The sequence below is a fragment of the Bactrocera oleae genome, chromosome 5 (genome assembly GCF_042242935.1).
Source record: "Bactrocera oleae isolate idBacOlea1 chromosome 5, idBacOlea1, whole genome shotgun sequence".
NCBI classification, from domain to species: domain Eukaryota; kingdom Metazoa; phylum Arthropoda; class Insecta; order Diptera; family Tephritidae; genus Bactrocera; species Bactrocera oleae.
Genome location: NC_091539.1, coordinates 11,362,197 through 11,434,285, shown reverse-complemented (window position 1 = coordinate 11,434,285; position 72,089 = coordinate 11,362,197). Strand labels below are relative to the sequence as shown.

At 33.6% G+C, this 72,089-nt stretch overlaps 3 protein-coding genes and 2 long non-coding RNA genes across 7 annotated transcripts; 3 read left to right on the top strand and 2 right to left on the bottom strand.

Annotated features, from left to right (window-relative positions):
- Window positions 1-5,914: 5,914 nt before the first annotated feature.
- On the top strand, window positions 5,915-7,520 carry LOC106615427 (uncharacterized). Of its 2 annotated transcripts, none has more exons than XM_014231635.3 (3): window positions 5,915-6,514; window positions 6,658-6,998; window positions 7,098-7,520. In XM_014231635.3, exons 1-2 carry the CDS (start codon window positions 6,401-6,403, stop codon window positions 6,856-6,858), a joined length of 315 nt encoding a protein of 104 aa, XP_014087110.1. In that variant the 5' UTR covers window positions 5,915-6,400; the 3' UTR covers window positions 6,859-6,998; window positions 7,098-7,520. The 2 variants fall into 2 exon arrangements, with proteins under 2 accessions (XP_014087110.1, XP_014087109.1); XM_014231634.3 differs by having other exon boundaries at window positions 7,093-7,520.
- A 15,758-nt stretch (window positions 7,521-23,278) lies between these two features.
- rumpel lies at window positions 23,279-35,554 on the bottom strand. The gene is made up of 9 exons (XM_014231621.3): window positions 35,017-35,554; window positions 26,077-26,236; window positions 25,946-26,011; window positions 25,753-25,872; window positions 25,536-25,690; window positions 25,223-25,472; window positions 24,788-25,168; window positions 24,515-24,717; window positions 23,279-23,914 (listed from the first exon to the last, which is right to left on the bottom strand). Exons 1-9 carry the CDS (start codon window positions 35,256-35,258, stop codon window positions 23,632-23,634), a joined length of 1,860 nt encoding a protein of 619 aa, XP_014087096.1. The 5' UTR covers window positions 35,259-35,554; the 3' UTR covers window positions 23,279-23,631.
- Window positions 35,555-39,433: 3,879 nt separating this feature from the next.
- Window positions 39,434-50,127, bottom strand: LOC106615450 (probable multidrug resistance-associated protein lethal(2)03659). 2 transcript variants are annotated; one of them, XM_014231674.3, is made up of 7 exons: window positions 49,481-50,127; window positions 43,614-43,844; window positions 41,634-43,535; window positions 41,169-41,484; window positions 40,959-41,109; window positions 39,949-40,900; window positions 39,434-39,881 (listed from the first exon to the last, which is right to left on the bottom strand). In XM_014231674.3, exons 1-7 carry the CDS (start codon window positions 49,558-49,560, stop codon window positions 39,608-39,610), a joined length of 3,906 nt encoding a protein of 1,301 aa, XP_014087149.1. In that variant the 5' UTR covers window positions 49,561-50,127; the 3' UTR covers window positions 39,434-39,607. The 2 variants fall into 2 exon arrangements, with proteins under 2 accessions (XP_014087149.1, XP_036227000.1); XM_036371107.2 differs by lacking the exon at window positions 49,481-50,127 and adding an exon at window positions 43,996-44,126.
- Window positions 50,128-65,562: 15,435 nt separating this feature from the next.
- Window positions 65,563-66,205, top strand: LOC138857395 (uncharacterized). Its single transcript, XR_011396460.1, has 2 exons — window positions 65,563-65,714; window positions 65,791-66,205. It is a non-coding gene; the product is annotated as an uncharacterized lncRNA (long non-coding RNA).
- Window positions 66,206-68,571: 2,366 nt separating this feature from the next.
- On the top strand, window positions 68,572-69,018 carry LOC138857368 (uncharacterized). Its single transcript, XR_011396434.1, has 2 exons — window positions 68,572-68,663; window positions 68,757-69,018. It is a non-coding gene; the product is annotated as an uncharacterized lncRNA (long non-coding RNA).
- Window positions 69,019-72,089: the final 3,071 nt, after the last annotated feature.

The window sequence follows — 72,089 nt, the reverse complement described above, 5'->3', positions numbered from 1 at the left end:
TGGCAATTTTTTTGTGTTTTTGATCAATGGCGTTTTGTGGGCGTGGCAGTGGTCCGATTATCTCTGATTATCCATCTGCAATAACAACCGTTTTACGGTACCAAGAAACATGTGTAACAAGTTTCATTAAGATATCTCAATTTTTACTCAAGTTACAGCTTGCACAGACGGACGAACGGATAGACAGTCACCCGGATTTCAACTCGTCTCTTCATCCTGATCATTTATATATATATAACCCTATATCCAACTCGATTAGTTTTCGGTGATACAAGCAACCGTTACATGAACAAAACTCTTATACTCTCCAGCAAAATGTTGCGAGGGTATAATAAGCACGAAGAGCAGCTCATATACATACTATATGCATATATACATATTTGTAGTTGTTTCCAATGCATGCCGCTTGAATAAAAAATCGCTAATTTGTGTTGGCGTAAGATTTCCGTAAGCACAATTTGCTCGTCACTTTTTTACTATTGGATTTTCCAGTGAGTCATAGCCGAAAAGAAAACTGAAAATATTATATTTGTAATCTTTTTTATACATACACACATATACGCATACTATGTATGTACATACATAAAGGCATATGTAAGTGCACATGCGCCTTACAGGTGACCGCACAGCAATAAAAGTTAATAGTCTCACACTAATTATGTCGCTGAATTTTTTCGCAGTGTATGTAACGTGCGCCGGCCGCTTTTGTTTATGTTGCACAAAGATTAAATAGAATTATGCCGATTAGTTTTACTTACACAACGTTTAGATTGTTATATTGTATTGTGGAATAACAGTCATAACGCTTTTTATTGTGCGCATATTTATGATAAACAAACATACACCTATACATATATACATACATACTTTATATGCACTTGCATGACGGTTGTGTGTTTGTTGCATACGCAAATGCATTTTTTGTGTTTTTGATAATGCGCCAACTGACTCAGCCAGCGAGAGAGCGTAGTAATCAATTTAAATTCATGAATAATTAAATTTTCGTGCGAAGAGGGCTCAGTTACCGAGAGGTTTGTGTGAATTGTTTGTGAGGAATTTTCCATATAATTATTGTTAATTTTTAGTAACCATTATATGCTGAGCAAGCACTGAATCAGCCATATTTGTTATACTAATTTTCTAATATCAAAAAAAAAATAAAAATAAAATATTTTTGGTTAAATTAACAAAATTAACCAATTTCTTTTTTAATCAATTTTGTGACTAAAAATATTTTTAAACTTAAAAAATTACAAATTTTTGTGAATTTAGTGAACAATTATATAATAAATTTTTTTGTGCACATATATATTTAAAATTAAAAAAAAATATTTTTAACACTAAAAGTTTTTTAATTTGATGGAAATACTATTTTTATTTAAAAAAACTTTGTAAACAAAAATCATTCTAATTTGTGCAAAAAATATTTGGAAATGGTTTAGTATAATACTATATACATAAATATACTTATATACATATACATATATAATATATATATATTTAAAAATTAACTATATGACTAGTTTTTAAAAAATATACATATGTCTATCTGTGTTGTAATATTTTTTTAATTTAGAGGTTCGTTTTTTAAATATTATCGAGTTTATTAATATTAAATTACTACAAAATTTATTATTTTTTATAAATTTTGCAAACAAAAATATTTATAAAATTTAAGTTTAATAAAGTTATTGAAAACACTATTTGAAATTTAAATCTTTGTAAAAAAAAATTATTTATATAAAAATGGTAAACAAATTTGTTTTAAGATTTTATAAAACAAATAGTTATTGCAATATAATTTTTGTTGATTTTTCAATTTTGAACATAAATTTCTATAAATAAAATATTATGCAACAAAAAATTGTTTAATCATTAAACTTAAAAAATATGGTATATATAAATATATCCAAAAATATGAATTTTATAAAAATATTGTGTTGAATTTAAATTATTTTTACTTACCGAATGTAAATGTTACTTATTTGTAGTTGTTGGGAATTCGCCAAAAAATTTGAGGATTCCACAACACGATACTGATTAATTTTTGAAATTTTAAATCACTTTTTTTTTGCAATTTTTATAAAAAAATTTGTTTAGAATCGAATTCTTAAATATAGTTTGCAGAATATAGACATTTTTTAAAATTTATTTTTAAAATTTTTGATATCATATTTTTTAACCTTATATTTCTCAAATTAAGTTGTAAAAAAAATTGTTGCGCAAAAAACAGTTTTATGAAATAGTATGTGTCAAAAATAAATTTTTGTTAATAATAAAAATATTACACGTAATTTACAATTAATTTTTTTAATATAAAAAAAGTCCAAATATAATTATAGTATTGTATAATGTGCTTAAAATGAAATACGTTATATAAAAAATATTTAAAACTACTTGTTTTGGTAAGAAAATATTATTTCGTACAAGAAAAATATTAATAATTATTTTTAAAATAATTTATAATTATTTTTTGTAACAAAAATAATATAAATCCAACCATAATAATTGCATTATTTATCTCCACAAAATTATATAAATTTTATATAAACAAAAATATTTCAATTTACATTATTTTGAAATATATAAATAAGTATCTAAATTTTGTTTAAAAAAATAAATATTTTGCATAACCCTCTTTTTACGTTTTTTTTTAATTTTGATCAAATGAGAAAAAAAAAATTTATACAAATTTCTCTTATCCAATATGAAAAATATTCCCTATGTCACTGTTAACCGGCAGATCTGCCAACACCTGCTCATTAAGCTTTATATACATATTTGCCCCACTGACCGCTTATGAGCGTATAACATTTACTTACTAATACTGAATCGAGCAGTAGCGCAAGTAATTGACTACACTTCTACACTCTCACTACTTTGTAATTGCATGCGTACAATAATCAGTATAATATGACGGACGCGCGGTAGTTACGATTTAGTATTGCTCACCGAACACTTACTTATACGAATTTTTAATATATATATAATGCCCTATAGGAAATTTATTGAGAACTCTCAAGCAAATATAGTATATACTCGTAGATAAAGCTCTAAGACCTTTTAAAAGTTCACTTGTTGTGATTTTGGTTTTAAAACGGCTAATTCTTACATCGTTTTCGTCTTTTAAGTGCTTTAAATTTAATAGCAATTATGTCACATTAGTAGTTTGCCTAAATTGTTCCAAATTTAGGTCCTGAATAATTGGTAATGTCTTCTGAATTGATTGAAATATATAAAATATTAGAAAGTTGTGACAAATAATTTAAAATAACTGTATTTAGTATAAAATGTTTTCTAATGAAGAAGTTTGTTTAAATATTTTTTCCTGCCGAGTATGTCTTAAATTAGTAATAAAAAGTAAATAAACAGGTAAGAATTCAAATTGGAAATATTTCAAAATTAATTTCTGCTTTGAATTTAACCATTTTTTCCTATAGGGCATCAAGCAAACATGCATAAAAATTAAAATAACAAGTAAGGAAGGGCTAAGTTCGGTTATAAGTTATAGGCACTGGGGTCCACATATTTAGTACTTAGGGGTTTGAACAGTTTTGGTTCGATTTAGACAATTTTTGGCCGCAAGGTGGCATACTTTAATTGCATTATTCACGCAAAGTTTTACCCCGATATAATCATTGCTACCTGATTTGCATAGTGGAAAGTGAAGGAATCAGATGGAATTTAAAATGGTGTTATATTGGAAGTAGGCGTGGTTGTAGTCCGATTTCGCCCATTTTCGCACTATGACATAGAAACATAAAAAGAACGTTATGCACCGAATTTGGTTTAAATCGGTTAAGCAGATCTCAAGATATGGGTTTTCACCTAAAAGTGGGCTGTGCCACGCCCACTGTCTAATTTTGAACGCGGTTCCTATAAAGTCATCTTATACCATTTTAGAGATAAAATTTAATGTCTCTGGCGTGTTTAGTGCTTGATTTATCGCGCTTTTAGTAGTTTTTAACAGTACCGTTATATGGGGAGTGGGCGGAGTTTCCCCCCGATTTCACCCATTTTCACATCGTCAATAGAGGTGCTAAAAACATTTGCTTCTAGTGAATTTTGTTAATATAGCATTAGCGGTTTAGGAGATATGCACATTAAACCTATTAGAGGCGGGACCACGACCACTTTTTAAAAGAAAGTTTTAGCTGTAGATGCCCCTCCCTAATGTGATCCTGTGTACCAAATAACAGTCTTGTATCTTATTGCGGAGCTTAGTTATGGCAAGTTATTTGTTTTTGATTAATGGCGTTTTGTGGGCGTGGCAGTGGACCGATTACGCCCATCTGCAATACCAACCGTCTCACGGTACCAAGAAACATGTCTACCAAGTTTCATAAAGATATCTCAATTTTTACTCAAGTTAGAGCTTGCACGGACGAACGGACGGACGGACAGACAGTCACCCGGATTTCAACTCGTCTCTTCATACTGATCATTTATATATATATAACCCTATATCTAACTCGATTAGTTTTAGGTGATACAAACAACCGTTAGGTGAACAAAACTATTATACTCTGTAGCAACAGGTTGCGAGAGTATAAAAAGGAAATGACCTAACATATTAAATAGATTTATTTAATTTGAATTTTATCTCATTATGTATTTCATTAAAATTTTCTTGCAGGGTATACACATAGCTAAGTTAATAATTAAAATTAAATAAGAAGAGAGCAATATATAATATAGAAAATATTAAAAAAAAATTTATCATAATGAAATATACGAAGTTTTTTTAATTATTCTTACAGGGTATGTAGGTTAATATGCTCATAAACAAAAAATATAAAAAAAAAAAATAAATATCATTTAAGCAATTAAAAACTGTATTAAAATATTAAAATTATGATTTTGATAACAATCTCCTACAGGGTATGTAGGTGAGCATGCCAATAAGAATCATTAAATGAAGAAAATTTTAAATAATATTAAAAATTTCCTTCAAAATTTGTATTTAAGTAAATATGTGATACAGGGAATGTACGTAAACAAACCAGTATTAAGGTTTAATAAAAAAAAAAAATAAGTCCATAATTTTTTGGAATAGGTAAAATGGCATTTGAACAAAAAATTTAACTTCTTAATTAAAATTTTCCGATAGGGAATATGCAATCAATTAAATATAAAATATTAAAAATTTTATTTCGTCATAAGCATCAACTTAATTAAATTTTTCCTGCAGGGTATGTAGGCAAACATGCTAATAATACAAACTAAACAAGAAGTACGCAATATACATACATAAAGTATTAAAAACTTATAGATTTGGTAAAAAGATTTCCTACAGGGTATGTAAGTAAACATATAAGTAATAAAATTGCTTATGAAAATGAATGTGCTTTTAAATATTTTATTTAATATCGTCAAAAATTTTATAAGTTCAATTAAATTTTTCCAACAGGCTATGTATAGCTGAATAAAAAAATTTACCATGAGAATGAAGATAAATATAAAAAAAAATATTAAATTAAATATTGGCAAACATTTTAGCTCAACCATATTTTCCCTACAGAGTGTGTAGGAAAATTGAGCGTGCCATGTAATCGGAAATTAATACATACTAGTAATAGAATTTTATACTGTAAAAATGAGAGAACCAAGTAATTACTACCGAGAGCACGCAAAGAGTTTAAAAAGAGTTGGAAATACATTAAACAATGGCACAGTGTGTCACTAATACCACAAATGTTAAAAAATGTGAGCGCAAATTTTGTTTACGGGCGGAAAAAGCAGGTGTGAGTGCTTTTTTGTGGAGTCAAAAGTTACGTCTGCCTCATTATTATTATTATTATTTGGTTAGCTAAAAAATTATTTTTGATTTGCACAGTTGTAAATTTGCTGCTACTTATGTGTATGTGTGCTGTGACTGCTTACTTTATATGGAGAATGCGTCGCCGGCGTTCAATGCTAGTTTATTAAAGGTGAACTGGCGGCCAAAGTCGGACGGACAATTTGATTGAGCATTACGTTGAAAGTGTTGAAGCGGAGCGCACAAAAACACAGCGCTGGTGTAATTGTTGAACAGCGCTAAATGTGCTACTAGAATTTCTCGAATTTTTGGAATAATTTCGAAATCGTGCAAAAACGTTATTATACAATGTTATTGCAAATGTTGACGTTTTAGTGGAAAAATTTACTTAATTGAAACAAAGCTTTGCAAAAAAAATACAAATAAAAAAATTGTAAAATTAAAATAAATCAAAAAAATTAGAAGTAAAAATTAAATAATTAAAAACAATTAAAAATAATTATAAATAAAAAGTTTGAAAAAAGTGTCGTAAAACTAAAAAAAAAAATTAGAGAAAAATTTTAAAATAATTAAAAAAAATTAAAAAAAAAAACCAAAATATACTATACAAAATTCTAAAATAAATTACAAAAAGTTCTAAAAATGTTTACTACGCAAGCCCGTTATACCCGTCGTCACTCTCGCTTCGCCTTAGTACATATGCTGTTCTTACTAGCAATATGCGCCTACTCCGTAGCCAGTGTGCCAAGGTTCGCGGTGAGTACACGAAAAGGTCGTGTTTATATGACGCGAAAAAATTAAAAAAAAAAATAAAGAAAATAAAATAAAAATAGTAATAAATACGCACATATTTAATTATAAATGCGCATATTTGATTTAGTTATTTTTAACACAAACAGCTCGCTATTGAATCGCTTGAGGCGGAATCGTCGGTCGCCAGCAATTCGGTGGAGGATTTCGAGGAGAGTTTGGCTGCTGACACGTTGCTGGCAAAGGACACGGTATTGAAGAAGAATCCGTCGAATATCGGTAATAAATTGAAGGAGCTGTGGGAGCAAATACCTGAGCACACGTTGAATGCGGTGGATATAAAGAAGTGAAGGTGTTCAAAAGTAGCAAAAGTAATAACTGGCGTTGGCTGGGTATTATATGCAATGGGGGAAATGCGGTGAGGGGATTAATACAATCAAAATATGATGCAAAAAGCTGTCAAGTGCTTATTGGCTGAATATTTTTGGAGGTTAGTATATAACTATGTTAGTAAATATTGAAAACTTTTTTTTACGACGTGTTGTTGTAATGCATAAATTTTCTTGCAATTTGTCTCTTTGCAGCGCAGAAGTCGACTATTAAACTTTAAATTGATGAGATTGAAAACCAAATACCGACAAATACCAACGAATTAAGTTAAAAAATTGAAATTAAAAATTTACATCATTTATTCTCAAGCACTTTTAGGTATAAGCCAATATTTTAAAAACTTCGATATGTATTTTGAAATAATATTAAACTCAAATACGTAATATTCATTCCAACACTAACATACTCATATATCATATTTATTTACAATAATTGTGCATTTATCTATTACAAATAAATTAAATATTTAATAAAATTATATGCGTAAGCAATTGTTGAAATTGCTGAGCAGTTTGCTAATACCATACAAATTAAGAGGTAAATTGAACTCAATTTAGCATATAATGGGCGTTTTTTTGGATACCTGTTTTTTTCAAGAAAAAATAAAACGCATATAATTTAATGCTATTATCAAATTTTGTTTTATTATGATTGATTTGAGATATGGATCGCCGCGGCTTTATAGCGATTGAGGCCGCATGTCAGCAATAACGCGTCAAATATTTCCTTTAAGACCTCAATCGTCTCGCGCTGATCTGCGACTTCACATAACGTCACAAAAAATATTACAGCGATGTTAAGCCATGACGCTAAATAATGCGCTCACTAAGACTTTTCTTCAATAAGTTATTATTTCGTTTGCTATGTGGCAGGTAGCGCTATATTGCTGAACCATTAATTGTTAGTCTGTTAAATTTAGTAATCAAAAGCTGAACCAATTAAGACGTAAATTGAACTCAATTTGTCTTATATATGTAGTTAATGGTGAACTTGGTGAACTGGTGAAATCACCTTGTGGGAAACTGCTCTACTTTGGAAGTGAGCGCTCGGACTCGAAGGAAATTTCTGGTTGAACATTCCTTTGTAGATCATGTTAAATATAACTCAAAATGAGTTGAAGAAGTCTTATTTGTGTTTTTGGTTTGCCGAGCCGAACGATCTTTAAGTGACGCATTTGGCTGCTAAGTCATATTTAATATCTGCGCAGCGAGCGCAAGGGCGATTGAGATTGCCTCATTAATGTATTGAGTTTATCACGAAGTAGTAGTCCGTATCGACTTAAAATTGGTTTGAGTCAAAAAGCTGATGCATTTATATTTAATATATATGTATGTATGCATGTATAAGCAAGTTATGTAAATTTTTTAAAACTGATAACAAGTCATTAAACTTTGTAGATATACATTTTGTACGATTTCAGTTTTGTTCACCTAACGGTTGTTTGTATCACCTAAAATTAATCGAGTTAGATATAGGATTATATATATATAAATGATCAGGATGAAGAGACGAGTTGAAATCCGGGTGACTGTCTGTCCGTCCGTCCGTCTGTCCGTCCATCCGTCTGTCCGTCCGTCCGTGCAAGCTCTAACTTGAGTAAAAATTGAGATATCTTTATGAAACTTGGTAGACATGTTTCATGGTACCGTGAGACGGTTGGTATTGCAGATGGGCGTAATCGGACCACTGCCATGCCCACAAAACGCCATTAATCAAAAACAAATAACTTGCCATAACTAAGCTCCGCAATAAGATACAAGACTGTTATTTGGTACACAGGATCACATTAGGGAGGGGCATCTGCAGTTAAAATTTTTTTTTAAAAAGTGGGCGTGGTCCCGCCTATAATAGGTTTAATGTGCATATCTCCTAAACCGCTAATGCTATAATAACAAAATTCACTGAAAGCAAATGTTTTTAGCACTTCTATTGACGGTGTGACAATAATTGAAATCGGGTGGCAACTCCGCCCACTCCACATATAACGGTACTGTTAAAAACTACTAAAAGCGCGATAAATCAAGCACTAAACACGCCAGAGACATTAAATTTTATCTCTGAGATGGTATAAATTGGCTTTATAGGAACCGCGTTCAAAATTAGTCAGTGGGTGTGGCACAGCCCACTTTTAGGTGAAACCCCATATCTTGAGATCTGCTCAACCGATTTCAACCAAATTCAGTGCATAACGTTCTTTTCATGTTTCTATGTCATAGTGCGAATATGGGCGAAATCGGACTACAACCACGCCTATTGCCCATATAACACCATTTTAAATTCCATCTGATTCTTTCACTTTCCACTATGCAATTTAGGCAACAATGACTGTATCGGGATAACACTTTGCGTGAATAATGCGATTAAAGTGTGCCACCTTGTGGTTAAAAATTATCTAAATCGAACCAAAACTGTTTAAGCCCCTAAGTACTAAATATGTGGGGTCCTATAGTTGACCTTCTACCGAAAATATCGGTCAATCCACAAAGAAATTTCAAACGAGTATACTATTTGACTTTGCGAGAGTATAAAATGTTCGGTTACATCCGAACTTAGCCCTTCCTTACTTGTTTCTTATTTATTTATTATTAATAATTATTGTTCACAAAAAAAGTAATTATAGATGATTACAGGTAATGATCGAAGAGCTAACAAAAATTTTGAAAAAATGGTGGCTTCCCAATAAAGAGTACAATAATTTTTTTGTGAAACAAGAAAAAATCGTATTTCTTCGATCATCCCTGACAAATATATCTAAGAAGGCCGTGTAAATTTTCCCAAGTCAATCGGTTCAGAAGTTTCGGAAAAAATTTGCTTACCGACACTAGAACAGTGTTTCGACAAAAACGCGCATAAAAATTTTGAGAGCCGATTACACTAATTCAAAAAGTTCTTACAAATATGCTCATATTTCAAAATATATTCGTTTTATTATATTCATAAGTGGATATAAACACTTAAGTAACTTACATTACTGAGACTTATTAGAAGGTAATGCGATCATTATCAGATTCATTCCAAATATTTTCAAAATAAAATTAAAATGTGCATAATAATGGCACTAGCAAGATCAAATCAGAAGGTCGTGGTTGTAACTTTCTGCCGACCTCAGCTATAAACAGAGCATATTAAGTTTGCCACGATGTTTGTAACATCCAAAAGATAACGTCGGATACCCTATAAAGTATATATACAAATCATCAGCGTGACGAGCCGAGTTGTGTACGCGAACTAGTCCCTCAGTTTTTGAGATATCAATCAAAAATTTTGAACTTTTCTCCTCAAAAAGCTGCTCATTTGTCGGAACTGCTGATATCCGACCACTATAGCATATAGCATATATCATACAAACTGAACGATCCAAATCAAATGCTTGTATGGAATATATAATATGAATTTTTTCATTTGACTAGTTTTCTTCAAGAAATTTGACATGAGTTATTGTCTAAGATATTAATGCAATCCTCCAAGAAATTGTTCATATCGGATCACTATAGCATATAGCTGCCATACAAACTGAACGATCGGAATTTTCAACTTGCATGAAAACTATTTCATTTGACGTTATCTTCACGAAATTTAGCATGGATTATTGTCTACGGAAATAATACAATCTCCGAAGAAATTGTGCAAATTGCTATCAAGTTCTTTTAAGTAAGCTTTTGTGTTTGTGAAGGGTATTCTAGCTTCGTTGCAACCGAAGTGAACGTTATTTCTTGTTATTTTTATTATTTGGTTTCGATTCTTCGCTGATGTTTGTTTAAGTTTAACTTCAGTTTCATATGTTATTTTCGGATTTAGTCCAAAAATATAAATAATAACTGTCTCCAAGTGCATGTTGAGTTCTTTTGTTAAGCTTTTATATAGAATAGCCGTTATATATTTCATTTTGTTTAAAAGAAGATTATCCAAAATTTTTATTGCTATTGCAATCGCTACTGACTACACGTGAAGTGTGTAGGGACTACTCACTCAGTGAAGTTCGCTAATATTAGTTGTCTTCGTTTCGCCACTTCTCTACTCTGTTGCTCTTTCGTCAAAGAAAAACAAATAACAAAAATTTATGTTGAATTCAATACAAGAGGCGTGAATATCTCATAAAATATTTCAATCACTTGCTACACTAACTCTGTATTATTATACCAATTTATGCCAGTTGTTTGTTCTATGCGTCAATCTCCAAGTTTTAGCTGATTTTTATATAACTCAGCAGCTATTAATGCGGATTCGGTTGAAAAGTGTGCCTATTTATATAAAAATGTGTGTCTGGTACTACTACCGTTATGTCTGCGTAGTCATCCTCAATCGGTCCCACAAAGCTTGTGAAGCAAGTACGGTCTATTGCTATTTTTATTATTTCCTTTTATACTTGATATACATATACATAGCCACACACGACAATTTCTTACCCCGCCCAATGCGACTTGTGTCTTGGCGCGTCTTGTAGACTGACCACTGACGCGCACTTCCTTATTTCTTAAGTTGAACCACTGAGCTCCTTCAATTTTACTGTTGTTTTTGTAGTAGTTGTTGGGTAGGTATTGCTTACATATGTACATAGTTGTTTTTGGTTTTGTTGCCTTTCTACTGCTGGTCAACTCAAGTGCTTGCGGCACACTCCCTCTTTAGCTGGACTAACTTGGGGTTGCAAAGATTGCGCTTTTCCTTCGAGCTTGCTTGGCGCGTGCGACTATAAGTTGTGCACATGTATATATTTTTATACTATATATTCACCCTTTCACATACGTATTTTGTAGGCCATAAGTTCAAGGAGGCAACAACAAAATGCTACGTTAAGTGGCAGCTGGATATTCTGTTCTGAGCAGCATGCTTCCTTCAAGCTTTTTATACATCTTGAATGTTGTTGTTATTTGTTATTAAGTGTGTGGGAATTTGCCACTAAATCTTCCACTCAACTCGATATATTGTTTCTTTATTCGTAAACCTGTGTTTTGGGTTAAATATTTTGTGCTTGTTTTTATTGTTGTTATAGTTTGATAGCAGTTCGTTCTAACAATTTTCTACGAAAAATTTGTTATTAAGTAAGAGTTTGGTTTGCTTATGAAAATGTCTCTTCTTTGACTTCATTGCTTATTTTTGACTCATTCCTCTTATTATACCCTTTCTTTAGCTTTGGTCAACGTCCGCTTGTTTGCTTAGTGCTTCATTGGTTGTGCTGTTTGTTTAATATTTTGTTTTGGCTATTTATTACTTCATTTGTAAATGGTCAATCAGATTGACATTAAGCTTATGTAAGTATCTTGTATATTAGTGAACCCAAAATGTGGATGATTTCTGAACTCCAAAAGGTTCTCAAATAATTTAAACCAGTTTTAAAACATTAGAGACCTTTGGAAGTGTCCCAGAAATACAAAATACCCAAATTATATGCTATTAATATATTCTGTTTCTGATAGCTACCACGAACCTAAATATGCTTTTCTGACAGATACTTACAATAATTTAGTCAATTAACTAATTGTATGCGAAGCTTTAATTGTTGGGTAACGATTAAAGGTTATAACGAGTTTTTAACGAAGCAGACTATACTATTTCTTCTTTAACTATATACTTTTGTCTGCTCATTTTATAATAGTCCAACTCGATTTTAATAGCAGATTTAAGCACTCCAAAAGCTCAATGCCCAAAAGAGCTTTCAGTGTTTTGGTGCTTTCATGCATACACATATTAAGCTTTCCCAAAGCTCAGAGTCGAAAAGAGCTTGCAGTGCTTTTGGGCTTTCATTTATGCATCTACTAAGCTTTTGTGCTTTCACACGTCCAAGATTAAAACTTTTTAGTTTTTACACCTACGGAATAGATCATAGTTTGCATAAGAAAAGTTCCAACGAACACAGCGGAGAGATAAATGTGAAAATATTCTACAATATAGACTTACTATGTTCTAAGAGTGTTGGAATTGGTGTTCTCTTATAGGTAATCGTAGTTGCGGTGGTTTTAAAGTTTCGTAAAACAATCGTCATACAATTTCCGTAATTGCTTAAGAAAATATCCGTCTGTTTGACCTTACTATAGAAAACTCTAGCTCGACAAAATAAACGATAGTATTATTGGACCCCTCCCGGTATTTGGTTTAGACGAAGTCGATAGAAATTTGCTTTCAAAAATATTCGGAATTTTTAATATTTACAACAAAAAACATAATACATACATATTTTTTGTGGCGCTAAGCTGCGGTTGGCTTTGAGTTCTATCTGAAGTTTTTACAAACAGGGAGATCTCCGAGACCAATTGTAAAAAAAGCTGTCTAAATAGATTTTTCTTAGAACTGCTATATGTAGAAATACCTGGAAAGTATATTAGCCCTTAAAAATGATAAGAAAGAAGCGATAAATCACGCAAACGGATGCGATTGCTTTCAAAGAGGCCAAAGTTACCTCCTCCAGAATTTCTTTCTTCAGCAGTTTCCCGGAAAATATCGAACTATAATCTCGTCCACAGTTCATTCATCCAAAAATGTTTCCGACAATATTTCGGTTTAAAATAACGAACTATAAAATTGCCTAGTGTTCGCCAATGCAATAGACATAAGCACTACGATTTTTGCATTCAATCTTTGTTCCGAAAAGTATGCAACACATATACACTGGGCTTGTAATTTCAAAGGCCTATTCATGTTTCGGCATACGGTGACTTGTAAAAAAAATATTTTTGTAATATAAACACTAAACAACTACAAGATTTTTTTCCACAAAAAGGAAATGAAATTAGGCAACCAAAAGCCACCGAGAAATAAAATTAAGTTTGTTAGCAATTAGAACACCACTAAAGACACCCGCAATAACAACAACAAACCAAAAGTAACAGCAAACAGGAAATACAACCAACGGGAGTTGAGTAATAAATACAACAACAACAAACGGAAAAACCCGCAACTTCTACCTGAGTATCAGATAGTTGTAAAACTTCCGTTATTGTGGTGTCCACTAAGAAAAGGTTGTATTATACAACAAACGACGGACGCTGGACCAAAAAAGGCATACGCCTATCTGGCGCTGTGTTGTACGGGTTGGCGGTATGATACTTAAGACCACTAAGTACCAGCTAAGAACAACACAACAGCAATTAAAGAAGTTCTACACCTTGGACAAAGTCTCTAGTCGCCGCGCGCAAGAATGTGCGTTATGAGAGAGAGACTGGACCTGAAGAAGGGGAGGGTGAACCCGAAAACTTTGTAATGCATTAGAGTAGCCTTAAAATGCACAACAAAACAAGCAGCAACAACAAAGAAATGATGTTGCGGCAAGCCAGTAACAGCAGCAACAACAACGACTTAAAAAGAGCGAAGCAATAAAAAGTCGAAAAAGTACGTAAAATAACGGCATACATCAGCGCGCGTGGGTGCTGGGCAGCAAAGTATGTTCGACAAAGTTTCGTCGCAAACTAAACCCTAAGACTGCAGGCCGTTGCATTACAGGGATTTTTGTGTGCCGCTTAAGCGTTTCCACTTACTTGTTGAAGAATGTGCGGCTGCTCTGAAGCTATGCTGGTAGTTAGTAGCTCAGGCATTATTTTAAATATACATTTTTTTTCTACTTTTCAAGCAGCTTGTTGTTAGGTGTCATCAGCGCTGCTGCTGAGCCATCGTGCTATGCTTATGCACGCATCCCGAAAGTATGCAAAGTTTTCTTACTTGAGTAATGTAAAAGTTTTGGCAATTGACCTGCGGAAAGGATCAAGTCTTTGACACTACTCATGGCATGTTTGAGCATTTTGAGTACCTTTTACTGCATTTTGTTCGAAACATTTTTTGTTTTTTGTTGACTGATTATGAAATGCATTTTAGCAACCACTTGCAATGGCTGTCTTGGGAGCGATAGAGAATTTAAAGTATTGTTTTAAGAGTATGAAGAGGCTCTTTGTTCTAAATACTAAGTGAAGCGAATATTCTATGAGTTATTTTATATGTTTAATATATAAGTTTTAAGTAAAATATTCCAAAAGTTTCCATCAGAGCGGAATTAATTAGCCTCTTAGTTTAGATTTAATATACGAAGACGTGATTTCAAGTCGATATTTATTAACGATTTTGAGGAGTCTAAACCTCTTCCCTATAAGATTCAGTGGAGTCTTCTTACGAACTGGTTTAAGAATTACAGTCTTGGTATTAACTCCACAGCCGATAATGCCTAAAGTTCCAAATTTAAATAACCCGAAAATACTGATGACATCATCCTTTCTTGTCCTTTTTTTGTTTTTGACAAACTCATCTTCTCCGTTTTTCAACTCTACATTCTTAAATTTCTAGAAGATAGAATATTAAGAAGAGATAAATAAATATTACTGAGAACTTTGGTTTTGCCAGTAGGCGATTTCTTTTCGTTGAAAAGAAAAAAAATTTTTCTGAAGGCAACTTAGATTTAGATGAGATATGATAATCTTCTTATATCCTATGACTTAACAATATTGCAAAAAAATCAATGTATGAACTTTTTTCTCAAAACCATGTTAATATACCCCAACTTTTAGGGATTTATTACATATAATATTTACGAATATAGATAGCGTATATGTGTCTCAGCTCATTATTTAGCCAACCCTCCTGCTCTTCCCAACATATAATATATCCATAAAAGGGCAAAGCTCCCGCTAGTATTGCTTCAACTATTTTCACAATATTTTTTCTTCAAAAAATTTTTTACGATTTTTTTATTAGTCTGCGTGTTGTGGTTATTTACTTTCTTGCTAATTCACTTTCATTGGAAGTAATTTCAGAAAATGTAAGGAAACACTTAAATGCCAGGATTACTGTAAGGTACTTCTTCAATAAATTTGTAACTGACCCAGTAGGAAAAATATGAGGGAGTCAAGCAAAAATTATATTTGTAAAAGAGAAAATATGAGCATGAAAGAACATTTGTAAAGCCCACTGTATATAAGAATAATGTGTGTCTTTGAACATAATTTGGCAAAAATTAACTACCCAATTTTTGTAAAACAATAAATTAAAATTAAGTAATTTTCTTATAGGAAAAGTAAGAAAAAAATTACTTTGAAAATTCTGAGATTTCTAGTAAATGCTTTTTTAGTTTTTTGCTCAAAAATATTACGTAGAAGACTTGCCATATAGTTTTTAGATACTTAAAACTTTAATATATACCATATTTCAAAATTAACAACAATTTATTGAAATTTCATAAACAATATTTTATATATAATAAATATAAGAGTTTGAAGGTATTTATTATATAAAAAAAAATAAATATAATACAAAAATATTTTTTCTTAAATTTTTATTTAAAATATTAAAAATTATTTTTTTTAAGTTTTTTTGCTTCATTTTTATTACTACAGGGCATTAGCTGCAATACAAAAACTCATTGAATAACATTCAAGTTGTAAAAATACGAGCGAGCCAATAAAAAAGTGTCGCACTCGTAAGTAAGTCGTTATGCGTCTACGTGCGTTACGAGTGTATTGGTGTATGTATTTTAGTTTTTCCCCAATTTACATGCTTTTAGTTATACTTATTTTGTTTTCCTTCTCTTCAATGTATATGCTTTTTTTTTACTTGAATCCTACTTTATATGCATTTTATTGCGCTTTACAAATATTTTATCTTAATGCTAATGCAACCCTGCTGATAAAATTAGCAGCTATGCGCCCTTATATGGCTAGCGGATTGTTGTAAGTACGCTTATTTCGAAAAATTTATTGAATATGTTGGTTTTTGCAAAAAATAAATGTTTAAAAGTCTATACAATCGTTAAGTATTGGGTCGCTCATTAAGTACTTTGGTTTTTGTAGCGCGTTTTAAATATAATTTTTTTTATTGCGTCTTCATTGTCTAGTTTTATACAAATTTAATCCTCCGGCAATCTGTCGAATATTCGACGATTGCATCGACCAGCTACTTTATTTAATTTATTCACATCGGCTTCAAGAGGCCTTCCAGGACGTGATGCATCCTCTAGATCGAAATTGCCGCAACGAAATTTGCAAACCAATTTTGGCGTTGGCGTTAGGTCAACACATCTTCTCCGTACACATCACGTAATTTTCGCCTTGCGTTACAATTGAATTGAATTTTGATAGTAAAACAATAAAATATGTCGAATATGCTGTTTTCGATCTATTCCAAAAATTTAAGAATATTTTTTTGCAAACCAGCCTTACTATATCAGCTGTTCACATATATAACGGTAAAGCGGCTATGTGCGAAGTTGGTTGTAAAAAGTTCCATAAGATCAGCTGTCGTCATCAAACGAAATTACTTAGTGAACGATAATATACATTCACAGCCTTCGATGTGTCGAGTATTAGAAAAAAGGAATCGATCAGAAAACTGGTATAATTCAACATTGGCTGTCTTAAATTTGACAAACCTTAGAGAATAGCAAATCGAACAAATAACTGGTATAAACCCGATAAATTGACAAGCTAGAGTTAGCATGACAAGAAGCCTTACCAGTGTGGTGAGTCATACCGGGTCACTTTTTGCAGCAATTGGTGTCCAATGTCAGGAATAATGAACCTAAGTCGTCTCGGGCTTATCTGCGTAACTAAGCCACTTCACATAACCCCACGAAAAATAATTCCAGCGGGGTTAAATCGCACGTTCTTGAATTCCACGCTACAGGTCTACGACGCGAGATAATGTGCTCACTTAAAGTTGGCTGTATGGCAGGTAGCGCCGTCTTGTTTGAACCAAAGGTCGCATGCTCCGATTTAGGCACGAACATTTTTTTAATTATCGCTCTATAGCGTTTCCCGTTGACTGTACCACTATGACCGACTTCAATTTTGAAGAAATGTGGACTAGTAATTTTTCTGCCAATAAAGTACACCAAACAGTGATTTTTTGACGATGTAACGGCGTATCAACAATGAATTATCATCACTCCAAATTAAAAAAAAAATGTTTAAGGTCGTACCCATTCAACCAAGACTGGGCTTCATCACTAAACAAAACTATCTTGTGAAAATCGGGATCGGTGACCCTCTAGTTATGGACTCATTCATCGAACGTGCGACACCGTTGATGGTTGTTTGGCTTAAAAACCTGTCCATGATTGCTCGAATTACCGATTTTGTTGGGCGATTATGTCGACTGAATACTGGAAGCCGCTTCCATTCTATTCTAATTGTAAAATAAGTAATACTTTTGTCCTTCTCTTATTTTATAAAGACGAAATAAAAATGCATACTTTAAGAAGTGTAGGACTTTGGGATTTAGGATTCAGGGATGGAGTTTATATAAAGAATGGTTTATGTAGTCTTACTGAATCATACGAAATTTTAGTGTTGACAGTTCTTTTCAGCTGGAAGTCTCCACGTTAAGGTAAATTAACATATATATTTCAAATAAAAATATTCGTTTTATCTTAGAAAAATGTTGTAAAGTCTTAGAGAAAGTTCCCTAGAATCTTTCAAGTTTTGTTTGACGTTCTTAAAGTAAACCTGACCCTGCTTACGTTTCAGCCAACCAATCAACGAGTGGAAGTCACACATGCGTAAGAAAGGGTTTAGTCGAGTCTTGGGTCCATGACTCTTGAGGTAAAATTTTCGCTTTGAGATCGTTCAATGAAATTCATGATAACAGTAATTATTTGTCTTTGATAAAATTTTGTTGAAAAATATTTTCCATTATTATTTAATCCATTACAATCTACTCAGCAACAACAATAACACATTTTAAAAGCTTTTTCTTTACACACCCGCTTTTGTGCTGCTTGGTATAATAGCAGCGGGTAATGTGTCGTAATGCACCCAAAGGTAATGTCAACTACAATAAAGTAATGAAATAAAAATTTTATAATTAAAATTTTATCATTAACACAAAGCATCATAGCGCCAGCACATCAACCGAAAAGCGCCCAAAAGCGGGTTTCAAATGGCCGCAGCGGCAGCAAAGACAGCGGCCGTGACAAGAGCAAAACGGAAACGACAATGGGTCCGGGGCCGCACACCCGTCTGTTAGTGAATTGCGTCGAGGCGAATGCGGCGCTGCACATCAAAAACGAATCAATGGGGAAATGTGACGCTACAACTACAAATGTGGATTTCCATACAGCCGTTACCCGCTAGCAACTATTATTTCAACAAAATAATATGATATGTTCTTTTTTTTGTACATTTATAGTGCGCTAGTGAGTACCCTATAGGAATTAGTGAGGTTAATTGATATAAGTTCGCTTTCTACCTTTGTGTTGTGTTAAGTTAGCTGCAAGTTCTTAGATCCTATTTAAAGGTCTATAAAGGTGTTTTTTTTTCTATACTTTCCATTTTTTTCTCTTAGATCTCAGTTATAATATCATATTTTATCAATTTTGCTATGATTTTTTGTGTGAAGTTTCCCGTTATTTCTCTAGAGGGTTTTAAACTTAAAAACGATGGAATCCTTCGCTATTTGAAGTCCAATCATCCTTCGTTGAAAATAAAGTTATTTAAATATTTAATGTTATTAACAATGGCTAGCAAAATTGGCGCTGAGAACACAAAAGTATGCGAAACCCTTGGTTCTGTTATTCCATTTGTTCCAAAAGGTTTATAATTTCGTTCATTTTGATCTAGCCTTGGCAGCCGACTTTGCATTTAGCTGATTCCTGAATATAGATAGTAAAATTTGTAATTTTGTAAAACTATGTGTGAAGCCACAGACTTGATGTAAAGGTTTGTCTGATACGTATAGAAGTAAACAACATTCTTAGTTGCCTGATCCTCTAGCTGAGAAAAATTATTCTAGAATGGTGGGCATTATACAGCCAAATTTATATCTTCATCTTTATCTATTTCACTTTCCCAGTCAATGTCCGCAATTGAAGATTCATATACCCTATGTTAGCTGTACACAGCTTTCAATAGTGGAGAGAATGGCAAACTAGTAAAGATCAAAAAAGATGAAAGTTGCTTTTGTTTAAATTTAGCTCTTAAGCTCTCGCAGCTTTGGTAATACTCTAGGGATATACCATAATATTTTATTTGTTGTAAGAACTCATTCTGGGTCGAGTATGGCCTTATAAATAATTTTTTTTAGCCTAAACTTACTGCACTAGGTTTTGTGAAACCTATTATGGACACTAGGATACTATTAAAGGTGTAATACTAAGCCAAAAGCCCGAAGTTTTTTAATGTGAAAAAATTATGAAAGCTCATTACATTTAAATTTTCTTACTACACTTTTCCTAGAGGCCACAATTTTGTGTAGGAGTACCGCACATTTTCGGTTGTCTTTTATGTGCGATTTTACAACAATTTTAATTATTATTTTACCCCACCATTACGCATTTTTTGGGGGTTAAGTGCAAAGTAAAAAATTAACTACAAAATAGTAGTAGAAAAATCAAAAATGTGTACTCATGTTATTTCGGCTATAATTGTTTTTCGGCGCTCTTTGTACACGCTTATGTTTTGACACTGGCGGCATAAAAGAGTTGACATAACTAATGGGATGCTGCCTTATATTATCTCGTGTTTTTGCAGATATGTTAAACGCAAGCAGTTGACGGGTTGCATTCGGCTGACATCCGTTCTGGTAATAGTTTGTATAGTGTTGTTTATTCTGTCAAAGTCATATTATGCCGTTATAACTATAATGGTTTGAGTAATAGAAATACTCTATTAGTAGGGAAAAAATTATATTTGATCTGCTCAGGGCATAAATATGCAACTCTGAAATTTTTTCATATTTCAAAACATTATCCATGGAAGCTTCCTCGGGTATAAATAGGTTGTATTGGTCGGGAAAGTTCGAGAAGTCAACTCTTTGGATAGGATTTCCGAGAGTCCATTTTCAGAAATAACGTTCTGGGATTCCAAGAACACCTTATTCATATACATACAAGTGTACTTACTGTTTCCTGGGTTTTCTCTGTACAAGCACGGCTTCTAAAAGTATCGAGTCCTCCATTCAAATATACATTAAAAAGCAAGGGGATCGGGTGCCATATGGATTGAAGCTAAGAGACATTGAAAGACGATTATGCTACACCCTACAAAATCAACGGCAACGCAAAATATCCATGACGCCAAGGTAATGCTTTGAATTTGGTTGGTTAGAAGTAGGGCGTGCTGTATTAGAAGATTCTAAAACCCAGTGAAACTATTAATGGCGAACACTGACAACAACTCTTAACTTTAAACGAGCAATTGCTGAAATGCTCGGTCTCATGTGGCGAAACCAGTCAAAACCTATTTGGAAAATAGCGGCAGGGAAGTTTTGCCTCACTTGCCTTACTCTCTGACTACCATTTGTTCCGGTCGGTATCAAAAATTGGCTTACTTCATTCTTGGCTGCCAAGCCGACGCAGTTCTTTTCAGATGGAATCCATAGAAGCACAGCTGAAAAGATTGAAAAATGTTATAGTTTCTGATGGTCAATACTTTGAACTTTACTAATGTACAAGATTTTTTTATAATTATAGGAACAAAATATTAAATAAAACGATCTACTTAGAAGTGGACATTTAAGAAGTACTCACTAGAAAAATTTTCAACGATATCTTTAATTTGTTATCTGAGCCTTGATATATAAGAAACAATAGACCTAGAAGTCTTTAGCCGACTCCGAATGGATAAGGAATTTTGTGAAAAGACTTTTCTTGCTGCCGAGCTTATGGAAAATTAGTTTATGTTTGTCAGAAGATGGAGTTAAATACAGTTAGTATATTATCTACTTCAATTAAGTACCGACCGATTTTATATCTTATTTTCGACTCGTCTATTTATAAGGAACTAATTGAAGTAAGAACTTCTCATTAAGATTTGTGGATAGAAGAAACACCAACTCTTTTCGTGAACGATCGACTAAGAGCGAATGACCATAGGCAGGACAGTAGAGGGAAAACCGGTGCCCGTGGTTGAGTTTAGAGAATTGTTGGAGAAAAAAATCTCCAAAATATTGTTGCAGAGCACCGGGTTTCCCTGAGAACTCCAGGCCCGGGGGGATTTGTTCCCGATCTCCCCCTCTCTTCCTCACTGGATATAGAGTCTCAAGTGTTTATGCCTTAGTTGTAGTTTATATTTGTAGATATTTTACAAATTGAGGTTAGATTTTAAGGAAGTTTGTTTCCCACTATGGTTTCCAAAGGTGCCATGAATCTGTGGATCAGTAATCTTGTCTTAAAGCATTTGTATCCCTACCATAACAATAGGAACCTCGATTAGTTGCCGTTAGCATTTCTTTTGTAGAAAGTTCGTCAATAGCAACGATGATGGACAAATAATACAATAGTTTTGAAACTCTTTACCAAGCTTTCAAATAACTTTGGTATTCAGCGCTTTATTCAGCTTTCACTTTATTAAGTTGAATAAGTGCTGAAAGTCAAAATACCAAAAAAAAATTTCTGGGTGATTGTTGAAACTACTATGGTCTTACTACAATAAATTGCTTCTCACATTAGTAAGGCTCTGATTGGTTTAATTATAATTATAAATTTTCCTGCATCTATGTGATGGCCGGGAATATGTTATTTGCACGGAAGACCATTTTTTTTTGTTATTGCCATATAACAACCAGAAATCGACGAAGAAAATGTAACGAAGTCAAGCCATTCGGCATTTTTACGCATTTTGTGTCACCACTGCGAGAGACTACTCTCTCATCAATTAGTTAATGCCAAGTGTGAGTGAAAACGTCCCAACTGTGGACTGTTTGTGGTTTAGTGAAAAATATGGATCATGAGAACATTTATACATTTTTATGGAACTAGCATTCAGCTGCTTTGCAAATTTATAGAGCACATACTTCAAGGTTATAGACTCTAAAACAGAGACTCAGACAACTTGCTGCTATTCATTACCACTATTAGAAAATCGAAATAAAATTATTCCCTTTGCAATTCTCTTAAAATCTTCCCAAATAATTAACTATTCAATTAAGTTCTATCTAACCACAAACAAATAACACACCACAACAATCAAAGACAGCAGACCAAATAAACAAAAACAACTAGTAATTACTTATAATAACAACGAAGCTTGTTGTTGGTCAAAAAGACACAAATTTTCAATTAACTTTCAAAAACATTGCATAACAAATAGTAAAATCACCTTTTTCGCATACAAACCGAATGGTACAGACGGCCTACGCAACGAAAAAAGATGAAAGACGAATTTTTAGCGGCGCAAAAGGGTTTAGTTAACAATTAAGAGGGGTGCATACGCAAAATGCGGGTCATTAGTTTGAGGTTAGCGCTGGGTCTGCCGCGCCAGTAGGCATTTTTCGTATTTAGGGTGAAAGAACTAATCTGCTATGGATAGTTTGAGGCGGCAAAAATAAACAACACAATAAATGATTTCGAAAAAAATAAATGTATGTGCCGGTATTGCCCCGTAGGCAGGCTTTGAAGTATTAGTTGGAGCGGTATGTGGGGGTTTTAGTAACATAATCGTAGTAATTAGACCCGAAATAATGCAACAAATATTGATGGGAGAATGATTTGTATTTGTATTTACAATAATTTATAGGAACATTTTAATATTAGTTTTTTTGCAGCTTTGCTTATTGCTATTTAAAATGCTAAACACTATAACTTGTCTACTAATGCATAGTATTTACAATTCACTTATATAAACGCTTATATAGAAAGTGGCGTCTTAATGTAGCTACACAAATATATATTTGCCTTCCTTTCGCATTTTAAATTAATATTAAACTTAATTTCTTCACTAATTTTCTTTGGTAGCTCGCCTTAAGCCTTCAATAAATAAAATTTAGCTTAAAATTAGCTGCTCTCTTCCTTCACTGGCGCTCTTCGTAACCGCTTACTTTTACTTTTACGTAGGCTTCTCTGAGAGTTTCGCTAATTTCAATTTGTTCATTTCTAGCGCTTTTGCCGGTGTTTTGGTTTGTTGTAGTGCGCCATTTTTTAGCGCTCTTCGCGCTTTGTAGCGATCAACCCAGCGTCGCACACAGGGTGACAGTAACATTGTATCCATGTTCTCCAGCTTATTTGCACCCAAGAGAAAGCTGGTGATCAAGCCGATCACGATGGTTATTAGCGAGCCGAACATCGTGTAGAAGAGATAGGAGATATTGTAGATGTGGAAGGTGTCGTTTCTGTTGAAAGAGTTTTGAGGATATTTTTATTGCTTTGCAGAAAAAAGTTAATAATTTTATTAAGAAAACAAAAATTTATAAAATTATAATTTTTGTACCCTGGACAGGGTATATTAAGTTTGCCACGAAGTTTGTAACACACAGAAGGGTTGAAGACCCTATAGTGTATATATATGGCACATATGTATAAATGATAAGCGTGACGAGCTGAGTCGATTTAGCAATGACCGTCTGTCGGTCTCTCTATCCGTCTGTATATACGCTAGTCCCTCAATTTTTGAGCTATCGGTCTGAAATTTTGTATATGTCATTTTCTCCACAAGAACTTGCTCTTTTGTTAGAATCGAAATAGCTCTATTATAGCATATTTGTAGCTGCCAACAAAGTCATATCTCTGTATGAAAAACTTTTCATTTGACAAGCCATCTTCACGAAATTCGGAATACAGAATATTGTTCCAAGCATCACTATAAACTCCGAAGAAATGGATCAAATCGGATTACTCTAGCAAATAGCTGTTATATTCCATTTTATTTTCATATCATTTATTTTTTTAGTATACTTAGTAAATATTTTTTCAAAAATTTCTATATGACTCACTCCAAATGCACTGTCGATGAGTGCTCGGTAATATTCTCGGCCACCATACTCATCGAAGCGAAATCTACGAAGGTATAATTGCAACCCGTTATGGTATGTGGCTTGCGCAGATAGCTCACGGCGCCGCTAGCGAGATCTGCCTGAGCGCGTATGCACATCCAGGCCATGAAGAGGAGACTGCTAAGGCCACCAACTAGAGCACCCTAAAAATTGTAAATAGCAAAGGTGGCAATTAATTTTTAGCTTACACAAGGCTTTCATTTGACCACTAACCTTTCCCTCAATCCAGGGCACCATAACACCCGCCGTGAATATACCTAAGAGTGGACCATTCGCAACGGACGATAAAGTTATGGTCAACTGTAGCACTGTACCAAGTTTTTCTACAACAAAAACCAAGCTCACACATATTGCACCAAATATGATTACAACAAAACGCATTATAAGTGCGGTCTGACGCTCGGTGAGTGGCTTTTTTGCAAATGATTTGAAGAAGTCCTCGAGCATCACCGCCGACATAGAATTCAAGCCAGTGGAGAGTGAAGAGAGCGCAGCGCTAAAGACGCCAGCAACGAAGAGGCCCGGCAAACCGGGATAATCACCCAGTATTTCCATTACAAGTAGCGGCAATAGTTGATCATTTCGTTTAGCGAGCTGGAAATATAAATTTAGACTAAGTTCTCTAAAGCATTTTTTTTTTAAACGAACCTTTGTTTGCAATGGATCGCAATCGTGGTAGGTCGCATAGATAAGCAGACCACTGTAGCCGCAAAGGCAAATAAAAGTCAACACGCCGCATATGAAGAGGCAAACCGCGGTGCGCGCCGATTTCATGTTTGGTAGCGAGAGATAGCGTTGAATCATATTCTGACTGATCGCATTCGATTTTAACCAATGAGCGACGCCGCCAATAAAGAGCGAGTAGACGGTGTAACGTTCGGTGAGATCAAAGGTGAAACTGCGGAAAGTAATAGCTGATAGTAGATCGATAAAAAATGAAGAGTAGTAACAAAAAACTTACTTCGGTGTCTCAATGCGTCCGCTCTCTTTCGCTTTTCGATAAACCTCACCAAAACCACCTACATCAATGGTGCCCTTGACTATGATCAAAACCATGGCGCCGAACATAATGATAGTCTGCACAACATCAGTCCAAACGACAGCTTTCAGGCCGCCCTAACCAAAGAGAACAGTAATTTCTAAATAGAAATCCCGTTTCGTCAGTGCTGTCTACTTACCACACAGGTGTAGAAAATGCACACTAGACAAACGATCGGCGTTACTAGATGTATATTAACGCCCGTGGCCTGATTGAAGGCCAGTGCGGGGACATAAATGACAATTGGCAGCCATAATAACTGAAAATAGCGAGAAAAGTGACGAAGTGCTCTATACTTGCTATATGTGCATTTTTTCTTTAATCTTACTCACCGATCCAAACATGAAGAGCACAGAACCGAAGAGACGCATTCGCCGATCGTAACGCGACTCCAAATACTAACGGTAGAAAACGTATAAAAAGTATAGACTTAAGCACTATAAAATAGAGCCAATTTTCTTACCTGATATGTGGATATTAGTTTGAGATCATGGAATACTGGCAGGAAGAAATAGTAAAGCACGAAGCCCATGATCACCAACGAGCCCATGATATAGAGATACTGTGTGCCGAAGAGATATACTTCTGTTGGTGTGCCCAACAGCGTTATGCCAGATATGAAACTGTAAAAATCAGTTCAAAATTTTGTGGTTAGAATACGTATGATGCTCGATAAGTCAACTAAAATTCTTTAATAATCTCTAAAGTAATTTTTAGATCTAGGCCAGAAATTAATTGTTTTAGAAAAGGTTTGCGGGAATAGGTCGAAGTTTTATTTAAAAGAAGTTCAGCTTTGGTTGAAATAAAATGGCAATCAAAAAATTTAGACAAGGTTTAGAAAATAGGTACTTTATGAAACTCAAAGTGGTTCTCTCACGTTTTCTTTCATTGGTTCATAGATCGCAGAGTTTTTTGGCTTGGTCTGCTCCAAGGTCTGCTTTTTCGAAGTAAACAACCAAGCAACCTAGCGATTTTGGTCCTATAATAGCCGTAGATAACTAAATCATTATCTAATTTGACACTTTGAAATACAAGAAGGTTTCGCCTAATCGATATAACTGTAAATGCTTCTGGAACTAATGAGCTTGAATCGTAGCAGTATTTGAAAATAATAATATACATTTCGAAACCTTTCTTATGCACTCTCGATTAAAAGGCCTTTTATTGGGGTAATATTTTTGCAGCTTCTTTTCCATTATAGTTACAATTATTTTTCTCTACTATGCTTTTAAATATTTTCTCTTAAAAAAGAAACAAAATAGTTAAACCGCAGAATATATGCCAATGAAAAAAGATATTCCTGCCTTATATAGGTCTGTTCATAATGTAAGAAAAAATTATAATAAGTTTTTCGGATGCGTCGTAAGCATACGACTACACTTCAAAGTGTTATAAATACTGTAAATATTGCAATATAATTTGTTTATACGCCAATTATTTAGTCGCAAATCTTTAAACAAGTGGCAACCACTCTGAAAATTTTTTTTCAAACCCAAGCTTTATTAAATTTTTTCAACTCTATTAAATTTTCTTATCATAAAATTATTTTTATAAAATACATTTTTTAAACAGATGGCAATATTTTCCGAAATTTAATTTCAATTGAGGTCTTTTAAACCTTTTTACTTATACTTTACATAATTATACATTTTATTAATGGTTATCTAATTATTTTAACTAAACAAGTTTTTCCTTCAGGTGGCAGCTTTTCCAAAAAAAAAAAAAATTTTTTACGCTAATATAATATCTTTAACTTCTTAGTTTATTAAATTGCAAAAATATAGTTGCTTTTAAACAAGTGGCAACCCTCATGAAAATCCTCCCAGTAATTATATATTATGTTTTCGTTGCTTTCTTGTATTGTATTTTTTCTTTTTAGTTAAGTAATTTCAAACAGGTGCTAACTTTATAATTTTCTTAAATTGTCCAAGTATAACAAAATATATTTTAAAAACATTAAAATCGGTTCATAAATTTAGTTTATGAACTATGAATACACTAACAACGTGCTTTTGTTTGAACTGGGAATGCCTCAAACTTAAAATATTTTACTGAAATAAATTAAAGCTATTTTGGTATATGTACATATGTATATACCGCTGTCAGTTTCACACTCAGTAGCTGTTTTGTAAATACCATATGTTAATATGTATGCAAGGTTTTCGCCCGCAGTTTTCAACGCTCGCTTTGACAAAGGGCTTTCATACGTGCCTCGAATAAATATTTTTGTTATTTTATTTTTTATTTTTATAACTTTTAATTTCACAGCGATAGGTTTGCATGCCATAAGATTGAAATTAAAAATTCTCTGATCAATATATGCCAATGCGAAAATAATTCAAATTTTTTCATGGCAAATTTTTTTTTTTTTGTTTTTTGGAGATTAGTTTAACTTTTTAAATGCTTTTTTTCTGCACATACATTTAGTACACGTGTTCATATGTACACATGTATGTGTGTGCATATATAAATATAAATGTATGTAGGTACATACATATGCTATGAATTATATAATCGTTATACATACGTTACAATAATAATGATTAAATTACCATTTATAGAGTAAGTGGATAAGAAAATTTATTAACAAGCAAAAACCTTAAAAATTTTTATCGTCCCAAAATATTTCGGGATCCCCAAATAATATCCATATATATATTAAACAAATTAATGGAAAATATTGATTAACACACGTAAGCCCTTTTTTTAATGAAATTGTTTCGAAAATTTTCGGAATTCCGAAAATACATATAGAAATTGTAGTTTTAAAATGTTTAAGTAGGAAGAAGAATTTTAGCGAGAAATAAATATGTATTGCATATGAACAAAAAGATGAAAAAATCCCGAAAACTTTCGGGATTCCGGATATACGTATACGAATTTTAATTGCTACTATTTAGAGAAGAATTTCAGCGATAAATTACTATATATTTTGTAAATGAACAAAAGAAAAACAAGAAAAAACGTTAACTTCGCTTGCACCGAAGCTATAATACCCTTCAGAAATACAAAGGCTCCTTACAAGAACTTGATTACGATCGTTCAATTTATATGGCAGCTATATGCTTTAGTGGTCCGATATCGGCCATTCCGACAAATGAGCATCTTCTTGTTGAGCATAGGACAGGTGCAAATTTCAAATCGATAGCTTTAAAACTGAGGGACTAGTTTGTATATATACAGACAGACGGACAGACAGACGGATAGACAGATGGACATGGCTAAATCAACTCAGCTCATCATGCTTATCATCTATGTATATATTTTATAGAGTCTTCGATGTTTCCTACTGGGTGTTACAAACTTCGTGGCAAACTTAATATAAATTCAGGGTATACATATGCAAAATGATCTAATTCATCAAACTTCCGAGATCTGAAAGCACGGCAGTCAAAAATAAAAAGTAATAGGCTAGAGGAAAAAAAGTATTTCATATACGGTATGTTTATTTAAAAACAAAAGAAAATGTACTTATATTGTTAAGCTAGGCAGTTTCGACAACAACAAAGCACTATAGTGACAAATTACTGAAAGTTTTATAATTATGAAGCTGCATAACAAATTTTTGGATCCCGCAAGTGAAAAACCACTAATTATACATACTGTGGTAAAGCAATGAAGTTATTGATTGAAGTATTTTATAAACAGAAGGATTAAAAAAATACATAATTACATACATTTGTATATGTATGGTATATTTTCGGTATCCCGAAAACTCATTGAAAAAAATGTCAGATATTATAATGATGAAAAGTACTGTATTAAAAATCAATAATTTATGTGCAATAAAATGTTTTGTGTAATGAAGTTATATCCAATATTTGACTGATCCCGAAAACTGCGGAATAGTAATATAATAGAGTAGGGAAGAAAATTTAAGAGCCAGTAAGTAGAATGACGCAGTATAATATGAAGTTGGTGTGACAATTAAATGACAAGCAGCAACCGTTTGTTTTTAAAAATTACATATTTAGTGTACTATCCCGAAGATTTAGAAAAACTAAATAGCATGAAATTTACTGATATTTTAAAATTCAAATAAACATTTATTGAGAGGTTTTTAGGCTTTCATAAAAAGATAAAATTAGAAATTTGCTGTAATCCCGCAAATTTTCGGGATCCCGAAAACTCATGTAAGAAAAATAAAACATGATAAAATTAAGTATTAACAAACATTAATTAATGTACAGTGAAGTGGTAGTTAGTACCCGTTTTTATTTAATATTTTTACTTGAGCTACCATCGCGAAGATTTAGAAAATATTTATAAAAATCACGACATTTTTGCACTAAAATGTGTAAAAACCATATATAAATTTATTGACTGGTTTTTCCGCTTTTATAAGAGAAAACATTACAAATTTCTGTAATCCCGAAAATTTGCGGAATCCCGAGGATTCCGAGTAACACAATTTTAATTTATTGACTATTTCTGTGTTCACTACTTTGCTATATTTACAAAATTAAGCACTCTCGGCGGATATTTCGTGCCTTATATACAATATATAGCTATATATTATATTTATAGAACTCTTACAAATACCACAAATGGAGCGCCAACTAAATTTATAACAAATCTTCGTTTATTAATATCATATAGTTTACGACACTTATTAAATTACGCCCGTATTTTCCACTTAATTCTTTCGTTTGAGTTTTTTTCTACTTTTTTGCACATTACTTTATTTGCCTAGTTGAGCGCGATTTATTTTTAGCTAAAATTCAATTTGTGTATTATCATTCACTGCGCTGTCAGTCATTCGCATTTTGTGTTGTAATTTTTTATTGTAAATTTTTTTTTTTTGTTTGCTTTGCATAGTTGCATACACCCACCAACATCCGTTGGTCCGGCGCATTCTCCACTTCAGGCATGGCAGCCCAAACCGCTTCCAAACCAACAACGATCAGTGGTCGTCAGTCAAATCTTAATTCAGTCTGCTCTTAATGAACAGTGACAACTTTGCATACAAGCCCGTCGCTGACCTATACAGCGTTTAGTAGCTGTCAATTGGACCAGGGTCGCTTCCCCTTCTACGTTTTTATTTCGTGTGTGTGTGTGTGTGGATGAGTGTATATATGTTTACACGTATGTATGTATGTTTGTCTGCTCGTGCGCGAATGCGTCTAATTTGCCACACAATTATTAAATTGCTTCAAATACTATACTTATGGCACATAAGGAACACAAAATTACGCCTTTCTTTAGCGACTGTAAGCAAATCGTATGGAAGTTGTACGGATTTGTAAAGCAGATTAATGGGGTTTAATACTCATGTGTATAAATAGCTTGAAGCTTGCGCTCCGCATCTATTGCGTTTGTTAGTTGCAAAGATATTTTTATGAGTGAAGTTTGTGCATATAAGTCTGTATATACTAGCTATATATACATTTATGCAAATATCTGTATGTGTATGTTATAAACACAAATACTAGCATATACATATGTATATACTCCTCTACATACATATGGCACCATATTTTGTTGCATGCTAAATGAAATTGCATCGGTCGCAAACGTTTGTTGCTGCTACGAGGGTGATATTTCATATACGATCTTTACAAACATTGTCAAATTGTTATGAAATAAATTTCGACACCTATATATAGATATATATAGATCTTTATATGTACTCATATGCATTTACATAAGCCGCACAAATTACACCCTCATAAATTGTTTGATTACCTTATGTCAGTGACTCACTGATTTTGGTGTCAGCTGTCACCTTTAAGACCTTGAGGTAGAAACTTGTTGAAATAAATATGTAAATATGATGATAATATATGTACAAATTTAGTTGAATGATTATGAACTCTCTAAATTTCGTGAAAATATCTTGTTTTCTCTACAAGAACTTAACCGGTCAGTTTGTACGACAGCCATATGCACAGTACTCTGATATGGACAATTCTAACAAATAAACAGCCCTTTGGATAGGAGAGGACGTGTGCGAAATTTTAAGATCGATATCTCAAAAACTGAGGGACTAGTTCGCGTATATAAAGACAATCGGATAGCATATATACATCATTTGTTTTTAAACTAAATTTTTTTAAAAAGGAGGCAAGTCATTTGAAAAAAGTTTCAGCAGCACGCAACATTAACTTTTTTTATGCTCAATAAATTTTGAAAAATTTTAAACGTGCTAAACTTATTTGACAACAAATTTCTGAAAAATGGCAACCCTTCTGAGAAATTTCTCTCAGAGATATTATTCTTAACTCTGCTTCGTTTGATGCGCGTATTGAAATGATTGCTATACCCTGAACAGGGTATATTAAGTTTGCCACGAAGTTTGTAACACCCAGAAGGAAACGGCGGAGAGCATATAAAGAATATATAATATATAAATGATCACCGTGACGAGCTGAGTTGATTTAGCCATGTCCGTCCGTCCGTCCGTCTGTATATACGCGAACTAGTCCCTCACTTTTTGAGATATTGATCTGAAATTTTGAACAAGTCTTTTTCTTAGCAAGAAGCTGCTCATTTGTCGGAACGGCCGATATCGGACCACTATAGCATATAACTGCCATACAAACTGAACAATAGGAATCAAGTGTTTGTATGGAAAACTCTTTCATTTGACGAGGTATCTTCACAAAATTTGGCATGTATTATTATTTAAAGCATTAATCTGATCTCCGAAGAAAATGTATGGATCGGATGACTGTAGCATATAGCTGCCATATTAACTGAACGATCGGAGTAACGTGCTTGCATGGAACATTTTTTTATTTTACGAGGTATCTTCACGAAATTAGGCACGAGTTATTGCTTAAGGCAACAAATTATTCTCCACAGAAATTGGTCAGATCAGATCACTATATCATATAGCTGCCATACAAATTGAACGTTCGGAATCAAGTTCTTGTAAGGGGCCTTTGTGTTTGTGAAGGGTATTATAGCTTCGGCGCAACCGAAGTTAACGTTTTTTCTTGTTTTTATTATAATTTTTCTTTATGTTATTTAAGTTTTTAAGCAGGTGGCAAGGCGTTTGTAAGAATAGTTTCAACTGTAAGCACTTTTAAGTTATTTTATACTAAACTTTTTTATACCCATGTTTCAGAAGAGTGCTGTTTTAAACGGGTGGCACTACTAATATCAAAATTTTTTCAGTTGTGTGTTTCTTTAAAAACCATTTGTTTAATCATTATTATTGCCCTTAAAAATTTTAAATAGTTGGCAAAGCTCCTTAAAAATATATTTTCAATAATGAGTTTTCCTAAATATAATATATTTGGTGCGGCTGCTTTGGTTTTAAAACTGGTGTATCTAATTATTGTTTAAAATATTTTATAAACATGTGGAAAATGTTCTTAAAATATTTTCAAAATTGGACACTTTCTTCAAACTTTTTTATTTAAGACCCATATTATAAAAGAAATTTATGTTGCGTAAGTTTTCTTACTTTTTTTTAATGGGTGGCAGCTTTTTTGAATAATTAGTTCCAATTCTGTGTTCATATTGTCACTTTTCGTTTCTTTTATAAATTTCAGTTAAATAAGTTAGTTAACTAAATTCTCTTGGAATCGTTTGTTCATATATAAGACTTTTGTGTGGACTTTTTTAGCCAACAAGGGCAAATATTCTCTAGTTTTTGGTCTTTCTAAATTCCGCTTGAACAGGATACTGCCCTTCCACTACCTTATTTAGACCATATCGTACATACTTATTTATTTTTATTCTTTAACGCCTTATGTTTAAATAAATTGTATAATATTTTTAGTTATATAATTTTCGATTCAGCAGCTTCATTCCAATATATAACTAAACTAAACTTGGGTATTGGAGAGTAAATGATATACATTTCGGATATTATGCTTTGTACGAAAACTCTCGTCTACTTGCTTGAACTATACTAGTCGCATGTTCGATTCGACATATTTTTTACCAGGATTCGTCTTTTTTTGTTCTTTTTCCACATTTATTTATTCCATTATTTTATGTCATGCAAAATAAAAAAAAAACCAAAAAAACTTATAAATTGAATCAGCTAGATTGGCAACTCTGCCAGGTCTGTCTAAAAAAAATTGTTAACGAATTAAAAATAATCAGTAATTCTTTAAAAAATTATTAATACCAAACATTGTTCTAAATTACTCGCAATCAATTCCACGTGATTGAGAACCCCCTACTGTAACTCAGTTTTAATTTAATTAAAATAAATTATGCATAAAAGGGGGATATTTCTATTAGCTCGCGAAGTAAAGTGCTGCTCAAACGTTTAATTGTACGAAAGCGATCCGATTCGATAATTTTATTGCTTTATTGTAGCTGTGGGTGATCCCCGATCGCGTAAGCTTATTGATCGCTCATTCCAGCTCAATACTTGCGTATTTGCAAGGCCCTGATAAATAGCATGACATCTAGTGAGCTCCTCGCCTTAAGCAATAAACCTTTTTCGCTAATTCACTTTTACCCAGGCACTGCCCCAAGGACATTCATACGGTGAGTCTAAAAAACTTGCCAGATGCTTGTGGATGAAGTTCTTACGATGAAAATGAGCTAGAATCAGCTCAGCACTTTCCTTTGTATTCTCCAGCTTTCGCTAGATTAGGGGGAAACATTAGTAATCTCATAACCTTAGCCATTAAAGCAATCTAGCTGGAATAGAAATCTAACGTCTAACCGTGTTTGGTATGGATTCAAGTCGTTTTGATGGTATAATATAAGTAAGAGGGTTTAGATTGATCATAAGCAGTTTTTCGCAACCATAGCGGACTTGTTTAGGGCTCTCTAAGTGTGGTTGTGTGTGATCGAAGATCGGGTCAGATTTAGAACCTCAACTAACAAAATATTAGCTAACTTAACACTGACCCCGAAAAATATAAAACCTTTCATGGCTTCGAATTCTTTTTACTGTTGCTTGTCTTTACTTCAAAACTGTATAAAAAAGTCGATAGTATTGTAGATTTATTTTCTATATTGAAAGGCCGAACACTTATGCTCAGAGATATAATAGTTAACTGCCTAAGAAAGGGAGCAGCAAAGTTGTTCATCGCACTAAATTTTGCCAGAGGTCCTTCATTATATCGAGACTTATATTGTATTCACAAGAGGAAAGGATAATTATAACTTACTTGCATTAGTATGGATCGCGCGGAAAGGAACTTAAGCTTAATGAACTTATTTAAGAGATCTCATAAATCATGATAATATCTTTCTTTTCCGAGCCTATAATATCATTGGACGTTAATGCTTTTTTATTCTTGGACTACTAGCTTTTACCTTGTGTTCACCGCTAGTTTTTTTATAAGATATTATGTTTATCTTGTTAAAGTCATACTCTACTATTCTATTGAGTTTTGAGGAAGAACCGATTATCAGAACCAAGTGGGTTGAGTTTGTCTTCAAAACCCAGTAGATTTAGTATCAATTATATCTATAACTCACAACTAACCTCGCAATCAGCGACATGGCGATCGGAAAAATCTTCATATTTCTGCCGCCCACCAAATAAGCATCCTCGGCATCTTCTGTTGTAAGCGATTTGCGTGACTTCGCCTCACGACGCATTTGCAGCGCAAAATAAATACCGATCACCGCACAGCTGGTTAACATTAAAACGAACACCACATAATCGGGCCAACCGAAGCGTTGAAGGCTAATGCGCACTTCGTCCACATTCATTTTGGCCGACATGTCGAACGGCGTGAAAAAATGGAAATTGCAATTATTTTATTTTTTATTGAAAAAAAAACACACACACACACACAAAAGTGTCTTTGATACACGTTATAAAATACTAAACAAACACTTTTGCAGAGTCATTTGTAGGTAGAGTCCTTCAAGAACGTCCTTTTTTCCACTTTTGCAAACACTTTCACTTATTTCACCGCACGATCACTTCACTAACCACGAGCGCCTCCGTTGCTTACGCGTTCGCACGCGAATTATAACTGATTTAACTTAGACCGTTACTTTGCATCTTATTACCCGTTAGTTCTAAATTTATACTAAATAAATACATATGCCGCTGCATCATGCATAGTGCTCGTCGTACGTCGTCTAGATTGTTATAGTTTTTTATTGTACTTTTTTTGCGAAGTATTACGTGCACAAATTAGCCGCTAAACACGGTTGCATATCACTAAGTGGCTCGTCAAATGTTGATCAACGTACTCGCAGCATGTTGAACCTGAGGGTGTCAATTTACGGTAATTTTACAGTTATTACATTTATTGTCTCTAGACAGTAAGTCTTGAAGAGCTACTTGACAAATCTAAATATTATTATTCTATTAAGAATTAGCTTTGCTTTGATCGTGTGTGTTCTTTACGGGGTTTGTGTGTACGTATCTTCACTCTAACAAAAATGTTATGATAATTCTGCGCAGTGGTGCTTACTTGTATTAGTGCAAGATCACCCACAAATAGAGCACGCAAGCTTCGAATGCTCTTCAAAGCATTCAACTCTCTCACACTTACCCATATGTACTTGTAGCTCTCTGCGCGGCTGTCAGCAGTTACTGCACTCCGATTGGTCATTCGTTTGTTTACAGTGCGCTTTAAACTGTTGTTCAGTGAAAAATATTGAAGCGGGTGTAGATAGTGAGTGTTTTGCAGACTTTGAACTCTTTGCTATTCTTGACGTATCTGCAAATTACCAGTAGCTACTTATAGTTTCATATGACTGTCGGATTGTATGTTGATTTTAATAAATATAACCTGTACGCAGTCGCTCTTATATGTATATGGAAAGGAAATGCTTTGCATCCAGCTAGCTCAGTTCGCAGATTATGCGCTAGCGTTCATTTAAGTAAATTATGATTTATTCCAGTCTTTATATTAGAGAGCATGTGTACAGTTACACGCCGTGAAGAAAGAAAAAAACTTTGAAGATGTAAATCATTAATATGGCGTCTAGTTGTTGCAATTGTTGTATTATGCAATGTGAATCAGTAAGTGACAAAAGGCAAAGTGAAAGAAATTAGCGGTTAGAACGTTAGTATTGCTCCCCGTCACATTAAAAAAATAAAAATAAAAAGAAATAAAACAAATTAGAAAAACAAATGTTAAGTCTAAAGAATGGCTTAAAGCAACAGGAAAAAATGTCCGATGTTGAGCATGTATACTGCTCCAACTAAATAATAAGGTAACGAGTTCAACCATTTTTGATCTCTTTTTAAGGTTTCTGTATATGAAATAACCTTTAGGAAAGTTTAAAAACTGTTTCCACAGTCTATATGCAGTCTGTTCTTTCCTCTGCCTCAATGGAATCTACAAGAAAGGAGGCGACTTGTTCAACCATACCTGGTCTTTTTATACCTTGAACAGGGTATATTAATTTTGTCTTGATGTTTGTAATACCTAAAAGGTAATGTCGGAGACCTTATAAAGTATATATGTATATAATATAAATGATCAGCGCGAAGAGCTAATTCGATTTAACCATGTCTGTCTATCTGTATAAGAGTATACGCGAAATAGTCCGTCATTTTTTGAGATATCAATCTGAAATTTTGTCGGAACCGTTGATATCGGACTACTTTAGCAAATAGCCGTCATACAATTTACATCAGGTTCTTGTATAGAAAACTTTTTAATTCAACGAGATATCTTGAACAACGTTGCTATGTGTTATTCAATACGTCAACGGTGGAATCTTCGAAAAAATTGTTCAGATCGGATCACCTAGACTGTACGGTCGGAATCGAGTGCTTGTATGAAAAATTTTGTCAGTTTACGAGATATTTTCACAAAATTTGGCATGACAACGTTGTAACCTCTGAAGAAATTATTCAGATCGCGTCACTATAGCTGCCGTACAAACTGACTGATCAAAATCAATTTCTTGTAAGGAATGTTTTGTATTTTTGAAGGGTGTTATAGCTTTCGTGCCACCGCAGTTAACGTTTTTTCTAGTTTTAAGTGTTTATTTAAAAATTTTTAAGGAATCTTGAAGACCTTCGCAGCTGTCAATTATAGTCTGGAATTTGCATTTATACCGTTGCTAGACTCTTCTTATTGTTTTTGTTAACTTCCAATTGATATCATTTGTGCGTATCAAATTTGCTAATATGGTATATTTCTTAATACCAACTAATTAAAGTTAAGTTCATCTAAAGTTCTCGCTTGGAACATTAAGGTGTTCAAGTAGTCTTAAATTTAAATAAACCCATGTGGAAGAAACTAAATATCTGATCTTTGTATTAAGCTTAGAACAATCTCAAAATTCTTAATGATTCCGATATTATTGAGTCCAATTACCTGGTAATGGTTCTCTCATTGGTTGGACGGTCTATCTGCTGCGAGTTCAGTTCAGAAATCTTGTCCACCATCTTGGAGGTGTCAATGCAACACATGAATGCTGCGGTGGGTTAGCTATAAGACACTTTCGTGTGGTACCAAACTTATACCAATAAAATCGTTTCGTAAAATACCACCAGAACAAAACTCTGCCGTGAACAAACTCATAGATAGCGTAGCTTCAAACTCATGTGGCTTCAATAGGAAGATGAGTTATCTTCATAATTTTTATTACCAACTCTCTCAGTGTTTTTACTCAGTCTTCTTCAAGAGTTCATTCACTAGTTTTAGTATTTTTGAAATTGTTCCTGTTATGCCTCCAAAAAACAAAAATTAATAAAAGCTTTTGTTGAGCCCAGAGAGTTAATAACTACCATTTGGGCTAAAAAGTCTTTGGCCTAACAATGAGTGAATGCCATATTTTCAGGCTTTTATCTTTGACATTATTTCCATGTAGAATATTGCATTTGTTGTAATAGTTCTCTAACATTTCGCTATCTGTTCGATAGTATGAAGCTTCGAAGACTTCCAAAAAAGACGTTTTAATCTATACCTACTGAATTGAAGGAAATATTTATACAGCGAACTACTTTTAGATTTTGGAAAAAAAGAACTCCCTGCGAGTCAATTATGGTAATTACGATGAGTAGAGGACTAGTTCATGCCGTTGTTCCTATAATTTATCGGTCGTAACGCAGGCTGAATGAACGACGCTATTCAAAACACACGACCTCAATCGCACGAGTTAAGTTTTAAATACATGGAGTTTTGATTTTGTAACTGAATTAATTGATTCAACTGAAAATAAGCTTACAAAACATTCAACTATGGCACATGTAAGTCATTCCATGCTGCACTATTTAGTTGAGAATGTACTCAGAAAATGCTGAGTGGGTGCATTCTTTCACGTTCTGCTTTCAGCACATGCATTTTCTGTGGCATGATCGGCCTAATGTGTGATCACCAGCATCATCAGTGATCGGAGTCGCGCAAAGTAAGGGCCATCTGGTGCTCGTAAACTTAATATCACTTCACTGAGGACTTTTTTGCGCATACGTTCTTTCAACTTTTATCTTTTTATCGGTAAATCTTCGGTAATTTATTTCGATGGTTTCGGCTTTGAACCAAGTTCTCTCACGTTCTGTTCGAGTTTAAGCCGCTTTTTAACATAGATAAGATCTCTTGGCGTGGATACTCCCTTTGACGAACAGCAGCAATATTGATAGCGTTGTGACTTTCACGGTGGTGCGCCTAAGATCCGATGCTTCGCATTGATCATGAATTTTAAACGAATTGAAATGTAGAATCTTTTAAGGTCAGATACATTAGTGTTTCAGTTCACATATGTATATATTTCAGAAAAAGATTTAACTTTTTCGAGATTTGTAAGAGTTAACGTTTTTCTTCCCAGGTATTTGATGCTAAACTTTTGAAAGCAGATTTTTCAGTTTTGCATTTAGTGTTACCATCTTGTTTAAAAAGTTTTGAATAAAAACTTAAAGAAATATTGTATAAAAGACGCTTTACAATACCTCCTCTCTCTATCAAACATTTGAAACTACCCGAAAATCATATTTAATTTTTTCTTTATAGAAATTTAACTACAAAAATTCGCAATTCTTAAATCTAGGTTTTTCCGCTTAAAACCGAATATATTTTTACATAAATAGTAAAAAGTTTAAATTATTTTTCAGCGTCGTAAAGCTTAGAAGCCGCAAAAAAACTCCACCACTCCAGTTATTTTCACTCGGATTTACCGACACGCTTTCTATAGCTTTTCTCCGCCACACGATGTAGAATTTCCGCCGAGAGTCTACCGGTATTCTGCACCAGCTTGTAGAGGAAACCATTTGTATCACGTAATAAATCATATGGATGACCGAATTCAACCAGACGACCTGCATCGATCACCATTACTTTATCATTGTCCATAACGGTGTTTAGGCGATGAGCAATAGTTAGGACCGTACAGTGTTCGAAATTCGTGTGAATCGTCTCCTGAATGAGCATATCAGTTCTATGAAAGAAATTAAGTTAATACATTGATAAATCTACTAAAAATTGCATTGAGCAATACAACTTACTCTGGATCCACATTGGCTGTTGCTTCGTCCATGATTAGCAATTTGTTATGCCTCAGTATGGCTCTCGCCATGCAGACCAGCTGCCTTTGACCCATACTAAAGTTCGAACCACCGTCATGCAAGCGACAATTTAAGCCACCTTCCAAAGTTGATACATAATTCTTCAACTTGACGTCTTCCAAAGTGCGCCATAACTCTTCGTCCGCCTTCTGCTCCAGCGGATCGAGATTGTAACGCAGTGTGCCAGAGAAAAGCACTGGGTCTTGCGGTATAATCGATACACGACTGCGTAAATCGTGCAAGCCCAACGAGCCGATATTAACACCATCAATTGTTATAGCGCCTTCATTCAGCGCTAAGCGAAAGATAGCTTGTATAATGGAGGATTTACCAGCGCCTGTGCGACCCACAATGCCGATCTTTTCCATCGAATTGATGGAGAAGTTCAAGCCCTTAAGTACTGGTTCAGTTTGTTCCGCGTAGCGCAAGTAGAGATCTGTAAACTGTACAGCACCAGTGCTCGGCCATGTTTTAGGCAAAGCTATGGCTTTCGTGTCGGTCTCCAAAGCGGGTTCTGACGGTAACTCAGCATACTCGATCACACGCTCTACGCTCGTCATATTATTCTCCATTTCGGCTGTCTGACGCATACCCCATTGACACATTATTATCAGTGTCATGGACTGGGTAATCGCGAGACCGACGTCACCGCTGTAGAAGTCGCTTTCGATTACCAAAAAGCTAAAAGTAACCGCTAGTATGTAAAGCACGCAAATAAGATCGGTCCAAAAGGCGAAAGCGCGGTTAATGCTCACGTAGAGAAATAGCGCTGAAGTGTTGGTATTCTGATGACTGTGGTACTCCTTATCCAAATGGTTGGTGCCATTGAGCGCACGTATTGTAGTGAGACCCTGGAATGTCTGATTTGTGTGCGAATACACGGGGCTGCGCGCTGCAAAGTAGTAAAAATGTGAGGTCTAATTTAAGCCTAAACCTTTATTTGAACTTACTCAAGCTCTCAATGCGTTTAAGACTGCGACTCGCGTTGATGTAGAGCACACGACAGAGAAACAGCAGCGCGATCATTACGAACGCTGGTACTAGCAGCCAATAGTTGGCGAAGGCCACGATCGACAAAACCGCAATCGTATTTATATAAAACTATCAGAAATTGTCAAAGTTAACGAACTTGTTTAAAAATAGAACTGAGTTATACTCACCGAGTATGAGTCGAGCATGGCCTGCGGCAGTGCTATGTCAATATTACTAATATCACTCGAAAAGCGATTGAGAATGCGACCCGAGGCATTTGTGTTGAAGAAACGCATGCGCGCTCGTATAATACCCTTGAAGAGATAATCGTGCAGGCGGAATGATATCGCCAGACATATGTAGAAGAAACCAAAGGTGCGTACAACGTATAGCAGAAGTGTTGCCAACATGAGTATCGTATAGATGATTACGATTTCCATGCGTTTCGAAGTGAACTCCTCATTTGTTTCGTGCAATTGCGGTTGAGATTCCTCCCAGGTGGCCCTGAAGGATGAGAAGAGTGTAATTATTAGAGATGAGATCCTAACAAATTATATTAATTTGTTAGTTGTATGGTGGAAGGAATACTGTTTCCATCACCGTCTGTGGCTAAAAGCTATACGAAGGCTATTCAAAATCATCATCTCACTCACCATCTCGCTATGAATATATCCATGACGGCTTGACAAGCACGCGCTGAGATGAACAACATAAATATCACTAATATAAGCCAAGGCATGCGGAGAGCCTGGAAGTACGCCACATATGTGTGAAATCGCACCGAACCTTTCATTTGTTGTTCCTTGCGTTCCGAACCAGTGTCGTTAGGCAATTCGACACTCTCATGCTTTTCCTCCGTCGCCTTCGCCAACATGCTCTCGGCATGCAACAACTTCGGCCGTTTATCTACTTGCTCTTGAGTTAAGCTTAAGCGCTTGCTGATTTTCTGCTCAAGCACTTCATAGGTACCCTGTACTTCGATGACACCAGCTTCTAATAGTATAATCCAATCGGCCTCTTTGAGGTTATGCACACGATGTGTAACCATGAGGCGTATCTTGGTACTCAGGTATTGTTGGAAGCAATTGCATAAGAGACGTTTAGCTACTTCTGCATCGACCGCGGAGAGCGGATCGTCGAATACGTAGATGTCGGCTTGGCGGTAGACGGCGCGTGCCAAGCTAATACGCGCCTTCTGACCGCCGCTCAGACTTATACCACGTTCGCCGACTATGGTAGAATCGCCATAGGGCAGCAGCTGCAGGTCGCGCTCGAGCTCGCAGGCTTGTATGACATCTTTGTAACGTTGCGCATCGTAAGGTTCCACGAAGCAAATGTTGTCGCGTATGCTGGCTTCGAAGATCCACGCCTCTTGTGGCGCATAACTGATGCGTCCATTTACTTCGACATTGCCTTTGATGATATCCAGCTCACCGATTATAGCATTCAGCAGCGTAGTCTTTCCTGCGCCAACATTTCCAACAATACCAACGAATTGACCAGGACGTAAGTTGAAACTGATATCGGAAATGTGATGCTTACGTTTCTCTAGTTTTGGCGAGTCCCAACTGATGGTTAAATTGTGTGCCAATACACACTTTTCAATTGCGCTAGGGTTATGCACACGTCCCGAGAAGTTACACTTCTCTTCCTTATCCACATCGACGCCAAAGTTTTCAATGCCGCCATCTGCTGGATCTTCATTTTGCATTAAGAATGTGACTATGCGACGCGCACACACAAAAGTCTCCGCCCAGGTGGTGACAGACAGCGGCCAGAAGTGCAGCAGCGAGTCATTGAGTGCATCGTAATATGAAGACACGATGAAAACCTTGCGTGCCGATATAAAATCGCCGGTGTATACGTAAGCAACCAAGCTGACGAAGAGCGCAAACTTCGAGATCATGTTCGTGCATTGCATGCCCGCATAAATATTCATTGAACCTTTTATTGCGCGTATTTCCTTTTTGCGCGTGTTTGCTATTAACTTCGCGAAGGACTTTTCCCACGCATACATTTTGATCACCTGAATCGCCGTGATTATTTCGTTCATCAATTTCACGCGATCATCTCCGAGCTCAGCAAAACGATGCCGATACTTAGCGGCCGCCTTTGCTGCCCACGCTTGTAACGGTATGAATGTCGCTATCGCCGCTATACCCACAATAGCTGGCCAGCCGATCTCGCTGTACATTACATAACCGAAGACAATCGCCTCAATCGGTCCCTTCCATAGATCGTGAAAGAAGTAGAAAGTCATATCAAACTGGGGCAGATCTGTGGAGAGCACAGATATCGCAAAGCCGCTCATACCGCCATTGTCCGCGGCCAGCGAAGAACGCAGACATTTACGATAAATAAGACCACCACAAGCGACGCGTATGGCTGTGCCAGTTTTGAAGAGAAAAAACATAAACGGATGAAAGCATAATGAGGCGATGAGTGCGCATAGCACAATGCCGGTGGCGGAAAGATAAGCTTGCTTTTTGGTAATGTTAGTTTGACCATCGGTGAAGTAGGCAACGAGCTCGCCGAGAAAGAGGGGCTGGAAGGTGCTGTGGATTGCAGTGAAACATAGTTAAAAATTGATAGTGTCATATATTATAACTATATATTATATTATTTGTACTCACTGCAATGTTATCTCCAATAACGAATACACAATGCACATGGGCACAAAACGCCAGCCGAAGGCTCTGAAGATCATATGTAAGAGACTGGGCTTCTTTCGACGCACCTCCTCTTCCCAGTATTTGATGAGGGAGCTTGTTAACTGCTTGCTATCTAAATATGGCACATGGTCGTAGATATCATCTTGTCCCAATTTGTCTTGGTAGCCCTTTTTGAAGACACCGCGTGTCCAACTGCGAGGAGAGAAAATTATATCAAACTAGGACTTTTAGAGGCGTATTATATCAATTATAATAATAAGAAAGCTTTTAATTTGTTTAATGTACAAAATAATAATAAAATAATAAATACGCTTGTATGTAATCGAATTTGGGTGATAAATACAATTAAGTTCCTGTATCTTTATTTGGGAAGAGTATTCTGGCGTCGATGCAGCCGAAGTTAACGTTGCTACGTGTTTGTTAATAAATTTGTTATTTTTTACGAAAGCGACAGTGCTGCCTACTTTTCCACAGTTAGGCTAAATTCTGATGCAAAACAAGGTTGTAACTCCATCAACTCTAAACAAATTGATTTTTTAAGGTTTTTATTAGATAATAAGTCTACTCATAGTGATTGATATGAGAAAATTGCTATGCGCGGACAATTTTTGAGGACTTCTACTCCAACTAAATACTTAAATATAGCATACAAATTATTCGTCAATACATATAAGCTTAATTGTTGTTTAAACAGTTATAAAAGCTCATATGATTATGCATTGAAAGCCTGATGTAATATACTCGTACTTAATTCACAATAATAAGTAATAACTAACATTAATGCACAAAAAATGGATATTATTTATTATCTATCAATATTTGTTTTTATTTCTTTAATTTATCAGTAACAACAAAGTGTTATATATAATCACCCAAACAAGTACAAAAAGCTCTAATATATACTTTACTAAATAAATAAGTAATAATATAGGTAATTTATATAATAGAAGTATGCTCAAGATAAAAACGCGCTTATTTATCTGCCTATACAAATAAAACGCACAGTTGTGAGCATATACATATATGTAAGGTGGTTTTTAGATGCGATAGGAAAGTTTATATAACAGATATCTAAAACAGCAGCGTCTATTTTGATGCTAGTAGAGGTCAAAATAATATATAAAAATGGTGAATACTACTTCAGTGGGTGTTTACCACATGTCAGATAGAGGTTAAAATTCGGATTAGCTTAAAATACTCCAAATTTAATGGAGATGAAAGTCTGCTACTCCTAAATCGATAATATATCGTCGAAGTTATCAAAAAATAATTTAATAATAAAAGTTGTATATATTTTATTTACTCAAAATCTGGCCCTAATAAGGTCGTCCTTAATTGAACCTCTACGTGACAACGCTAATCCTCACCAAACGGCAACAAATGATATAGATTTATGGTATTTGTGATCATTTAAAAATGGACCGGAAAACGGAGAGACATTGAAGAAAATTTGCAATAGATTTTTTCGGACCACCCTAATACGGTTTATATATCTTAATTTTATTTGGAGGGTCATTTTGAAAAATGAAACTTAAAACCCCTTGAATTTTTAAGGAACACCCTTTTTCCACATCAACTCAATATATTAAATTTAGCGTTTTCGGTCGAGTTGATATCACATATCCTACATATAACTCATTTGAAGCTGTTTTTAATATCATTTAATATGAAATTTGATTGTAACTTTTTTACGATTTCTTCGAATAATGAATTTTAAGATCTTTGGCAATATTTTTTTAATATAAAGTTTTGCCTGTATCTGAAGGTCTTTGATTTCTGCAAGTTGCAAGAGTATAAAATGTTTGGTTAGTAAAATCGATCATTATTTATTTAAATACTACACTACTATTAACACAACTCAGCCTACACATATGAGAGAAGAAACTTGAAAAAATCTCATATTATATTATTTATGACTCTCCTTAATACACTTTAGTTTATATTTCTATCTTTATAAGCTTCACTACTATCAATTTTAGTGATTAAACCAATAAAGCCTTAATATAATTCTAAGAACCACCCTAAAGTATGTGTTGTTTTGTGACAAAATAACGAAGTATTTCCCGAAATAAGCTCCCCTGTGCTATCATAAATAAAAATTACATTTAAAACTGTTATAGTATATTACTGTCGACAAACCTTTAAAATTCCCTTCAAAAATTTGTAATCCCATCAAATAAATTGACTTGTGACAGCTGATAGGTGGAGACAATAAAGCAACTGTCAAATAATTTTTGTGACATAGTGCAGTTATCATTTCACCACTACAAGCTTGGCAATAACCAGTTAATTTGTTTATAATATTTATTATGATGAAATTATAAGCTAACACACAACAACAAATTTTTATAATTATTTGCTATTTCATTAAAGTTTTCAAACGGAAATGATTTAAAGATAACCAGATGTTCGAGCTTACGTCTCTAGTGTAAGTCTCGTGAAGCGGACCATACTTATTTATTACTGAATACTCTTTCATAATACAGGGTTTCAGACTGCCACTGAATGTCCAACGATTAACAAACTAGGCTAAATTTCACTGCCGCTCATCTTCCAGCTCGCATAGCTGACTCTTAACGGTAGATTTATGAATATTATATCAATATTTTTTTTAAAATTGTGTATACTCGCTTCTAGTTAATATTAAATATGGTTTCTGGCACAGCTAAGTTCTTAAAGTCCTTCACAAAGTCACAGTTTTGATATTGACAGTCGATAAAAGCCAAGCGGCATAAAGTAAACTATAGAATTTGTGTAAGAGACTTCGGTCGATATATACAACTGAATGGAACTGAAGATGTCGTCAAAAAGTATAAGAGCTACCTACATATACTTGAAGGCGACAGCTATTGAACTTTATAAGACTGCCACTCAGACGCTTATATTTAGCGGTTTAACAGCTTATCGCTTCAGAAACTCCATTAATCATACAATGTCTCTACCAATATTGTAAACTTCATCTTAAGATTCATGCACAAGTAGATACTTACGTTTAGTGTCGTCTCTTCTTTCAAGACAATGTTTACATATGCACTCAGAACATTCGATAGTGGCACTTACTTAAGCTCATTATGTAATAAAAAAAGCGCAAATTATAAATAATTTAGTGTAACTTTGTATTAAACTAAAGTGCGTGCTTTGTTTACCACTTCTGTTTTATGCCACCTCAGGCTGCTATAAAATTATTATTTCCTTAGTAGAAAGTAACTCACTGCACCACAAAAAATTTGAAGTAGAACTTTTATGACGTATTATCAGAGCGTCATTTTCTTTATCAGCATTTTTCAATCTTATTGCTGCTTTCGCAAGAATGTCTACGTGTACGTTATTATCGCTTCTTTTGGAACTTGTGACTAAGTTCTTTAATAAATTTGTGCATATCTCATTAAGAATTTCTATCTTCGACATTTGAAGCTTAGTGCATTTTTACAGCGCGCTTTGTGGCAATTAGAAAATGCAATTTATTGCTTTAATTTCTTTAAGACAGCAACTTTTTGATAAAGAATTTTATATCTTCATAAATTCAATTGGGGTTATATATTTTAAACTACAATAACTCTACTGAGTCCATACTCACATCTGAGTGTAAGCATCAAAGGTGCATTTCTTGCTCGAAAGCGTTTGGTGGTAGAGCTTGGAAGTTTAAGTACAGCAGGAAATTAGTTCGATTTTTCAAAAAAGGACATTCGATCTAATATTTTTTTCAATCTATTAACTAACTTCGGTTCAAAACAGGTCCGCCAGAGTGTAGAGCAGAAAAAAGATGTTTAATATTTTTAGTTTGTCGGAAACCTCAAAAAACATATCTGGTTTTTTAGATACATATTAAAGCGTACGTCGAAAACATGATGGCAATTAGAAATTTATAAAGGCGTGCTTTAACGATTAAATAATTATGATATCCTCAATAGGTATATTAAGTTTGCCACGAAGTTCCAAAAGGATACGTCGAAGATCCTATAAAGTATATATCTAAATGATCAACGCGATGATCTGAGACGATTTGGCCTTGTTCGTCTGTATATATGTGAAACAGTCCCTCAGTGTTTGAGATATCGACCTGAAATTTTTACACAGGTTTTCTCATTAAGAAGCTGCTCGTTTGTCGGAACTGCCGATATCGGACAACTATAGCATATAGCTGCCATACAAACTAAACGATCGGAATCAAGTTCTTGCATGAAAAACTTTTTTATTTCACAAAGTAACTTCACGAAATTTGGCACAAATTATTAACCAAGACATCATTGCCATCTCCGAAGAAGTCGTTTGGATCGGACCACTTTAGCATATAGCTGCCATATAAACTGAACGATCAAAATCAAGTTTTTGTAAGGAATATTTTGCATTTGTGAAGGATAATATATATATATTAAGTCTGTTGAAAAAGTTTTTAGTAAGCAAAACATCAAACTCTTCCAAAGGCACAAAATAGTTTTTTCAAAGGTTCAACGTGGTCATCATCCAGCTGCTACAATGGTTTGGTAGGGAGTTTTCGGTTCTCCTGTAAAGGCGTTCACCTCTTCACTTCTATGAAAAAGCAGTTAAAACGGGGGCGAAAGTGTATCAGCAGGTTGTTTTAATTGACATGGTAAAATAGTTAAGTAATATTCTCTTCGCTGACGCGCACTGATTCTTACAGCAAGATTCAGCTTCAGCACACAAGGCAGAAACCATCTACTTGTAGCAGTGGCTTAAAAGCAATATTCCTGCTTTCATAGCTGCAGATGATTGGTCGTCTGAAAGTGCAGATTTGAATCCATTGTACTACAGTTTGTGGCTAGAATTGGAGAACATGGCTTATTGTAAACCACACTGGTATTTGGAGCGTCTCAAAAGATCTTTTGTTCGAGCAGCGTAGTCAATACCAATAGAAACTGTGCATGTTGGTATTGATCGATGACCGCATCATTTAGGGACTTGTGTGAAAGCAAGAGTTTTCCATTTCGAAAACGACCTAAATCTGTAACAGAACTTACGGCAAGACTAAGTATATTCTGTTATGCCAGTTTACATGAGTTGTTTGTTCATTTCGGCGCCCCCTAATTTTTTAAACTGAAAGTTAGAACCATAACTAACATACGAACAAACAAAATAATTACTTTATTAAAGGGTTTTGATGCCAAGTAGTCTCTTGGGAAACACAGCAATCCTTACTGCTGGCTTAAATTCAACCTTTTGAGTTATTAACATTAACATTCAATCACTTAATAAATCTAGCAACTCTTACGTTGAAAAAATATCAAAGTTGTGATTTCCATTAGGTTAAATTGATCTTGTTAAGGCAGTCGCTGTGAAGAAAGCACTGAAACGGCATTCATCTATGGTAGGCTGAGAGGCTTAAAAAGTTCGATAAATTAACCGGGTGATATTCTCTTCGTGAAAGCAGCTTACTGTAAAGTAACCATTTATACTAAGCATTGGTTAAATAGGATTGTGTTTGGGCAGTATAACTACGGAAGCGGAACTCTCTTCATTTTAGGCGAATAATTAACATAATTGGGCCGACAAGAGCGGTAAACGAGTTTTTCTCATCTGCATATATTCATATATATGTAAACACCAGAGCAGCAAATCAAATTGATAATTTCATTGAATAGTATATTATATATGTATTCGTATACACATGTTCCATTATAACATTACATATCAATATGTTTGTTATAACAGTAAATACCGGACGTTTTTAGTTCATTATTTGTGACTTTGCGCCTGCTAGGGTGATATTTATTGTTGCTTTTGCTATGTATTTATACATATTTTTTTATATATACACTGCATATATTATTATTGTTGCTTTTGTCACACTTTCTCCTTTATTTACTCACATGAAAAACCATTTCGATAGGAAATTCGACGAAAGTATAGGATTTGGTTTGCGTTTCACACTTTCTTTGGATGAATTCATGATACGCCTCGTTAGCAAGTCCCTATGGTTAAGGCGTAGGCGTGATACTTCCTGGGTTTATCTTAAGTTGAACACACAGTGATTTTTTTTTTCAAAATTTTGTTCCAATAATTTTTTTGTTTAATTAAAAAATTTTTGGTTTTAAAACTGGTTGAGAATTTTTCTAAATTCTTTCTATAATTATCAATTTTTTTTCGAGCATTGGGTGAATTGTGGAATTTATTTTTTTTTTAAATAATTTCAAAAATATTTCTAAAATTCTTTTTTTTTTAATTTTTGATTTTTTTTTAATTTCTTGAATTTTTTTTTTAATTTTTGAAAGTTTTTCTAAATTTTTTTTTCTAAAATATTTTTTCCAATTTCGTAATTTTTCCTTGTATATCCTTGCTGTATTTGTTTGCCTTAAGCTTTGAAATTTCACATAATACCGTTAATTTTCCGAGTAAACTGCGCACGTTGACCACTTTAGCCGAATCGTACTGCCCGTTATGTCTAGCGACAACTAAAAATGTTCATTTATACATTTTCAATACGCGTCTTAAATTGAACTAAATGGGTTTTTGCATGTTATCGAATTTATAGTAGTAGACAAAAGCTTCATATGAAGTACCGTTATATGTATATACATACATACAAGTGCATACTTGATATTCCTCTTGATATGATACAATGGTACTCGTATAACATATTTTATCTAAATCCTTGTTGACAGCTACGCGTCAAGCGGTTAGGCAAGCAAGTGAGTGCTGGAATATAACAAAAAAAAAAACAGAAATAAATAAAACAAGTGAATAAAAATTGAACAATACAATATTAATAAATAAACCAGTAAATATCGTAATATATTTATTTATTGAACTTTTATTGAAAATTAAAAATCAAAATTTAAAAATTCAAATAGATAACTGTAATTTTATCAAAAAGAAACAGCATTTGGGGCATATTTTAACAAAAGATGGCATAAAACCGAATCCAAACAAAATTAAGATAATAAACAATCTGTAGTTACCACGAACAGAGCAAAAAATCAAAAGTTTCTTCGGTGCTACAGGCTACTATAGAAAGTTTATTAGAGATTATGCGAAGGTAGCCCAACCAATTACAAAGTATCTAAAAAATGGTGCTAAAATCAATATAAAAGACCCACGAAGCATTCGAAAAATTAAAAACGTTAACAAGTACACAGCCGATTTTGCATTATCCAGATTTCGAGAAACTATTTACGTTAACAACAGATGCCTACAATTATGCAATTGGAGCAGTGTTATCACAAGAGGGACACCCGGTGTGTTATGCTTCCAGAACTTTAAACAATCATGAAAGAAACTACTCGGATCGGAAAGAATTTTTGGCAATTATGTGGAGCGTTACTTACTTCAGGCCATATGCTTCTGGTAGAAGATTCAAAATTTTAACTGATCACCAACCGATTAAATTTTTACATTCGAAATATAGAGGAAAAGACATTTCACCAAGACATCAAAGATGGATATTAAAACTAGGAGAGTATCAATTTGAAATAGAATATTTAAAAGGTAAAAGAAAACATGTAGCAGACTTTTTAAGTAGAATAAAAAATACTAAGGTTAAGTTTTTAAAAAAATTTCTTTCTGTCAATAATGTAGAAGACGACGTCACAATGGCAACAATTGATTCAACAGACGAAAATCTAGAAGACCGTTTTTATATAAAAGAAGAGATAATGAATAAATACAAAACTCAAATAATTTTAACAAATAACAAAATTCGAAGAGGTTAAGGCAATACATGGAAAAATGATTATTTTTTACGCAGAAAATGATTTTGATATACTGGCAGAAATTTTAAGGAAATATATTTCAAAAGAAAATATAGGTATAGTCTCGGAAGTATCCGAACACAGTTATAATATAGTACACGAAAGGTTAATATAAATGTATTCAAATGATAACTAAATTAAATTCACTAAATGCACAATGCGAGCGCAAGATATCGAGACCGAAGTTGAAGCAGTCAAGCAAAAGAAAGTGTACACTCAGGCATACATTAAACATAGAATCAATTAAAATATTAAATCTATTAACCGAAATTAATGAAACTGATTTGATTAATTGTTAATCAATGCGGAATTTGCCAAGAATTTAAATATGATAGGAACCCAATTAAAACTAAAATTAAATCATACATATTGATACGTTTGTCATAAAAAAATAGTATTTTTTAACTATTATTGATACATTTTTAAAATATGGCGCCGCTTATCCATTAAACGACAGAAATTACATAACTATAATTGAAAATTTAGAAAATCATTTTACGAAGTTAGGAAAACCAAGAAAGATAATTGCAGACAACGAATTTAAAGCCGTCAGCATAAAATAATATTTAGATAATGAAAATATAATAATACAACATTTAACGAAACCCAATTCACATACAGATAATTCAGATATAAAAAGATTTCACAGTACTAAATAAGAAAAATTCAGGGTATTGCACAAATTTAATAAAAATATGTCAATTAAACAATTAATGCAAAAATCTATACGAATTTATAATGAGAGGTTTCATTTGATAATAAAATTTAACCCTATAGATGTACACAATAATAAAGTCAATAATAAGGTAGTAAGCAAAAACATAGAAAACGCCAAAATTAAAATGTTTACAAAGTTAAACAGAAATAGAGAAGATTATGAGAGATAATTATAAAGATGTACGACACAAGGAGGAGCCGAAGCATTAAAAAAAATAAAGCATATTCATACATGTATTGGGTTGGCAACTAAGTAATTGCGGATTTTTTTTTTTAATCAAAGATAATTTTTTCATGGAACTAAATAACTTTATTCAGAAATGTTTTGCCCATTTTGATCAATGACCTTTTGCCATCTTTCAGGCAGCATCACAATCCCACGTTCATAAAACTTCTGGTTTTTATTAGCAAAAAAGTGAACTCATGTACGATTTGACATCATCATCATAATTGAAATTTTTACCATTCAAGGAGTCTTGTAAAGATCGAAACAAAAAGTAAACCGATGGTGCAAGGTCAGAACTATATGGTGGATGTGGCAAAACATCCCAACCAAGCTTCAATAATTTTTGCCGAGTGACCAAAGATGTGTGCGACCTTGCATTGTCATGATGGAGTAAAACACCTTTTCGATTTATCAATTCGGGCCGCTTTTCTTCAACTGCATTGTTTAATTTCGTTAGTTGTTCAATGTAGACAACAGAGTTGATCGTGCGGTTGGGTGGTAAGAGTTCAAAGAAGACAATTCCTTTATAATCCCACCAAACTGATAACTAAACCTTCTTTTGATGAATACCAGCTTTTGATGTTGTTTGAGCTGGTTCACCTGGCCTGCTCCACAATCTTTTCCTCTCTATATTGTTGTAAACAACCCATTTTTCTTCGGCAGTTATCATTCATTTTAAAGATGGATACTTTTCATTACGTTTGTTTAGCAAATTGCAGCTGTTAATGCGTTGCGTTAAATGCGTTTCTCTCAGTTCGTGAGGAACCATGTACCGAGTTTTTGAACATAGCCAAGTTGTTTTAAGTGATTTTCAATGCTTGTATGTGATACCTGAAGCTTCTCTGCAATCTCACGTGTTGTGCTGTGACGAACCGAATCGATTATTGCTTTCACTTTCAACTTCAACTGAACGACCAGAGCGTTGTGCATCTTTGAGTGAAAAATCACCAGAACGAAATTTGGCAAACCAATTTTGACACTGCCGTTCTTTTATGGCTTCGTCGCCATAAGCAGCACATAACTTTTTGTGAGCTTGCGATGCGTTTTTCCCTTTGCGAAAATAAAAAAGCAAAATATGACGAAAATGTTCCTTTTGATCTTCCATCTTTCAACGAACGCCAAACGAAAACTACGCAACCAATCAAAAAACTTTTTTTTACTGATTGACAGCTCAATTGCCAACTATCAAATAACAAAATGTGTTTTACATTTGGACTACGCCAGCAATTTTTTAGTTGGCAACCCAATAATATTAAAAAATAATTAAAATTTACAGATAGCACTAGTATTGTAGTTATACTGACAATAATATGGACACTATTGACTAAATGTTATTAGACGCTAAAAATAAATTATTGACATTATTACCCAAGGAAAGTAGAAAAAGACGAGGTTTAATAAATGGAATAGGTAGCTTGGCAAAATTGTTATTTGATAATATATTGATACAATAAGAAATATTAATAAGTAAGGAAGGGCTAAGTTCGGATGTAACCGAACATTTTATACTCTCGCAAAGTCAAATGGTATACTCGTTTGAGATTTCTTTGTGGATTGACTGATATTTTCGGTAGAAGGTCAACTATAGGCACTGGGGTCCACATATTTAGTACTTAGGGGTTTGAACAGTTTTGGTTCGATTTAGACAATTTTTGGCCGCAAGGTGGCATACTTTAATTGCATTATTCACGCAAAGTTTTACCCCGATATAATCATAGTTACCTGATTTGCATAGTGGAAAGTGAAAGAATCAGATGGAATTGAAAATGGTGTTACATGGGAAGTAGGCGTGGTTGTAGTCCGATTTCGCCCATTTTCGCACTATGACATAGAAACATGAAAAGAACGTCATGCACCGAATTTGGTTGAAATCGGTTGAGCAGATCTCAAGATATGGGTTTTCACCTAAAAGTGGGCTGTGCCACGCCCACTGACTAATTTTTAACGCGGTTCCTATAAAGCCAATTTATACCATCTCAGAGATAAAAGTTAATGTCTCTGGCGTGTTTAGTGCTTGATTTATCGGGCTTTTAGTAGTTTTTAACAGTACCGTTATATGGGGAGTGGGCGGAGTTGCCACCCGATTTCAACTATTTTCACACCGTCAATAGAAGTGCTAAAAACATTTGCTTCCAGTGATTTTTGTTATTATAGCATTAGCGGTTTAGGAGATATGCACATTAAACCTATTAGAGGCGGGACCACGCCCACTTTTTAAAAAAAAATTTTAACTGCAGATGCCCCTCCCTAATGTGATCCTGTGTACCAAATAACAGTCTTGTATCTTATTGCGGAGCTTAGTTATGGCAAGTTATTTGTTTTTGATTAATGGCGTTTTGTGGGCGTGGTAGTGGTCCGATGACGCCCATCTGCAATACCAACCGTCTCACGGTACCATGAAACATGTCTACCAAGTTTCATAAAGATATCTCAATTTTTACTCAAGTTAGAGCTTGCACGGACGGACGGACAGACGGACGGACGGACAGACAGTCACCCGGATTTCAACTCGTCTCTTCATCCTGATCATTTATATATATATAACCCTATATCTAACTCGATTAGTTTTAGGTGATACAAACAACCGGTTAGGTGAACAAAACTATTATACTCTGTAGCAACAGGTTGCGAGAGTATAAAAAGAAATAAATACAATGAGTAAATTTGTAAACCAGGAATTTCAACAAAATATTTATTGTATTTAGAGCAATTAAGTAGAATACAGTTATTAAAAAGTAAAATTGAACAAATTCAGGAAAATGCTATAACGTCTAAATATGGACGTTTACACCTGAATATTTTAACTAACAATGAAATAATGAAATATGAAATAGATTTTACTAATACTAATTTAATTTTCGCTTAAAAATATCGTGAACATTTGTAACTGTTAAGCTAAGAAAAATTGTACCACTAACCAACATCATTTACAACGAAATTATATATTATTATATATGAAATAGAAGAAGTATTTAATTTAGATAATACAACTTATAAATTTGAACAGAATAAACACTTAAGACAATTAAAATTAAGTTCACATTGCATTATAAAAGAAAAGTGCGAAGTAAAGCAAAATAAGAATTTTGAAATCATTGAAATAGATATAGATACAATAATTGTAAAAAATGCAATAAATATACCATTAGAGCAAAGAATAGTACTTTTCTAGTGTAATAGAAAAATCAGAAGAAAAGCTAAGTTATGACAACAAAGAAATACTAAAGAACTTTACTACGAAATTGTCGTTTGAACAAATAATTGAACAAAATTAAAACAACATACAAAATATAAGAAAATTGGTAATTCACAACAAAATAATTTATGGATGTAATATTTTGAGTATATGCATCATTGTAATAACCATAATTGTAATTGTCAGTTTGCGGCAAATAATAGTTATAAAATTAAATCAAAGAATTCGGGAAAATTCTAATTTGAGGGGGGGTTGCCTAGTTATATACATATACAAACACTGCCAACACAAATCCCATATACAAACTTGCCGATATATATAAAGCCGCTCTAAAACCAATAAACAAACATGCTGACGATATAGATGAATGCATTGCTACAATAACTAAAACTATGACTAACAAGAATTTCCATGCAATATAACAAAGTGCTGATGCCGTAATGATTTTACTAATAAAAAGGGTTAATACAAAATTAAATCAAACAATACAAAGTGTATGTAAGTTGAGACCATTTTCTGTCACTTGACATTATTATAAATAAATTGAACAAAACAAAATTATATTCTGTACCAAGTCTTTGAATTGATAAGAATATGTGAAATTCAATAACCAAATCACTTAATAAGCATTCTTTGTAAATTTATTTAAAGTTAGTTTACTATGGACTTTCGTTGTAAGAAATATTATTCAATAAAGTTAGTCTGATTTCAACATTCTTCAGCCATAGTTCGCTGCTAATCAAAATATGCATCTATTTATTAAAAAAACCAGTTGTTGCGACGCTAAAATATAATTCGCGCTTAACCGCCATTCTTCACCAGACAAACACGCTTGACTTCGGGAACTGTGTGGGCCATGCGCAAAATAAGCGTTGAAGTGATGATGCATGTGTTTAGCTGCAGCTGAAAGCGCGCTGATAATAATATCTTATCGCAGGCTCTCTACGATTATAATTAAAATAATTGGACGAGTTTGTTTTTCACGCGTTACTTATTTGCTTACTATGGTAGCATATAGTTTTACAGACATATATACGTACATATATGCATATGTGCATGTACATATGTATATTATCAAGTGAAAATGTCAATATAAACATGCATAAATATTTATATATGTCAACATACTGTATATAAGCGATCCCCCTAAATTTATGACAGCTTTGCTTATGTTGGGGGGGGTAAAGAATTCTTCAATGAAAGTAATATGTGAAGACGATTTGGCTCGAAAGCAGTTTATACAGGCTAAACTAATATAAAATTAATTAGAAATTTATTTTTGCACTATCTTACGATTAATGTCTATGCATGGCGCTCTATATTACTACAAAAATAATTTATGAATGCATTCGTATTTGAAGTTAATGCCCAGTAGGAAAATCGGACGCTGGCAAACTCCTTAGTTATTAGTTTATTTAAGACCTCAAAAAGTTAATAATGCTTTCTTCATAAATGGCCGATTCAATTGAAGAGCTTGGATGGAGGATGTTACAAAGTTCGTGGGTGCAACGGCCGAACTTGAGAAAATTAGTCTTCTAAGCTCAGAAATCCTTGTTATTGTACGAACCTCTCAGGCCAATTATCATGGTTTTCTTACATAAACTTTGATGCATTTTCTAGATTAAACTCCAAATTGGCTAAGAGAAAAGTACATAGGCAGCAAGTTTCAACGTAATGGATGACAACATAGCGTAAAGGTATTTAAGTTTATGTTTTGATATGTGGCTTTCAATGTTAGCCTTCTCCTATATTATTAACATACGAAAGCATCGGAATACTTACCGAAGGCCATTCGAAACATTTTTATTAATTAGAAACTGCAAATCTATGACATGGGACAGTCTTTCTGCCTTTCAATATTTAGTTCTTTAAATTCCTATGTTAATTATTCTCCGATACATAAAGTGTCTTTACAGCATAAGATCGAAAAATGGCATAATTTATAGCCAAGTTTCAAACACTGGAGTAAGCATCAAATTATTATCATTGTTTACAACTCTTTCCCACTGGGTACGTGTGTGGATGATGTGTTTGCTTGCCAATATTATCGATATTATCGAAGTATATTATCTAAACGCTTGTGGAGGTGTTTCCCTATCTACACCCGATTTATTTGCAATTCAAATAAGTTACATATACCAAACAATTATATTAATGTGACAAATCGTTTTGATTTTAATAAATACCTGATTCGTAATTACTTGTTGGTGACATTATGTTCTCTTAACTGTGATTAATGGGTCTTAGCAAGTGTTATATCAACTGTTATTCTGGCAGTTGAGTGAGTACAAATCTTATTGTACGATAGATTGAATACTTTCGTTACACTTACACTGTACCTTACGTTGGTCTAGCATAATTTTAGGCTTACATTAAAAAAGGGTGATGCCATAATTAGTGCTAGATATTTCAAGGGAAATAATATTCAATAAAGCAAAATCACCAAAATTACATATTTTAATTGAATTTTAAATGTAAGCTTGGTAAAATAAAAGGAAAGACGAAAAGTACAGAGTGGTTCGTTTATTTAAGGCGTGCATCAGCGGACTGGCATCAATGGTGGGATTCACAGATTTTCAAGACTGTGGACAAAGTTTCTACCTGTATCTAAATGAATGGCTTACGCCATATTCACGTTAGAGATTTTATATGAAAATCTATTGTAAGGATCGGATCAAAACTACGTTAGGTACCAGGAAAAATTTTATCATCTTTAGATAGCTGTACAGAAGTGGCCAATGATTTTTTCGAGTTGGCAATGTCATTTATAACATAATTATAGAGCTATGTGTGTAAAATTCCGAGTGTGGCCTTGAGCACCTTCCTACTGAAACTGATTATCTGAGCTATAAAAATAATTTTTTAACATCTCTATCTGAACCGATGTTGATAAAAAGTGAGCTATGTAATGTCATCTGCGCAAATTACTCATATTGAGAGACTTCAGAAAGAACTGTTTCGATGCCGTTTGACCGTTAGGAGAGAGATGTTGATGAGTTGGGTTAAGTGGATATTCAAAGAGATGGTTGGTATCACGAAAGTAATCTTTGCAAACAGACTACTGTTTGAAGTTGGTCCGCTTCTATTCCGGGGAACTCTCATCTGCTATCTGTTGCTGATCTTTTTGGATTCTGTGAACGAATAATGCTAATTATTATATTACAGACAAACTGGCATTTACCATTTGTCGAATGTCATAATGTATCACTACTTTCTAGTTATGATTGACCAAGGATTTGTTGTGGTAGAAAATACTTGCTATGGGATTCACGAATTCAGAAATACTCCCATTTAAGCTGTAAATTCAGAAATTTCCTTTCACTTGGCGTTATGGGAACTACTATTTACCTTATTGACTCACTAAAACTTCAATTATTAATATGGTCCAAATGTACAAAAAGTTTCAGATTTTCCGATTCGTTTGATTCTTTAAGATCCATATAATTGGTGTTCTCTTTTATGCTTTTCAGTAGTCTGAAGTTTTTATTCTAAATTTGTGAAGATTTTGTTCCAAGGTTTTGTATAAATTTTACTTCGAAGCTTACGAAAACTGCTTTCATCTGCGAAATATTACATTAGTATAATAACCAGTTTTCGTATTTCCTTCAATACTAACTAACGTAAAATATTTGAGATTACCATAAATCAACTAAGCTATTGTTCAAAGGCTTATGGAGATCTCTTGCGTTTTATAACATTTTTATATACTTCAACCTTCCATTTAAGAATTTTTTGAGAGACCAAACAATCACTTATTTACGAGATATATACACTGGTTGATTTTTAGATTAATCTCAGAATTTTTCAAGTGTATAGTTTGATAGACAGTGTTAGAAGTAGTACGAGACATTTTTGTCATTACATTTGTTTTGTATACCTTTAGGCTGTTTTGAAAATCTATGGCACTGCTATTTATACTTCAAAAGTTTTAAAGGCGTGTCTTTAATTTGGGAATTGTCGATCGTTTAAATGATCATTATGGTGAAAATCAATTATATATGGACATTTTATTGAAGATTTTTATACCCTGAACTGGGTATATTAAGTTTGCCACGAAGTTTGTAACTCTTCAGAAGGAAACTTCCGAGACCCTATAAAATATATATATCAATGATCAGCATGATAAGATAAGTCGATTTAGTAATCGGTAAATAATCGATATGAAATTTTGCACACAGCCTTTTCTCCCCAAGAAGCTGGTTAGTTGTCGGAATCGCCGATATCAGAATACTATTGCATATAGCTGCCATACAAACTGAACGATTGGAATCAAGTGCTGGTATGAAAAACTCTTTTATTTGAGGAGATATCTTCACGAAATTTGGTTTGCTTTATTATCTAATCTTCAAGAAATTATTCAGATCAGATCACTATTGCATATAGCAGCCATACAAACTGAACGATCAGAATCAAGATATATATCATTTACACCCTTTATGAAGGCTATTGTAGCTGCAGCCGAGGTAAACGCTTTTTCTTGTTTCTAAACATATTATAGTATGTACTTAGTATTTGTTGGAATACAGTAGGGGCTGTACAAAAGTGCTATGAGCCACTCAATCCGCGTTTGAGAACCTAAAATAGGGCAACTCATTACAATTGGCACACATATATATATAGTATATATGTGCATACAGTTGTATGATCTTATATCTTCTACATACATATCCATATACACATATAATCGCTCAAGTCTAAGTGCCTGTTATACTCCAGCAATAGTCCAAGCATAAAATGAGCAATGAATCGCTGGGGTTGCACTTGTGGCAGGTGCAAAGTGCAATGCTTGTTGCAAATGCGTGCACACACAACGCCATCGGAGGTGACAAATCAAAAATTACACTTTTGCAATATGTTACAAGGGAATAACTGTACACACTATACCTATATGTTATATAAGTAATGAGCGAGTGCGTTATGTAGCAGAGCAAATTAATTGCTTTCGGTATGTTGCGTTTTCAAGGAATGTATGCAGCTTTTCGAGAGATTTTCATTTAGCAATTCAAAGCAAAATATAATAACGGCATATGTACATACTTGCATGTATGTACATATATATTTTTTTCTATAAAATTGTATAACTTGCAGGTGAGTTCATTGCAAAACTGAAGTACGCTTATTAATTTCTGCATATTTTTGCGCTTTTATGTACGTAAATATACTTTTATAAGCTTATTATTTTACTAAAGATGTAATTTTTGTAAAATTTTACTTTGTATAAGCGTACAAAGCGATTTTATTCAAAGTATATAGGGTGTTTGAAAGCTTATTCGCAGTCTGAGGCATATACAGTAAATAAGTGCATATATATATGTAAGTAACTGACTGTAAATACATTTTTGCGATTTCTAGCTTACTTATGAATTTATGTATTAATATACATAACAAACACACACATACATAGTTTGCTTCATAAAAGAAGCCTCTCCCATGCTTTAGCTTCGAGTGCACTGCGCTAACTTAACAGTTGGGCAGGCACTGTAGTGCCTTCAAGATCACACATATAAACTATATACATATGTAAATATATACATAATTTTATTTATATCTATATGTATATATATGTATATGTTCAAATAACTATTAATGTTCTGTAAATATTCAAACATTCCAACACATTCTCAAAAGCTGTGCTTAGCTGAAGCCAAAGTCGTCATCGGTGGGAGCAAATGAGGGTCTCAAACGGTACTGGTGAAGGTGTTAGGCGAGAATTACTGCTGATTTTTGCTTTTTTTTAAATTTATTAACTATTACAAGCTGGCAGTTGCTAGCTATGTAGAGCAAAATAGTCGAGGAAGTCTTAAGGAGAGTGGATGAGTAGCGCTTCAAGGCTCGCATAAAATAAAGCTTCGGTCTAAAAATTATATTTGCTTGAGTAAATTAAATTAAAATATATCCATATACTACCTGTAATATAGTTATTACTATAGCTAAAGTCCAACAAGCTTCATCAGCTTATGGAGAAAACTTTTTCTGAGTTTATGTTCATCGCTCAAAATAACGCTCATTCTATTATTTCTTAAGAGATTCTGTAGAATAATGACTTTTTCCTTTACGACTTTAACTGTTTGAAGCAATATCTGAAGTCATAATAATAAAAGTTTGATTTGTAAATCTTAAAATTTCTGATATATACTTTCGTTATTTTTTTTTCATGCAAAAATCGAAGAGTTATTGAACCTTAATCTTACTGTCTCAATTAACTTTCAAAGGTTATTTCGCATCAATGATCTTTCTCACGACTAATATCCTTTTTTTTTTTTTAACACTCTTTAAATCTTAAGCCCTAAAATTACTACTATAGCTTCTCTTTCTACCTTTGTGCTATCTATCGCTTACCTGGCTCTTCGATCATATTAAGAAAAAAATTTATTTTTGAACGGAAAAATGTTATAATGTTTGTATCAAGATGACGCTTAATGGACCCGAAAGAGCTGCTCTCTGTTAAACTTGCTTTTGACTTTCGCCTCTTTTTTCTTTTGTCGCTGCATAACGAAGAGCACGGCAGTAGCAGGTTAAAAATTCTTCGAGAGAGTAAAAGTTCTAGGTCGCATGTAGGTCCAATCGACGGTGGCTGACAGACGATTTACCTTAGACACTTTCTTTAGTTTTATTTCATTACTGATTTTTTTAGCTTTTTCTTTTAAGCTACAGAAAATTGAATTAATTATATAAATGTGGCTGCGGTTACTTCAGAACTTTGTGAAATAGGCACCTTTTAAGAGTTCTTTTTATATTTACCGGTGTCATAAAGGCAATTATAGACACGTCTAATCGTAATTTTGTAGTTGTCGATTTAGCTGTTAGAAGCAGTTTTCAGACTTTGCCTTTCTGAAAAACTTTGGTTTATGTTGGACTTAGCAGATGCGGATCTACTTAGAGAATATTCATTTAGATTACTGAAAATAGCAATTACATAAATAGCTAACACTAATGTGTACCAAATATGCCCTTAGTGGCAATAACAGTTTAGATAAGAAAGTAAAAGATAATATAATAATAAGAAAGATATCGATATGAAGGTCAGATATGTGTTATGAATACTAAGGTCAAATATCCATTTAAAACGGAGTTAATTTTAGCATAAAGATTTTGGAGTTTTGTAGTATAATCTTGTATACCACTTCTTTGTAGAAATGAATATGAATTTGTCTTTATTTATGTATTACATTATTAGCTATTATATATGTTTCTATTGTACCTGGGAGAAACATAAGGTCTAACGGTCATGAGGTACCGACAGTTCATTACGAATGAGGCCGGGTAAAGACTGTATGACTTTAACTTCAGCAAGGATGAAACTCCTACTCAGCGCTTAAAGGCATTGTCGGCAGTCCCGAAACTAGACTAGTATGCAGAAAGCTAAACACCTATTCATCTTAAAATTTCTGACTACCGGAAAGGAATTAAGCAAAGTAGCTACTTAATTGAATAAGATTGATTCGCCAAATTTTTATCTGCGCGTGATTCCAGTGACGCCTTATGATTTTATTATCAAAACAAGCCTCAGCATTCAGTACCCTATGCTGTAAGAGAGAGCGCACGTTACAGCTGTTAATCTGATTGGCAGAGAGTATGTAGTTCTTGCGATTCTCAAAACGTTACCTTCAATACGCTCTATTAATTATAATGTTACTGTTTTTCCGCTCTTAATTAAGTAACGTAATGGCTTGATATGTCTATAATCTGAAAATAAATCGCATGAAACTTTTTGACCATGAATATGAAAACCCAGAGTTAAAACTTGCTAAATGAGCTGTGATTTTGTAATATTGTTTTAGTGATTATGGTTAATATTATGGTTAATAATATTTTAATGTACCGCCGATATTACTATTTAATAAAAACACGCTTGGATTTTTTCATAGTAAGCAGCTGTATATTTATTCACTTTCGAGGCACAAAAAATGTTGAAGAACTATAAAATTGTCACTTGCTTCGCAATGTTTAAGCTTTTTGGACTAACAGTTAAGTGTGAAATCTATTTTGGAAAAGAAGCGAATAATTTAAAATATTTTTTTGTTTCACAGTTAGCGCGCTCGGATCCACAGATCCAAGCAAAATTCATTGAGATAAAACATACGATGAGAGAATTTACTACTACCATATTGAAATTTAGTCCGAATGTGGGTGAGTGAGTAGTTAGTGAGGTTTTTCTGAAATTTTGGCTAATATAAAATAAAAAATAAAATTTCTCATTGGTGACGCATTAAAAATAGATTTGGTAATAAAATATTTTTTTGTTAACAGAAAATACATCAGAAAATGATAAGAAAAATCCAATGGACTGTGAAGATTTTAAACATATAATGAATTTCTAATATATTAAATAAAAGTAAAAACTTTTAAATAATGTAAATATGTATATATATCAAAAATAATTCTGAATAAAAGTAAATGTAAACAAAATATTTTTGCTTGCTTGAAGCTGCCATATTTTATTTAGATCAATAATAAATTTATATCTCAAATGCTTAAAAAGTGAAAATTAACAATTTTTTTATTTGATAAATTTCACTACCTACATATAAAAATGAAAGGAAATATAATTTTTATTGGCTGAATTATATTCAGCATGCAAAAAAACGTGTTAAATTTTAGCTGAATTAAAGTCCGCGCATTAATTAATTGTAATATTTTATAGTAATAAGCAAAAACAATTAATTTATTTTTTAGTTGAATTCTATTCAGCAGCTTAAATAGCCTCCATATTTAATTTAAATAGGCAATAGATTAATTTTGTTTTAGTTGAATTTTATTCAGCGCATTAAATAGTATGTACATTTACATGAATAAGTAAATAACTAATTTCATTTTAGCTGAATGGTATTCAGCACATTAAATAGTCTTCAAATCTTACTTAAATAAATATTTTCAGTATTATTAACCATATTAATGGATTAGTTGTTTAACAAGTGTTGCGCAAAAAGTTTAACAATAATTTTGGCTTTCTGTTTGACCAGTTTAAATAAAAATCTTAAGTATCTTGGTCCTTCATTCAGCAATTTTACTGATTGAGACTACTTTACTACGCTAAATGCTTTAACGAGCATTATGTCTTATAAAATTTTAGCTGAATCATGCTTAAGTCAAATCGTATTTTTTACAATTAACTAATTATTATTTTTTTAGAAATTGTAAATGTTATAAGTGAAATATGACACTAGTAACACGCTTTTTAAATTACAAGAGTACGCTTTTATAATTATTATTGCATTCAGCGCAAATGATTCTATTTGCAACATTTTTAAATTATGATGAATACACTTTTATTACATATCTGTTACAGCAATTGCATGCACCACCAAACTCAAAACAACAGTTTTAAAACATATTAACTGTATGTACTACTGTTATAAAAAATTATAGTTGCTTAATTGCATTCGGCACACACACATGAAAGTAAAAAGATACTTCTAATTTACTACCAATGGACAACTAAAAATAAAAGCAGTAATATACGCAATTAAGCTGCTGAATTCTCTTTAGCTCGTATAAAAAAGCTTAAGAAATTGCAAATCATATAGATGTTCATCTAATATTTGCAGTATTTGGTACAGTTTCTAACGGTATATAGGTATATTTCTCTTAATTAGATCACATTTTTATATGCAATGTATTGTATATGTATTCAGCAGTTGTAAGCAGCTTTCTAATAGCAATGATTAGTTTAATTAATGTTTTAAGTGCGTATAATTTGCATATATAGTGAGCTGAATTCTATTCAGCACTTAAAAAAACAAACGATTTTAATTTTAGAAAACATCAATTTGTCACAATAAAACGATCATATATTCAGCTTTTTTTAAAGTGACTTGATATGGATTATTTAATGCTGTCACATGCAGTATACCATTATCTTTATAAAATTAAATTTTGGATAAAAACTAATTTAGTGAACAAATAGAACCAGTTATTTATTAGTATGCCATTATAAGTATATGAAGTATATGTGAGAGTTCATACGTATTTACAATTTTTAGACAGCAAAATATGGTACTTCAATAGATGCTCCACGCTTCACTGCTTTGAAATTATACGCTTTTCGCACTTAATTTTAACTAAGTCTACTGCACTAAATTCGTTATAAATGTGGCGCTGCGGCTACAGATCGCATTTGGAAATATACTTTTGCTGCAGCTATAGCTAGACGATCTCTGAAAATGTTACGTCCCTTAGTTTTCGGTTTGCTCATTTGTGTGAGTCTGCATTTGGTGGTGAGTTGTACGGAGAAACCATAACAGTTATTCGACTACTAATTATTACTTTTTAATTTTTACTGTTACAATTCAGCTCTCTGGTACCGTTGGCTCTTTAGCTGAATTGAACTCAGCGCTTCGAACTTCTAGCTCTTCTCAGCTTTCTAGTAACACCAAAGGCATTGCGCCTGCTAATTGTGTTTCTGGAAGAAATGGTCAAAGGACAACAACTACCACCACAACAGCTGCTCCTGAAACATGAATCTGAATGAAGGTATTCAATTATTAAATAGTAAAAAATGTGAAAAATATATTTTAGAAAATGATTTAATTAATTATGTGTAAAAATATTTGATAAATGTCAATAGAATATTCTGACACAACCTAACAACATTGGCATGAAAGTTTCCTGAATGAAATCCGACCTCCAATAATATTTCTAAAACCCATCGAAGTCCAGAAAATTTCAACAAAAAAATAGTCAATAAATTTCTTTAAAACTGCAAGAAGAGTTTTAATTTAGTATTGAACTGTTAAGACTTTCATGAAGCCTCTAAAGGGACACTAAAATTATGTGTGGCATTTTCTAATAATTTAAAGGAAAATAACCTCTCTCAGTAAGATTGCGCGTTGATGAGCGCACTTCCCCTCAAAAACAAGTTTTCTAAACTCCGGCCTTAAGATTAAGCATTTTATTTTTCACCTTCAAATTCTGTTGTATGCTGTCTGAAATAACCCACCTAGGTCTCTTTAATGACTTGAGGATGTGTTATTTTGTGTCTTTGGTGTCTTTGTTCACAAGGTTTATAGTTCATCCCCTTTATATATTTCTAACCATGCGGTCTTCCAAAAACCAAAAGGTCTTGAACAAGCTTTCAATAGAAGGTCTTTTTCTATGAGATTGAATATTGCCTGTTGTTGGGTAATTTTTGACATATATATGTTTATTTTGTTTGTAAAGTTACACCTATAATATGACTGTACCGTACTGTAGCAGGCCAATTGTTAAAAATATCAAAAAAATAATGAAACCGTTGACTTCGTTCGAAATGTAAGCACTGTTTCGATTGGACAGTAGCTAATCATTGAACAAAAATAAGAAGCTTGGAACGATTCAAATAAAGCTCGATATATGGATGCCACACGAGTTAACGCCAATAAAAACTCATGGACCGAATTTTCATATATGAATCGCTGCTGACTTGTAAAATAATATATCCATTTCCGAAGCAAATGATTACTGTAGATGACTTGCAAGATCTTCAGTCGAAATGGTTGAGGTCGAATGTGCTAAGCCGATGCAAATGGTAGCCAAGCAAGATTTACGATCAGGAAGGTTTTGCTATGTGTTTGGTGGGATTGGAAGGATATCATTTACTATGGGCTGCTCCCCTATGGCTACGGTCTAAAGGAAGCAATCGCCCAGAAGAGACAGGCTTTGGCTAATAGGACAGAAATTGTGTTCCCCCAGAACAGTGTCAGCCCACCCACATCGATAGTAAATCGTCAGAAGTTCCGGGAGCTTAGCCGGGAGATTCTTATACTTTCACCTTATAGTCCGTACTTAGCGCCAAGTGATTACTATATACTTCTATATACTTCTATGGCTATGATTTTGCAGATGAAAAATTCGGTTTAAGAGAAGTTTGTGAAAATCGACTGTTTCAGTTTCTTTCCAACAGATACGGAGGTTTTTTGACAGTGGTTTTATGAAATTACAAAATGGTAACAAATTATCGAATATTTGACCCACATTGGAGCATTCCAACTATGCTAAATAAAACTTTAATTTTATGTATGGATGATCAGCGTGACGAGTTGAGTCGATTTAGCCATGTCGTCCCCAAGGAAAGCTGCTTATTTTTCAAAATCGCAGATATTTGACTTTGATAGCTGCCATACCAAAAAAAAAACAATTGAATATCAAAAATATCTTAGTCAAATATTCGCAGTATTTCCTATATAAGTAAATTTATCTTTACTGGTTTACAATGTCATAAGCAATATTTCAATTCCCCTAGGCAAATATGTATTCAGCAGTAGTAAGCAGCTTTCTGATACCAATATATTGAAAATATTTACGACTGTTATAAAAGATTACAGTTGCTGAATGGCATTCAGCACACGTTTGCAAGAAAAATGGTATCTTAAGTTCACACCAATACACAACAGACTATTCTCTGCTAATAATAAATAGCAATAATATAGGCAATTTAGCTGCTGAATTCTATTTAGCTTGTATCAAAAACTTAAGACATTGAAAACCATAAAACAGTTCGTCTACTCTTTTGAGTATTTGTTTCTGGTTCTATCTCTATATATGTTCCTGTTTACTGGCTCAAAATTTTATGTGTAATATTTCAATTCCGCTAGGTAAATTGTATTCAGCGCTTGTCAGCAGCTTTCTGATAGCAGTATTAGGTTTAGTTAAAATTTAGAAAACGCATAAGTTGCATAATAAGTGAGCTGAATTCTATTCAGCACCTAAAAATCTAACAATTTCAGTTTCTCAAGACTCATATTTGTCACTAAAACATTATTTTACATATACAGCTTTTTCAGTACAACGGGATGTAGATGGTTTAATTCTAGTGTAACATGCAATATGCCATTATAATTGTACAATTAAATTGTAAGCAAAAGTAATTTAATAAACAAACAGAACCAGTTATTTATTAAAACACAATTATTTACACTAATGCGCTAGTACATACCTATGTACATATGTATATATGCTATAAGTTTTTTTTTTTTGGCAAAACTCCACGCTTCACTGCTTTGGAATTATTCGTTTTTCGCACTTAATTACACCTAACACCTCTGCGCTCAATTCGTTATAAATGTGGTGCTGCAATAGCTGAGCGTATTTAAAAATGTGATTTTGCTGCAGTGCTGACTAATAGTTCTAGAAAAATGTTGCGTTTCATAGTTTTCGGTTTGATCTTTTGTGTGAGTCTGCGTTTGGTGGTTAGTCGTCCATAGAAAAAATAATAGTTGTCAAATAATAATGTTTTTTCTTTTCAAAAATCTTCATTTATCGGTGCAATATTTTCCATTCAGCTCTCCGGTACCGTTGGCTCTTCAACATTGATTTCTGCGTTGCAATCAGCAAGCTCTTTTGAAACTGCCAGTGATACCGTTGGCGTTTCGCATGCTAATCGCATCTCAGGGCATGTAAAACATGGACGTGGTCAAAGGCGCAGTACTACAACAACAACAAGCACCACCACCACAACAAGTGCTCCTGCAACATAACCTAATAGAGGAATCTAATTATTAAATAGTGTAATATGTGTAAAATATATTTGAGAAAATTATTTAATTTATTATGTGTCAAAATAGTTGATAAATGTTAATGTAAAATTCTGAGTTAAGAACAATGAAGAGTTAATTAGAGTGTGGCTTGATATTCCCATGAGTCAAGTGCAGTCTCTGTTGATATTTCTAAAATTCGAAGAAGTCCAGAAGCTGCCAAAATATTTTAAGAATTACAAGTTTTTCAAATGATTTCAAAACAAACAAAACAACTCTCAGTAAGATTCCGCTTTGATGTGCATAATCTTGACTCATGCATTTACTCCGTCTAAAAACTTCTGCTAAATTGCAATCGATCCATTTCCGAAGCGAATGGTTACTGATGACGAAAAGTAGCTTGCTTACGACAACGTCAAGTGAAAATGATTCTTGTTGAATCGCGGTAAGCCGGCGCAAAGGGTGACAGAGCCAGAGCTGACGATCATGACGATATTGCTATGTAGTTGGTGGGATTGACAGGAAATCATTTACCTTTGCGACCAAACTCTTACATAATTTGGACATGTACTGTTAACAATTAGGCCATGTGATAGACGCAATCGCGCAGAAGCGGCTAGCGTTGGCCATTAGGATTGGAGTTGTGTTCCAACAGGACAATGAAAGGACTCACAGATCGGTTGGGAATTTCTAGAAGCTTCGTGAGCTTTGGAGCTACTTATGCATCTAACTACACCAAGTGGCTCGCAGAGGCTTTAAATAGAATTATAATAGAGGGTGCTTATAACTATAAACTATATATGTATGTACATATAAATAGCAGGAAGCTCATTCAGCAACTAATGGGATTAGGAGAGTCCAACCTCGAAATGACGCGAGGCAAAGCCGATAGTGTCGGCAGATGACCATTACTTTTACAAATGACAAATTCATATTTTCATAGCTTACAGAAGTATTTACATATATGTCATGGAGAGTTATAAATTAGGCTTTATCAAACGCCTAGCGAGTGCCGAGGCGTAAATTCATAAACGTGCCTATAATGTAGGGTGTGATATGCCAGCCAGAAGCGCACCCAATAAAAAATAGAAAATAAATGTTGAAAAAAAAGTGAAATAAGTGAATTAACTGTAAAACAACAAAAGTCATAGCGGGTGTGAGCTTTAGCAAATTGCGGTTGAAGGGTGGAGAAATACGTGTTTTTTTTCAGAAAACGCACCAAAAAGGATAATTAGCTGGTGTCACAATAATTGAGCGTTATGACACGCATCGTTTGCTGTCATTGAAGCGTCATTTGCTTGCCGGATATGCATATGCATACTTACATAAGTGTTGACATACAATATATGTATGTGTGTGTGTGTTTTTTTGTAAGTGTGTGTGTGTGCGGTAGTAAATTAGTTAAGGATTAATTGTAGGTGCGCACGCATCGGCTTTTCGAATTTCAAGGAAAAGGAAGCGCGAAAAAATATTATACAACAACAGCAGATACAACAATAAGCGACTTGTTGTTGTTTTCGTGCGACATTTTGCTGTCAGCTTGCTCGTTAGCCACCGATCGCGCCTGCTTTTTGTTGTTATTGTTGTTGTGTTTATTTTTGTTGTAATGGTGGTTGTTGTTATGCGTGCAGATGTCATTTAGTGTTTACCTTTTTAATCGGATAAAATTCATAATTATTGTTATTACTGTCATTTGTTTAATTTTTTTCATTTTTCCTTGTGCACATTGTACCCACTACTAACGCATATAATGGAGTGTGTGTGTGTGTGTGCGCGCGCACTTTCACTCTCACTCAATCATTCGCGTGCATTTTTCTATTAAGATGGCCTATCTGCTCTGTCTACTTTTGGGCTTACGTTGATTTCCAACACAGTTATTTCATAATAATTACACATGCACACATATACATACATACATAAAAACACACATGCATAGATGTATACACACGCCCACACGCATGCAGAGACATACACTCGATTTCTGTTGACTTTTCGCTTAATTTCATAATTTCCATATAAGTCAGCTTTTCCTTCTCATTGAATTCACTACAACAACAACAATAATTGCAACAACATATTATGCCATTATCCTTGTTGTTGCGCATGGCACTCATCAAATTATGTAATTAAAATTCCACACCTTAATTTTGGCTATTTATTATGATGGCGTTGATAAGCAAGCGGAATTATGCGCGTCAGCCCACCAAATGAAATAGTCCGTTAGTTAGTTAGCGTTTTTTTCCTGCGCCGCTTAAGGCGTTGCATTGTGTGCTCGCTCATGTGTCGGCGGTTAATTGAAAGCATAATTGATTGTTCGAATACATCATTAACGTGGGCGTAGTGGAATTCGTGGAATGCGCCGTCAAATTAGAAGATAAGTGGAGAGTTAGAAACTGGCCACGGCTGAAGAAAAATTGATTGAAAATGCAACTCTGCTTGTTTATATCTTTACATCAGGTTATATTATCGTATTTCTTAGAAATACATGTAATTGTAGACCAGCACTTTGCGATTGGTGTTTCAGTAGTTCAGCTGTGCCAAAGTTTTCTAGGTTTCTCTGAATACAGACGAGTTAGAGAACACTTCACTCGATATTATTAGCAGGAGCTAAAAAACATTTCGACGTCGTCATATAATATATTATAACTGGTATATTCAGATAATCCCACATATACTTTCATATAGGTCTTATTACAAGTATAAGAGTGTCTTTGTAAAACTGATGCTTACATCTCTACTAGTTCTATACTGTTTTTCCCAAAACCACGTTTTTCGAGTGAAAAAGTCCAACGGGACACAAAAATTGAGCAATCGCCTTGAATTTTGTTACACATATTTATTCGTTTTACTACCACGAATGCGAAACAGTGTACAGATTAAGAAAATCATTTTCGTTTGCGTTTCAGCTTTTATTTTCGAACGCTAGGACTTCATAAGTTTACTGTTTATAATTTCCGAAAAAATCCAGAAGAACAACAGTTTCAGGCCAACAATGTAGAAACCCATCTTAATACAAATTTTCAGGATTCTTTAACCTTAAAGGCATCGGGAGGCTTCCCCTGCTTTAAGACTAACTGTTTCAACAATTTTCATTTTTGCCTTAGCCGAAATTTTCGCCAAATATCTCTTAAACGTGTACGT

What these genes read in the sequence shown, in the direction of transcription:
- LOC106615427 (XM_014231635.3), top strand. Translation starts at nt 6,401, where the DNA reads ATGTTTACTACGCAAGCCCGTTATACCCGTCGTCACTCTCGCTTCGCC. An exon ending in CCAGTGTGCCAAGGTTCGCG is followed by an intron (nt 6,515 to 6,657) that starts GTGAGTACACGA and finishes TAACACAAACAG; the next exon opens with CTCGCTATTGAATCGCTTGA.
- rumpel (XM_014231621.3), bottom strand. Translation starts at nt 35,258, where the DNA reads ATGTCGGCCAAAATGAATGTGGACGAAGTGCGCATTAGCCTTCAACGC. An exon ending in TGCTCTTCATGTTTGGATCG is followed by an intron (nt 25,873 to 25,945) that starts GTGAGTAAGATT and finishes CGCTATTTTCAG; the next exon opens with TTATTATGGCTGCCAATTGT. An exon ending in GCGATCCATTGCAAACAAAG is followed by an intron (nt 25,169 to 25,222) that starts GTTCGTTTAAAA and finishes TTATATTTCCAG; the next exon opens with CTCGCTAAACGAAATGATCA.
- LOC106615450 (XM_014231674.3), bottom strand. Translation starts at nt 49,560, where the DNA reads ATGAATTCATCCAAAGAAAGTGTGAAACGCAAACCAAATCCTATACTT. An exon ending in TTATTGGAGATAACATTGCA is followed by an intron (nt 43,536 to 43,613) that starts GTGAGTACAAAT and finishes TGCAATCCACAG; the next exon opens with CACCTTCCAGCCCCTCTTTC. An exon ending in GATATATTCATAGCGAGATG is followed by an intron (nt 41,485 to 41,633) that starts GTGAGTGAGATG and finishes CTCATCCTTCAG; the next exon opens with GGCCACCTGGGAGGAATCTC.